Source organism: Abrus precatorius, unplaced genomic scaffold, assembly GCF_003935025.1.
Source record: "Abrus precatorius isolate BTA unplaced genomic scaffold, Abrus_2018 Scaffold10, whole genome shotgun sequence".
Classification (NCBI taxonomy): Eukaryota; Viridiplantae; Streptophyta; class Magnoliopsida; order Fabales; family Fabaceae; genus Abrus; species Abrus precatorius.
This window is the reverse complement of record NW_020874292.1, coordinates 10,395,381-10,467,469: the sequence shown is the minus strand read 5'-3', so window position 1 is coordinate 10,467,469 and position 72,089 is coordinate 10,395,381. Positions and strand designations below refer to the sequence as shown.

Sequence of the window (72,089 nt, the reverse complement as noted above, 5' to 3'; positions counted from 1 at the left end):
AAAACAAAGTGTTAAATATGATAAGTTATAAGTTTAAACTCCTCCTGCGAGTACTGTTTTCTCCTAAAAAGTTTGTAAAAAAAAAAAGTCGATTGACACGGTACATTTAATTAAATTATCATGAATATTATTATATTTAGAAATTTTATCGATAAGTATTTTATTTTAAAGTATTTATTAAAAAAATAACAATTATTATGTATGTAAATTAACTGGTATGATGTTCTTTAACTTAATTTGTAATTTATAATTGAAGTCTCAATAAATTTGACTGTATTAAATATTAAAAGATATTTTTATGGTCTACAGAAGTGGTACTCAACTTAAAAATATTTAACATATATTTATAGTAATTTTTTAATTATTAAAAAAATTTAAATATTTTTATCTCTGAAAATATATTATATTTTGATTTTGATCTTTGTTAAATTATTTTTTTACTTATATTTTATAGAATTATTTATTTTAGTCTCCCACTTATCTGTTTATACGAAGCAGCAATATGTGACACAGACATTGACACGACAACATGTCATCATTTAACAGTGCTTTAGAATCACAATCAACCAAACAAATTAAGTAGGTGTATTAAATTCAAATTCTATTTCTCGTTAATTGTTACGAAGTTAAAAATGTTAAATAATAAAAGGCACACATATAAAAGTAATAATAAATACTCTTAAAATTGTGTAAAATTTTGTATATTAAAAAATATTTTTTAAAACTTCTTATAAAAAATTTTAGAAGTATAATATTACAAAACAAAGCTAACATGAAACTTATTGAGTGTCTCTACATAAAAAAATCAGCTATATTTTTTACTAATAATATTTTTAACATGTTAAATGTCACCAAATAATAATTAATATATAACAATTTTTTATTAAAAGTTACAAGATATCACGTGATTTAGTGTATTAATTTTTTATTCTGTATGTGAAAAAAAAAAACTTTAACATGTATCTTAAATTCATTGTTCTTGTATTGATGAATACTTGTGTTTTTCATAACTGAAGTGTTCTTACAATATTCTAATTCTTTACATTTGGTTGCTGTACTAATGAAATTGTAAGAGCGATTTGTCCACATTTTGAAGGACTATTGGATTAACGAGAAATTAGGAATGAATATTTTGAAGCGTATCGTAAAGTTAACAATGTTTTGTATATTTGTTGTGATGCGTAGGAACCACCACATGATGGGTGGGGAGAGAGGGTTGGTTGGGTGGCAAGAAAAATAATGAAAGAGAAAAGTGGTGGTAAGGGAATGGCAACTGTGGAGAATATAGGATAAAGAGAAGGGTAAAAATGGGAAAATAAATGGGTAGCGGTCATTGTCACGCAGACCCGGTTTGTCTCCTCAGAAGTGGATCTTCGCACGTTACGAATACCAACGTAAAGGGACTTATGTGTCCAAGCCAACACCTACCCCTCTCTCTCTCTTCCATATGCTTTCGCTCCTCACCACTCGAACCCCAATTCTCATCCCCAACACCGAACCACAGTAACTACTATACTACCTACTATGCAACTCTTCTATTTTCACTATCTCTGTTACTTTTTTTTTTAATTTTATTCCTTTTATTTTCATTTTTATCTTATCATAAATTACATTTTTATATTTTTTATTTCTTTCCTTTTTTTCTTTACCCACATCGTACCGTAGCAGAATTCAGTAATATATTTTTAATAATTTTTATTATTAGTTAACATTTATTAAAAATTGTAAAATTTATTAGATTAAAAGTAAGACATGGACTATGTTTTAATTCTCAATAAATTTTAATTAATAAAAAATATATTAAAAAATGTGTCAGTGTCTTAACATTTCTTAAAAACAAAGTGTTTGAGAGAGATGTGAACGTGTAATTATTCACCTACTATAATCTATAACTATTACACACACACTCTCTCTCTTTCACTTGGTGCAGGTACTTGATTGGAAGTTGGAAATCAACAAAACTTATCTCTCTCTCTCTTTCTTTCTGCGTCTGTGGTACTTGTTAAAAATTTGTTCTTTTCATAGAAACCCGTAAAGGGTTGTAAGTCTTCTCCATGGTTCTGGTTTTCTTCGTCTTGTTTTCAGCTTCTTTGTTTCTTTAAGACAAAGAGGGACCAAATGATGGCAAAAGTTTATAATGTAGTTTGTTCACTGAATATTTAAGACATGAAAAACAAAATTTTCACATTTGGGTATGTTGCAAATTGCTGCATTCTATAAAACTCTAGGCTAATTATTGGATCTGCATTTGGGGTACAATAACCTTTCACAAAAGGTTGAACTTTGATGATTTTGTGAGGACCCATATGAAGAATTTGTGTGGGCATAAACAAATTTCTAACAGTGGCAAGTTAGGGAGAAGGCTTTCGCTTGGTGAGTACAACCGAGCAGTGTCATGGTCTAAGTATCTCGTCTCTTCTGGGGCTGCCATAAAGGGAGAAGGAGAAGAGGAATGGAGTGCTGATATGTCTCAGTTGTTCTTTGGATCCAAATTTGCTTCTGGAAGACATAGCAGAATCTACAGAGGTGTTTATAAACAAAAGGATGTGGCAATTAAGCTTGTGAGTCAACCTGAGGAGGATGAGGACTTGGCTGCTTTTCTTGAGAAGCAATTCACTTCTGAAGTTTCTTTGCTCCTTCACTTGCGCCACCCAAATATCATTACTGTAAGTTCTTTTTTCAATATTTTGTTTTGGAGGAAACCCTCTTAGTGCACTAGATTGTATGAGTTCAGTGTTTTAGCTTATAAAATTTTAAAAATCTTTTATTAGTCCTTCCTCACTTAACGAAAAAGGTGTTATTTTATTTTTTACTAATATATACCAAAAGAGATTAAACTAAGTAGTATTTTGTAAAGTTAAGATTAATAAAAGATTTTTAAAATTTTAAAGACCGAAGTAATGAGGAATACAATTTCAGAGACTAATCTATGGGGTTACCCAAAATTTGCTTGTTTGATTGTTTTGTCGTTGCATCTGACTTTTTATTTTTCCCTGTTGTTGTTGCATGTGATATGAGCCTTATGAGGAATAATTTTCTTGCTGTCGTTAAAAGGAATGTATTATAAGCTTTGGTGTGGTGTGGAAGATGACGGATTATATATTGTAGTCTAAATGTCAAGTTATTGTATATTCACTTTTTTATGATAGCTTCTTTACCCCTTTAGTTCTTTTGATGATTCAATGGTAAAACCGTTATTATCTTGCTACTAACTAGGTATTGTGAAATTTCGTGAAGGAACTAGGAAGAACCAAAAAGCGAAAACAATTTATGTGCAAAATGAAGTTATGGGTTAAATATGGATTTACTACATTTGTTGCTGTTATTCGCAAATAGATTAGTTGGAAAAAGTGATTCAAGAAGCTTGTGCTTATGAAGTTAAAATTGCCAAAGGAGCTTCCAATGTCTATTGTGCATCATTCAATTCTATTGGTGCATGTGAAACTGAACATAAGAGCTGAGATTCGTCTTTAATAGGCTATTTCTTTAGCGTGTCATTTACCCTTTCACCCCAATCATTCCACTGTCCTGTGGTTGTTGTTGATGATCGAGTATTGAGTATTAGAAGTTTGTGTGAGGTAAGTGTTGTAACTGGTTAATTCCTTCTGTTGAAAGTTGATAATATGGCATTGTGGCCTAGTACACTAAGAGCAATTATATCAGGGAAACTCATCTCAGTTATTTTACTCTCTTTTACTTCCGTGTATATGGTCCCTCTTTTAGTTTTGCAACCGTTGCTTCTACAAGCAACTTTTCTTCTATCTATGCAACTCTCTCCCTCTCCAATTTTAATAGTGATACAAGCTACGCAACATTTGCTTAAAAATAAGCAACTTGCGATAAAACTGGTCTAAAAGTGGTTAATGCTGGGAGAGAGTTGCGTTTGTTAAAGAGAAGAAAATATTTTGAATGTAAAATTTGTGCTGCCGAATGATTGAGAAAGTAAAAATTTCTCAGCAGCTATTGACATTTATTGATCCTGCAGTTTATTGCTGCTTGCAAGAAACCTCCAGTCTTTTGCATAATTACTGAATATTTGGCTGGGGGTTCACTGGGAAAATTCCTGCATCACAATCGACCGCGTTTGCTTCCACTCAAACTTGTTCTGAAATTAGCCCTTGACATTGCAAGGGGAATGCAATATCTTCATACTCAGGGGATACTTCATAGGGATCTCAAATCAGAGAATCTCCTTCTGGGGGAAGATATGTGTGTGAAAGTAGCAGATTTTGGTATCTCATGCTTAGAATCTCAATGTGGCAGTGCAAAAGGATTCACTGGAACTTACCGTTGGATGGCGCCTGAAATGATCAAAGAAAAGCAGCATACCAAGAAAGTAGATGTCTATAGTTTTGGCATAGTTCTATGGGAACTATTAACGGGACGAACACCATTTGACAATATGACAGCAGAGCAGGCAGCATTTGCAGTTTCCCACAAGGTTTGCGTCAGAATTTACTTAATTTTATGCTGCATATTCTTCTTGTATTTTAGAACGAAATTGAATTGCTCGGTTGCATGGATATGTCTATAATGATTAATCTACATGTTTACCTCAAAAACTTGTGTGATTTATGGGGATATGGATCCTCTCATCTTGATGAGTAACATGATATGATCATGGTTGAGAAAGAAAGATACATTTCTTATGAAATTTAATTACTTGGTCCTACAGCCAATTATGGTGGGTCCTTGTTTGATAAAAAAATACATTTTTCTTTCTCCAACATAACCATATCATGTTACTTAACAACATCTAAGGATCCAAATTCGATTTATGGTATGCGCATAGAGGTAATGTTTGTTTTAAAGTTGAAAAATCAATTCTCACACTTTCTCATCAAAGATACATCTGTCAACGGTAATAGGTAATTCAAATCAATTTAGGCACACATTTCAATTACATTCAACAGTTCAAATTAATTTTATAAAAATTAATTCTATCTAGCTTCGAACCAAATTGGCACTAAGTCTACAGAAAATTGCCTTGCCTCTCATTGTTTTATAATTTTATGTGTTTGTAGCATAAAAGTTGCATTACTAAATCATTAAACTAGAGACTCTAGACATATTTTGGTATCACTAAAATTTATGAATCTAGCTTGCATATGATGTACTATTATTTTTAACTAAAGACAGTCTCCTTTTATTTCTAATTCATCCCAAAATTACAGTTACACTGGTTTGTGGTTATCTGTCAAAGGTGAAAACAACTGAGTGCCAAATCAAATATTTTGTTAATTTAATCGATGCTGTTGGAGATATCAATCCAGTTTAGTGAGCTAGAATAAGAAAAAATTTAGAAAGAAGAACAACAACAAATCAAAAGAGCAAGATATGAAATGCTATTTTATGAAAGTGAATGTTGTCAATTTAGCACTATGGGAATACTATTGAGGATCTATATCGTTCTCAATTCATTCAGAAACTATTTCTCAACAGGAACACTTTGCTATTGTATTATTTGCATGTAGAAGGCAATATGGGAATGCATAATTGTCTATGTAAAGTTGTTATTGTTCCTCACACTTCATTTTATATTTTATCCCTGTATATCCGTGAACTACTTTGGTCACTATTGTTATATGGTGTCAAAATCATTTTTTTAATATATGTCGTATGCATTCATACGTTTGAGTTTTCGTTTTCATTATCTACTTTTTATGTCTGTATGCATGCATTTGACCAACCCATTTTGATGGTTAACGTGCCCCGTATCTTTCTAAAACGTGTGTGCGACGTGGGCAACAATCATTCTATGTCTATGATTTTTCCATAGCATGTGGTTATGTTTGTGATATGATAGCATTGCTTATCAAAGCTAGGCACCTCATCTCAACAATATTGAATTCAATTAAATTACATGTTTCTTTATTTTGCCTGACATTTCTATGATGGTTACTTTTCCAACATTCAGGATATGGTATATGATATAACGTTATTTATGAAAATCAATGATTGTTACCACCCCTGCTTCCCTGTCACATGCACAGAACATCAGAACAAGGTGCCATATAATTGAGTCACTAATTGCAAGAAATATATATCTTGTCCAGTCTAACTTTTCTCGTTCACTGTCTTTACACATGCAGCAATATCCGAGAGATATACCTTGAATCTTGGGTTATAAAAATATGAATCCTTATTTATAAAAAATACTAAAAAATTATACGCCACCGGTAGGTTTCTATTTTGTCATAGGTATGTCCTAAGCACGGTACTTCTGAAACTCAGCCATATGGCTTCATATATATGTTCTGGAAATGTTTCATAAATTAGTTCTGCTAGCTTTATGAGTTTTACAACTATGAGTGCTTCTTTGAGTAAATCTTATTGAGATTGTATTGGTCGGATATTTTAGTATTTTAAGATTTTAAAACTCCTTGTTAGTCTTGACTATCTAAAGCAACTTTTACTTAAGTCATTTTTAGTACAAAAATAGAGAAAAATGAAGCAAGAAAAAAGACAAAAACGAATAATTTTGTACAAATTGAAGATAATGAAGTTTTAAAAAATTTAGAAAACAAAAAGAATGATGTACTTTATTCTGAAACTCAAATTGGTGAATTTGATTTTGTGTAGAACGCAAGACCACCAATGCCAGCTGAGTGTCCTTGGGCATTTCGTGATCTGATAAATAGATGCTGGTCAAGCAACCCAGATAAAAGGCCACATTTTGATGAGATAGTTTCCATTTTGGAGTACTATAGCGAATCACTCGAGCAGGATCCAGACTTTTTCACAACATACAAACCGAGTCCTTCTCCAAGTAGTACTAATGCAATTTTGGGATGCCTCCCAAAATGCAATTCTCGCAATAAATTTGGTACTTGCAAAGCTTAGTAATAGATGCTACTTGTGAAGCAATAGGTGTTTTTCAATTGTGTGACGTGGAGAATTGTGTTATACTCAATCCCATGATCCAAAAATATGTTCCAGACTTCCTTTTAATTACCTCTTTTTATGAAGAAAAAAGATCAAGTGTTAAAACAATTGTTCCACCCGTCAATTCTTTTTATTGCTATCCATAAAAATATCAATTATAAATGGCTAACTGTGTCTTCCATTTCTAAGTTTCACCCTTGACCTACGTAGTTATGGTAAAAGTAAAAAAAAAAAACGTATATAGGAGAATTATAATTATTTGTGAAATGAAGCAACGCTCACTATTGTAATAACGTGGTTATTTGCATGCATTTAAAAAGGCTTTTATTGGACCCTATTGGATTCTTATAGTCTTAGGCTTGTCAAGGTCAATTACTACATTTTGAGTTGAGTTTGGGTCTTGAGTTTAGGCTACCGTCCATTAGTCCAAGTTTTCAAAAATGAAATCTTTCATTTATTGAACATTTAAGATAGGCCACCATAAGTTTTTATAAGCCTTTTAATTAATTTCAAACTTCTGAGGTCAATGTTTGAAGCTTCACTGTTGGTCCCAGAGGAATTTCAAACTTGACAAAGTTTGAAGCTTCATTCCTTTGCTAAAGCTTCTCATGAAATTTTGTTCACGGTGACTTGCTGGATTTTGTGGAAAGCTCGCAATACCTTAATATGGATGATATTACTCACATAACAATTTTCTCAAAAACTGAGAACTGAAAGATTGGTTGCTTGAATATCTCCATTAGACACTGACCCTGTTTGTTTAAACTTTTTAAAAAACTTTTATAGGAAAAAAAATCAATAGAAAATGAATCAAGTTTTTTTTATAAGTTAAAAACAACTTATACTTCTATGTTCTTTTAAAAGCTCTCTAAAAATTTATTACTCCTATTGGTCACTTAAAATTGTTTTAGATAACATAAAAATTTAACAGTCAAATCCTTCTTGTTTAATGTTTAAGGGGACAATAAATGAGATTCTTCATTTTATGCTATTTGTTAATGAATATAATTATCTCCAACCACGTTGAAGCAACTAACAATGATATTTTAAATGATTGAAGAATTATATTAACAGTAATTTATTAAAAAGTTAAAATATTATATTTACGTGCTCATTCTGGTGGATTTGTAGAAATTAAAAATAATTTGTTTCTTCAAATTTTAGAAAAATTTAAAAAAGTAACTTCGTAAAAAAAAAAGAAGTTAATTTTAATTTACGAAAAAAACTTAATTATTTTTTATATTATTCTTTTTTTTACAGTAATTTATTCATGAGCTTATCCAAATTGGGGTTTAATTTCTTTTAATAGAAAGTAAATAGAATATTTACTTGCATAAAACATTGACAACGATATTAAACTGAAATGTCGTTTTATATATACTTGCTCTTATGCTTTTGTCCTTCTGAAAAATGAAGAAAAAGTGAACGAGTTTTAATAAGATTCTAATAAAATGTCACGGGCGTACTAGGTGGTAACTGCCACTGCCTTTACAGAGAGTACTTTTGCCTTTCTATGCTTTAAGCTCTCCCCACAATAATTTTTGAGAAATGTTATTCTTATAATAATGCTATTGTATTTTTTTATAATTAATTTAATGAGTAATGTGATGAAAAAGGATTAAAAAAATTTTTATTATAAAAATTTGTCGTTAAAATAATATGTCTCATGATTTTTTGGTACCATCTACCTTTCAGCTGATTTTTAGGTTACATTACCCATCTTCTCAGCTTTACTAATTCCACTTTTTACTGTATGCATTTTTTTTCCAATTTTTTTAAAAATAATAAAACACCAGCTTTAAGTTATTTTCTCAGACCACCTTATAACTTTCACTTAATTCCACTTTTTTACTTCAAAAAATCTCACTAACTAATGCTCTAAAAGTAATAGTTAAGAAATAATTTTTTTGTTAAAAATAATGTTAAAAATTACGTTAAAAAGTATATTAATGATACTTTTTAATAAAATTTTTATTTTATTCTTCAATCAGTGGTGGTACCTTTAGACATTGATTAAAGAAATACACATATATATATATTTGTTAAAAATATGATTAATATATTTTTACCATTATTTTTAACACATTTTAAATGTATTTATAATAAAATTTTATACTTTTTAAAATCATTTTTTATTATAAAATTTATGTTTTTAAAATAATTTTTTTAACATTAATCTGTAGAAAAAATTTTAAGCATTTACAAATTATAATATTTTATTAAAAATATTATTTATTATATTTTTAATAGGTTTGATGTGATAAATATTTATTTTTTAATAAAATTTTATTATTTTAAATGTTTAAAATTAATTCAAGAACTAATATTAATAATTTTAATAAAAAAACTAAAAAAATTAAATTTAACTATTTTTATTAATATTTTATAATATATATTTTTTTTAAAAAAAACGAGTCTATTGATAGTTACAACAACTTTTCCTTTTCGTCAAATGTTAATATTAAGATATAAATTTGTCTCATCTAATTAAAGTGAAAGAATATATAAAATAAAAAACATTTATTTATTATTAATTTTAAGTTAATTGTATCTATAAAATATTTTAATTTAGATAAAATCCCACTTTCTCACTTACACATTATTTCACTTTTAGTTAATTTATTTGCAGTTCTACAAATAGGAACTCACGCTTTAAGATAAAAGTTTAAAATAGTTATTCACATAAAATTTATACAAACTATGTACCTACTATTTGACACTAACCTTACTCTTATGGTTATAGTTTACAGGTTTTGATGTAATTTTACCCATCTTTAACGGAGTAATATTACATCATATATCATTTACTTTTACACATAGTTTATGCAGATTAAATTGAATCAAATATAATTTTAATCTTAATAAAATTATTAAAATGATGATCTATTTTACAAAAAAAGTTAATTAACTTGAAAGCTTATTTCGACGTAAAAAAAATTGTAATCTCACATATTATATAAAAATTGTCATCCACATAATTTGTTTAAAATTTTTTTGGAAACAAAGTATTGGAGGGAAAAAGAGAACATGAACTTTTTATTTTATTTTAAGCAAATACATTCAATTAATAAAATTTTTAAAATAAACGATATTTAATAACTTAAAAAATGAAATATAGATATAATGTATTATTAATTTATATAAATCCAAAAATAAAAAAAAATAATTTAATAAAATAAACTAATGTTTTATTACATTGTATAGATATTATTTATTATTTTTATCTAAATATTTTATATATTTTTATTAATTCATTCAAATCATTAGCAAGTTGTACACAAAATAATAGCACGTCAAATTTTTTTATATTTTATAAATTATTAAATGAGATTTTTACGTTAAAAAAGGTAATTTAAATAATTAAAAAAACTAAATATAAACAATTTAAATTAAGATTAGTAAAATTGTAGGTAATTATTAAAAAACGAGAATTAAAAGTAGACTGAAGCCTTTTGTTATGAAAAAGAAAAAAGCAGAGTGCAGTCTTACCGGACAACGTAGGTCCTGAAAGTTTAGTGAGTGAAAGATTATAAGCAAGACTCGTGGTTCGCGAGACTTGACATGTCTCTATCTCCATAATAAAAACAGGTTAATTTGATGATAATAACTGCAAGAATTCTAGCCTTAAAAAATGTTTAATTTGTGTGCCTTTAGGTGAGCAACTTCACAGCATGTAGGTGAGTTTGAGACTATGGTTGTTGGAGACGAAGAGAAGAAACAAAACAAAATAAAAATTATATTATTTGAGTGAATAAAAAAATGTAATAAAAAGTTAAAAATTTTAAAAGCATCGTAACCCTCCCTTGCACTTGTCCTCTCTCGTCTACTGTGGCGCATTTCCAAATCCTAGAGGAACGATGCTAATTACTTTATATTATGAGTTTTAAAAAGATGATTAATAGAAACATGAACTGTATGACTTATTTACAGTAATATGACTATTCAAAAAAGTATTATAGTAATTTTTTTACAGTCAAATTTGTAGAAGAAAAAATAAGCATAAAATTGCAATGTGAACAATAAAGTGGTATGCACGAACAATTAAATGTTACAAGACATGCTGGCATTACGATGTATTCAAGTACTTCGGCTGCATGAACAATGTTGTAAAAAAATTTGACTTTTAATAAAGACTAGAGAATCTTTGACCAATGAACCTTTAAAGTGAGGTTACATCAACTTGACCTATGAAAAATTGACTATGACATTATTTTGACTAACATAGAGAATTTCATGTGAACATCCTATCAAGTTGCAGCTAAGGCAAACTTTGTCAAGCTTCTAAAATTCGTCACTGACAAATTTTTGTACCTATAAATATGTGTTGAAAAAGATTATGAAGGCGCCAGTTAAAAAAAGAAAAGAAAAAAATCAATGTTCTGAATTAGAAGAAGAATGAGACTAATGAAGCTGAGAGAAGGAGGTTTAATTTTTTCTGAAAAAAAACACTAACACTGGTTCATAATGTAACGATTGATTCATGAAAGCATGTTTCAGAATCAATACGTAACTATTATGCAAGTATATGTATTATTTTATTTATATTATAGTTTTGATGTTATTTTTTAATTAATGTAAGTTAATACTATTCTTTATAATATACAAACTAAAATTGTTGATTAGTAAACGTGTATTTTAAAGTAGATTATAATCACTTTGTGTTTCTTACAATTTTCAATTTTTAATTAGTGTTATTTAATTACTTATCCTTAGTTTAATTATTAATTTAAATGAAATTCTAATATATAATAATGCTAAAATGAATTCTTATATTTAATATTTAATTAATTAAAAAATTTATTCTATATAGTAATTATTTAATTTGATTACGTTATAATTAATTAAAATAGTCTGATTAAAAATTTAATTTATTTGGTTATAACAGGTGATGAGAGTGTTAGAATCTCGTCACTTGTCAATATTGCTACCCAGACTTAAAATAAATGATACGTTAAATTTGTTTGTGTTGCGCAAATTTGTCAAATACAAATAAATAATAGCCTTGTAAATGTACTTATTGAACATTAGAAGCTTAGAAACACACACATTTCATCTTTCTTATGGATAATGTATAATAACATTAGAAGATGTTGTAATGTTACTTAGACTTTGAATCAATGGTCTACTAGTGATTGATTGTACTGATTCAAATACTCTAGCAGTGCATGATGTGTGAATAATTACTAGATAGTCGATATGGACCAAATGAGATTGAAAGTTCAAAGATAAGATTAAAGTGGTTGACACAACATTTTACTTGACTTCTTGCTAATGCAGACATTAAAATAACACAACATGCTCATGGATATGTATTATCTTTGTTAGGGCATATTCCTATACCAAATAAAAGTAATTCAACAATACATGCAAAATTTTTGTAATTGTTAACGATTGTGAATGAAATTGAACTGTATAATTAAGATTCAACATGTCTTGCCTTTCTTTATAAATGTTAGATTGCGGTTCATAATATGATGCTAAAGAAATTTATGAGTGTGTGATACTCTTGCAAGTATAGGTATGATACCAAATTACGTGGTTAGCTCCCTTAGTAAACTAATAACATTTTCACTTGCTCTCAGATAGAGACGTCAACGGTACCACCCAAAAATCCATATAGGGATATAGAAAATATCATATTGATATTAGATTATATGGGAGTTTATGAGGTAGGCGTAAATATATATGTTGAATTTGTTTTTTGATATTATTTATATATCTTATATATGTTTTTTTTTTGTTTATAATGTAGTTTCTATGATAATCATATGTGAATAAAGTTATTAATATTGTCATTCTAGATGATGTGAAAGCTAATTGATATCTTTTGAGATATTAAAGTGACATACAACTAACCGTGTAATATATGTATATGGATTTAAACATCAACTTCACATGTGGTTCTCACTTTATCAAAGACTGCACTGTGGTGGTCTTCTCATCTTATGCATATCTATTTTATTAAAGAAACAATTTGATTTTGGACAAACTTTTATTTTACACTTTAAGGCAACGTTAAGACATAGTGTAGATCCTTTATATTACTGCCATATGCTTTCATGTGCTTCTTGTAAGCTCTGTAAATTTCATTGATGTCATAGACATTATCCGCATAAGCATGTCAATTAATGTTTTGACTACAAAATGATGTGGCGATGTGGATATCTATCGGATTGCATGTCTAAAAATACCTTTGTCTCAAATCAACTCTATAAACTTGGTAATTGGAATGGTCCTGCATATGAAATGCCTAATATCCTTTATTAAAGGTTTTTAGCATATTACATTGAATTTAAATTATAAGTTAATGCAGTTAATTAAAAAATTCAATGAAATATTGTAATTGCTAAAAAATTGATGGATCATTCATATTTTGATGTCTAACATTTGAATTTTAAAGGGATTAGAAGGAAATTGGCAAATGGACTTAAAGAGTGGAGTTGAGTGCTGCAGGACACAATTGTGAAGACATGAACTTTTGATTGTGGGGACACGATGCTGATAGAGCATATAAAAGCAGAATTTTCTGAAAAAGACAGAATTTTTATCTTTCATTTTTTATTACATTCTAGAGGTGCAGAAATTTAAGTTTTTGTACAATAGGAATGGTAGCTAGGGAAATTTTCTTACTTCCTTTCTAAATGATTCTTATGGGAACTTGGGCTAGACCCTCTTTTTCTCTAGTTTTTGTAATGGAACAGTAGCTTCTCTAATTTCACTTATCTACTGTAAGCTATTTCTATGAACATGATTTTTTTTTTAGCAATATATTTCAGTTTCAGTTTCAGTTTATTTACTTCCATTATGTTTAGCTAAATATCTTGGAGTTGAGTAAGGATGAACTTATTATTTTACCTCTTGTAATAAACTAAGCATTGAATATAACTCAAAATATAAGCTTTAATCTAACATTTTGATTCTAAACTTAATGCCTCTCTATTTTACGTGAATGAGGTTGATGAAAAGGAGCTTATGGCTAGAAAGTTGTGAACTTTCTTGAACTGAGATCAATTTGCTTGTTATAAATTGTTTAGGAATAGAAATTTATGATGATATGGTCAAATGGGCTTTAAATCTTAATGTTGAACGTTTTTGGTTTTATCTAAGGAATTAGGAAACTAAATTCGTTTTAGAACCAATTAACCAAAGAATTGGGATTGAGTATTTTAGAAAATCTGACCATTAGATGAAATTGTATTTTGAGTTATATATATATTTTTATGCAAGGAAAAAGGATAAGGGATTCTGAACTCGCCTTACTTTTTAATTGTTGTTAGACCCACTTTCAGTAATTAAGGCATTTATATTCTGCAGTTATTTTGATTTTTGTTCCCAGTTTTAGTTTCTCAGTTTCTGCTCATTTATCAATTTCATTTCCAGCACTCTTATTTCAACTCTTATAATTCTGCATATATTTAATTTTTGCTTTGTTTATACTCTATTTTTTGGTAACTCAACTTGTGTTATTCTTGTGAGTTGGTATTTAACATTAATCCTTGTGGACAATTGTAACACCTAAAATTTCTGCTAAGATCATATCTCATAATACCCTAATTCAAGACTCTTATAAAATGGGGCACCCAAAAATACATGTAAATCAGAGATCAATTAATCAACATTATAGCGAATCTACACAGCATTGCAATTTATATCACAAGAGAACAGACATCATACTTCAATCCCCACGGTTCACTCCAAGGCGCAAACACTGTTATCTGTAATAAAATCCAATTTAGTATACAAATCTAATTAAATCGAGATAATAATCATGACAAGGTATCTTCTTTTGAGTCTGTTCATCACAAAACATATATTTTAATTATTCCAACATTTTATCAATATGTCAATCATTTTTGTTATCGACCATAAATTTTCCAAAATGATCTTCTATAAATAGTGGAGATAAGCGCATGACACCATATAAATATATCATTTGGAATAAAATTCTAAATTCATAACGAGAAGCATGTGGTAAAAAGGAAAGTATATTTATATAGGTCCTCCATTCAAACAATTCAAGGTAAAACTACCTTAAAACAAAAACCCCCAAAGTTCAGTATTTCAAAATAACAAAACAATCCAAAAACCTAGGAGCAGTGTTCATCCATGATAAAGAAAATAACAATCTACAAATAAAACTCTAATGGAAAGGAATCCTCATTCATCAGAATCAGAGGCATCGTCCACGGGCTGAGGGCGAGGGGAGGGCGGCAAGTCGTCAGAGTCGTTGTCGATCCAACTGATGGTAGGTGGTGGGGATTGTGAAGTAGGTGGTGGTGGTGAAGGGCGTCGGGTGGAAGGTCCGGCTTCCTCGGAAAGGGGTGCCTGAATACTGAGAGAATGACGGGTTACTAGCCTGACGGAAGACTCTACAACTCCAATGTCTTTCCACTCAGGTGCCGGTGCAGGAGCAGGTCTGGGACAGGGGGTAGGTTCGGGGTCAAGGTCAATGATGGTCTTACCTTTTTCCACAAAAGTTTTGAGTCCTTTGGCAAGGGGTTCTTGAGACGATGGAGAAGAAGGGGGTGAATGTATAATGATACTCCGTTCAGGTGGTAAGGGTACAGAGATATCAACAAAAATGTGATTATTCCAAGTAGGTTTCCATCTGTCTTCAGCGAGGGGTCCCATGGTCATGGAGATCATTCCTTGGTACACGAGGCGACGCGTTGCTGGGTCGTACGTCCATCCCTCCTTCCCTCTGGAGTTCTCTCCCCATATCCTCGCTCAGAGTGGGTCCATCTGTCACACGATCATGCAATACAACAACAACAGCAAAAACAAAACACCACACTAAAACAAAACAGAAAGGGTGGCTTCGAAACAAGTATCCCTCAGGAATCAAATGAATAAGATAATTATAATGACATGTAAATATTAACAAAATCAGATTTCCAGTAAGCATATAGTCTCAATCTAATATCTACCAGACAACCAAGAAGCACAAGTAAATTCACAGAAATTAATTAGTAATGCAAGTTAGACAATGCAACTTAGAATACCACTACTTCCTCCATTTCCAGCATTCCTCTAGTCAAGGTGATCAGAGACCCTCATTCCCTACAAGCACACATTGTACATAATCTCTTAGGGACATTCTCCCATTTTACCATTTCGGTTCCTCAGGAATGAGTCCTTCCAGATCCTGGTAATGCTTGCTCACGTCAGGATTAGTGGAGGCTTCGATGGTGACGTGTCCCGGCCACGGTGAGCTATTTCGCACCATTGGGGCAACCCCCCTCCACTACCCCCAAGGTTCTTCCCTCGAACCTGAATACTCACATCCCGTAGTTGTGCTAAACTGTGACCTTAACTCTCCATCTTCCATATCATGCACATAAAAAGTTTCATAACCGCATCCTTACTTCACCATTTTTTAGCACACATTTAATTCCCAAAGGTCACAACCCACATAACTAAATTCGCTCATAAGAGCTAGCACATTCAAAGAAGGGAAGGGTCATTCGTTCAAGGTCCAAGAATAAAAGAAAAGGGTGGGAAGATGGAGATAGTTATAAGAATTTCGTTAAAATACTAAAGTCAAAATGTACCTTCACAAGAAAAATCACCAAAGAGTCATGAAAATAATCATAGGCTCATTCACACATGCAAACTTATTTCTACCACAAATTTTCGTAAAACTATAGTTTAGGTGATGAGAAAATTCGTTTAAGTTAAGAAAAAAGGGTTCTTTGGTCAAACAAAAATTTAAATCAAGAGAAAAGGGTGAGTTCTCTTTTTCACACACTCGTTTTCCATTTTTGAAGGAGGAGGAAGAAAAAAGGTAAGTGATTTCTTAGTTAAAATGAAAGAGAAGAAGGGTCGTCAATGAGAACCGAGAAGAAAACAAGGATTCATGTAGAGATTTTAACATGCAATGAGATATCCGTTAAAAGTCATCATTTTTATTCAATAGTAAAGGCAAACAACCAAAACTCATGTAAGGATTTCAATATTATCAACATGCATAACTATTTCAACCTCGATCAAGTTCACGCAAGTTACAAAACATGGATTTTTAAAACACCATCCAAATAGAATCACCACGAGATGAAGGGAAATGGTTTGCATGTAAATTTCTTTGATGAAGATCAGAGACGAAAACAAGAAGAAGAGAGTGCATGCAGAGTTTACAAGTTAATGAACAACCACATGCATTCAAGCGCAAACAAGAGCTCCCCTAACCTTGTTGAAGACGAGGATAGAAGAAGAAAGTTGAAAACTCGCTTTGTGGCTCCACGAAAGTCTGTCCACGGTGCTTTCTCGAAGGTGGGAACATCGAAGGAGGCAGACGTAGGTGGCGTTAATGGTGATTTACTGCTCGTTGTCCCTTTGAGAGAGTGGTGAAGAGTGTTATTCATGAGAGAAGAAAGTAGAGTTAGAGGGTTTGTGTGAGGGTGAGAAAATGTCGAGAGAGAGGAGAAGTGAGGAAGTTGAGAGTGTTTTGAGAAAAAGGAGAGAAAAAGGGCGCGTGAGGGTTTGAAAGGGTCCTTATATAGTGTAGCTTAAAGCCCTTTCCCATTGTCTCCCAGGGGCTGACGGTGAGGAGTCACACAAGAAAGGTTTTAGGGTTAGGTTAAGTAGAGTGACATACCCTTTTGCCTCCCCTTTTGAACAGTCATGTCTCTTGGCGTCCAGGTGCTTGTGATACGCCCTATCAAGAGCATTAAATGCATAGAGTGAAAAAAGAGTAAGTCTGTAATACTCCACACATCTCCACAAGCCAGTCATCATGATAGAGTAACCGAGTAGTGGGTTGACCTAGGCAAGAGTGAATAATCAATGCATGTTGGCGGCTAGGGTTTGTTTGTGGAGGGAAATGAGTTCAAACCCTTAGTGTCCCACAAATTTGAAAGGGTGGTGCCTCTTAGACTTCTCGAGGCAGGGTGGCATCTTTCCCTTTGCCGTGAGCATGTAACCATTTGCCACTAAACAACAATTGTATGCAATAAATGAGGTATGATTCTCCAAAATTAATGTTGCTAAATTTTCTTTTTCGTCGCCTATTAAGGGTAGGTTAGTGGCTAGGTCAATTCGTCACAAGATTCCATAAGGTTTTGCTATAAATGTAGTGTAATTAAGGAAGGTGAATATGATCAATGTCGGGCACGGATTTGGGGAAGTAATGGCTCTATTTGAAACGTTCCAGGTTGATTGACACGCCTAAATAAATGCAGGTAACCGTTGGGTAGTGCTGGAGAGAATCAAGCAGGTGTCTCTTCACTTCCCTATGGTAGTTAATGGAGGTGGGTAATTAAGTAAATCTAGTGGCGGTTAAATGGGGAAATGGAAGGTTTTTCGAGCAAGTGGGAATGAAAAAGGGGCGTCCTTAATGATTGTTTGCAAGAATCATGCTAATTTATGACAATTTGGTCAACACTAATTAAATATGTATGAGAATCTAAAAAGTTTGCAATTAAGGGGGGTGAATATGCAATTAATGTCATGCACGATTTTGGGGTTTTAAATGCCTTATGTGGCGACTTTTCAAGCTGATATCTTTACTCCCTAAATACGGCTGACGATTCTAATTATATGGGAAAGGGAATTTGAGTGTGTCTATTGATTTTCTCGAGAGGTTGAAGGTAAGTGGGAGATAATTAAGGTAATTATGGTGCATGTAACGACTAGGTTGAAGGCCCCTCGTGAGAGTGATTAAGTTTGGGGAATCTCTCAATAAATGGCCGTTGGATTGAAGGTTATATTAAATCAAATTGATCAACTTAACTGAGGGCACAAGAATAGGAAGAGTTTGCATTTTGGGAAGGGATTTTGGGTTCAAATCTTCCTTTAATTCTCGACTGCACCATTAATAAGGGATTTTCAATTGGTTCCAATTTAACATGTAACGATTTTAGGAGGAGATAAACGGCTACATTCAATTAGGGTAACTAGGGTGATAATTGCATTAAGTGCAATTAATTAGGTTAAAAATCTAGGTCATTATGGTCAGTTTTTCTCTCTCCTATCTCATATGTAGGAAATGAAAATTGGTTGTCCTAATTAAGAGGGATATATTTGAACAAAATCATAAAGTGTCTCTTCGAATTTCTCCCTCCCCTAGACATTGGATGACCTTTCGGCTACTAGACTTAAATAAGGAAAGATTGAAACGTGCCCCTTGGGTACTTTCTTTTGCACGTGGAATTTAGGGCAAAAAGGTGGTGAATCACATTAATTGACTAGCTTAGTGTGCATGATACTTAGAGAAAATAAATGGAAGGATTTGCATCTACCAATTAACTAGGCCAAGTGAACATTTAAGATAAATGAGGAAAAGTCACACGTGTAGTTCCACTTAATTTAAGAAGGTATATAACACAATCAAATAATATGAATGAAAAGAATAATGTAAACATTAATTACAATGGTCATGAAGTAAAATGGGGTCCATCTATTGGACCAAAGGACAAATTCGCCCTAGGGTTAATCTTACCAACCTAGGGTTATTTAAGGTAATTCTATCACAAGATCATATAACAACCCATTCATATACATACTCATATAATGTGCCGACCATTACCTCATCATCGTTCGTAAGAATTTGGGCAGTAAAGACTCAATTAACTCAAGCAATCATCATCATAAAGGAATTCATTTAAGAAAAATCAATTAACCACAAAATCATCAAAAAGCAACGAGAAACAATCAAAATAATAACAATAATAATAGTACTAATAAAAGCAAACTAATTCGGACAATCTTAAGTATACATACCCAAAATTGGGGGTGATACAACGATAAATCTATTTTATTACTTCAACAATTTGGTGCACTTGCCAAAAAGTTATCAAGTTTCTGTCACAGTTGCCGAAGATTTATTATTAATATCAATTGTAGTGAGAATATGCTAGCTTAGGTTAATAATTTCTGCTGTGTTTTAAGTGTTCGTAGGAAAATTAAAGTGCAGTAGAAAGGTTGTTCATGCGAGGAGAGGACAAGAACAAATCTAAACTTGATTCATCTCCAGAACTTGATCAGCTAATTATTAATTTCAAGAAGAAGACTAAAAAGAAGGGATAAACTTCAGAAAAAGAAATGGAAGAAAAAGGAAAAGAACCATAAGAAAATAATTTTGCAGAAATGGTAGAAAATGCTAATAAAGTATGGAGGACCTTAGATGATTATGCACATGCAAGATCAAGAGGAAACCCACCTCTATTGTTTGACCTTCCATTCAAGCAAATAACTTTGAGATCAGACTTGACCTTATGAGAGTGGTCCAGTAAGAACAATTTGTTGGACATCCTTATGAAGATCCCCACTTGCACATTCAAAATTTCTTGACCATATGCGGAATGATTAAAATGAATGATGTGAGTGACGAGGCTATTCGGTTGTCTTTTTTTCCATTTTCTTTAAGGGATAAGGCAAAAAGATGGTTGTTATCCCAACCAAAAGGAAGTATAACTACTTGGGATGATTTAGAGAGCAAATTCCTAACAAAGTATTTTCCAGTCTCTAGAACAACCAAGTTGAGGCAAGAAATCTTAGCTTTTTCTCAAAGGGAAGATGAAATACTGCAAGAAGCATGTGACATATTTAAAGAACTCTTGAGAAGCTACCCTTATCATGAGCTACCCGAATGATTCTAATTGAGAACCTTTGATAATGGGCTGAATGCAGCAACAAAGACAATGATGGATGCAACAGCTAGAGGTTCATTTGCTCAAAAGACCTTGGAAGAAGTATGCCAACTTATTGAAGTTATGACATCTAATAATTACAAACACAGGGAAAGAAATTTTTCAAAAAGAGGTATGCTAGAGCTAAACACCTTGGATGCATTATTGGCTCAGAACAAGTTGATGTCACAACAACTAAATTCCCTTAATGCCAAACTTGAAAACATGAAGTTAAATGGCAACAAACCAGTGTACTATGTAGCTTCCACCAAGCAAGAGGAATATCATGAAGAAACTGGTGAAAACAAAGAAGAGTTTGTGCAGTAGCCTTTTACTGAACAAGTAAGTTACATGAATAACTTACCAAGGCAACAATAGAATTTTCCTTAGAGGGCACCTTGGCAATAGCAGCAGCAGAATTTCCAGCAGAGGCCTGTGTACCTAGCCTTAAATCAGTAGAACCTCAGACCAAATATGAATTTTTCTGCGAGACCATCAGTTCCACCTCAATTCTCACAGTCCAACAGCAAGCAATTCCAACAGAATAAACAATGGCAGCAGCATAATTTTTAGTATTCTGGATCCATGCAACAACTCCAAGTTCCAAAACAAGTATCCACCCTTGAGAAGACACTCTTGCAACTAACACAGACCACTAAGTTGTTTATGCAGAACTCAAGCACAAGGATGACTAATCAAGAAGCCTCCATCAAGAACTTGGAGAATCAGATGGGCCAGATTTTAAAGAAAATAAATGAACCAGCCCAAGGCTCTTTTTCTGGGAATACAGTAAAAAATCCAAAAGAATTCTGCCAAGCAATCATTACAAGAAGTGGGAATGTGGTAGAGCCATAATTCAAGAAAAGGCCACTTGAAAAAGAGGATGATTCAAATGTTGTACAAGAAGAAGAGGTAGCAGAATAACAACCAAACTTGGAGATTGAAAAAGAGAAAGAGGAGAAAAATCCACCAAAACAGAAATTGGTGGTGGAAGAGGCATATTGGAACAGATTTAAGAAACAGATTTTGGAAGATTCATGTAAGCCTCAAATTCTCGTTCCTTATGTTAAGCTTCCATATCCACACATCCATAAGAATAAGGGGAAGGAAAAACAATTTTTCAAATTCTTGGACATTTTCAGGAGATGAGGCAAATCATGGATAATGACAAACAGAAATCATTGGCTTATCTTTCCTTGATTACTCTATTATGTGAAGATGCCAAGGTTACCATTGATCCGAATGACATCCCCGTCCAAAAACCTAAATAGATCACTGCAGCCACCATTTCTACATTTGCTGAAAGTTCACACAGGCGCCCAAATAGACCACCCAACAACCTAACAGCTGCAGCTTCTTCATCTACAATGACCAGCAAACAACAACTTAATTTGGTGCTGGATGGCATAGCTCAGCTGCAGAAATCACAGGACTAGTTGCAGAAATCAACATCTAAGCAAGCACAACTACTTATGCAAGGAATGATGTGGTTAGAGGCTAAAGTGGACCGCATTGCACAAGAACTGCAAGTAAATGATGAAGAACAAGAAGGGCCCTGTTGTGCAGAGTTGCTAAGTTTGATGTGTGCTAAAAACCATGCAGAGGATGAAGATGATGCAGAAGAAGACATTTGAATTTGCTACTGTTTTTGCTTTATTTTCCTTTTATTGTTTTTCTCTTCTGTTTCGTTGTTATTTTGGTTTTTCATGCTTTAAGTTCAGAACTTATGTTTTTACTGTTGAGGCACCTGGCTACCTATGCACACTTTGTTAATTCCCTATTATCTACATGTTTGCTTGTTGTTCCTCTCTATTGCTAATCTACCTAGGTGTTCTAACAAAGGAGCAAAGGCAAGTTCCAAGCCTCTAATTGCTCCACACACTCAAGAGAGTCCCCTTCTGCATTTTTTATTTTTCTTTTTCTTTACTGCCATTTATGTGCTTATTTTACAAATGAAATTCTCCCCATGTACATATATATTGTTGCTGAAATTGTTGCACCCCATTAAATTCAGTAGATGTCTGTATCACTCTTGCACAGCTCCCACAGTTAAAAATATCACAAGCAAATTTTGCATATTGCTGAATATCATGTTGAATTAATTTTCATAATTTTCCTGTGTCAGCAATTGAGCCCGTTTGTCATTTATCTGTGCATGATTGCTATGATTGTCTTTTTCTTGGCAAGATTTGTCAATTTTCTGCTTTCTCTTAATATGTTTTCATGTTATAAGGTGATTGAGGCCATTTTTTGTTGAACAATTATTTAACTATTTTTCCAACCTTCCTTTATCCTTGTTTAACCCTTTGGGCCTGACTACTTTCTTTTCTGCACATTTTCACCCTTAGCCCATAGTGAAAAACCAGTTTGTTCCTCCTTATGACTTAGAAAGTATGAGCACCTCTTTGGATAACTTAAAACTTTTAAGTTGGAGTTGCACTATTAGTTGCTTGAGGACAAGCATTGTTTTTAAGTTTAGGGTTGTGTATATATCTAAAAAATTATGTAGACTGTTGTTGTTATTGAAAGGAAGCAAACTCAAGTTTCTTAACTCAAAAAAAAAAAAAAATAGAGCTAAAAAGAAGAAAAATCATAAGAAGGGAAATTTGGGTTTGCATTATTGAAAAGGAAAAAAATTTTGAAATGCTCAATGAGGAAGTGCATACAAGTATCCAAATTCTCAGATTACTAAAGTTATCCCTTATACTTTCTTTGATATAGGGAATAGCCAGCAGCCAAAATATTTTCCACCTAAACCTTGACCATGTTTTTAACCCTTATAAAGTCTTCTTGATTATAACTAATTGCATGAATAGATGTGAGCTAGAAATTTGCCAAATCTAGGTCAAAGAATAGCAGCAAATGCATTGAAGAGAGCTAAACACAAGCTGATACATTGAGAGCAAGGAGTGAAACAATAATAATAGGGAGTTTAATTCAATCCTTGATGTCAAGAAAATTGATGTTTACTTGTGATTATAAAAAATTTATTTTGCTGTTGCAAGAGGAAAAAAGGGTAGTTTGCTAGAATTCTAAAATTTTGTTCATGTAGAAAAAGAAAAGAATTTGCTTGAGGACAAGCAAACATTTAAGTTTGGAGTTGTGATAAGTCACTAACTCATCTAGAAAATTAAATATTTTTGGCATATTTCATTGAATTTAAATTATAAGTTAATGTAATTAATTAGAAAATTCAATAGAATGTTGTAATTGCTGAAAATTTGATGAATCATTCATATTTTGATGGCTGACATTTAAGTTTTGAAGGAATTAGAAGGAAATTGACAATTGGACTTAAAGAGCATAAGTTAAGTGCTGTAGGACACAGTTGTGGGGACATGAACTTTTAATTGTGGAGACATAATGCTGACAGAGCATATAAAAGCAAAATTTTCTGAAAAAGACAGAATCTTTTATCTTTCATTTTTTATTACATTCTAGAGGCACAAAAATTTAGATTTTTGTATAGTTTACGTAGGGATGACAGCTAGGGCAATTTTCTTACTTCCTTTCTAGAGGATTCTTATGGGAGCTTGGGTTAGACCCCATTTTTCTCTGGTTTTTGTAATGGAACAATAGCTTCTCTCATTTCATTTATCTTCTATAAGCTATTTTTGTAAACATGATTTTCTTTTTAGCAATATATTTCAGTTTTAGTTTATTTACTTCCATTATGTCTAACTAAATATCTTGGGGTTAAGTAAGGATGAACTTATTCTTTTACCTCTTACAATGAATTAAGAACTTATTTTTTTACCTCTTGCAATGAACTAAGCAATAAATATAACTCAAGATATAAGTTTTAATCTAACATTTTGATTCTAAACTTAATGTCTCTCTATTTTATGTGAATGAGGTTGATGAAAAGGAGCTCATGGCTGGAAAGTTGTAAACTTTCTTGGACTATGATCAATTTGGTTGTTATTAATTGTCTAGAAATAGAAATTTATGATGATATGGTCAAATGGGTTTTAAATCTTAATATTGAACATTATTTGCTTTATCTAATGAATTAGGAAACTAAATTTATTTTAAAACCAATTAATCAAGGAATTGGGATTGTGTATTTTAGAAAATCTAACCATTAGATGAAACTACATTTTGAGTTAAACCCTAAAAGGATAAGGGATTTTGAACTCGCCCTACTTTTTAATTGTTATTAGACCCACTTTCATTAGCTAAAAGACAAAATTTTTACCCACAAAACTTGTCATTTATAATATTTAATTGCAAAAATCAATTTCTGTAGAAATAAAAATGCTATTGACAAATTTTAAAATTTAACAACTTTATAAACACATAAAAATGCCATTGACGTTTTTTAATAATAATAATAAAAACACATGTTCGTAATTCATCTAGAAAGATCATATTTTAGCAATTATGTTAAATTTTTACCATATAAAAAAAAAACCAAAAGAAGATCATATTTTCTCCGCAAAATCAATTTAAGTATGTTTAGATTTGCATTAGAATTAGCAAATACAGGTTGAGTATAAAAAGAAAAATACACACCCTTCCTAAATTAACGTGGAACTAAATAGACATTCTAATTTGATTATAACAACCTATTTAACTCATCAAATTATTATTTTTTTGTTTGGGGCATGATATTAAAAAAAATGTGGTGAATTCCTAGTCGTTGGTAGTCGTAACCAGAACAATATTTTCATGTATCGGACAAACCAAAATAAAGAAGAGACCTAGAAACCACCCACTTTTATAAGTTAAAAAGTCATTGATGCACAATCGACAATCGAAAGCCAAAACTAGATGGAAGAGAGAGGTGGGGCTGTGAACTGTGATGCCAATTGCCAAAATGGTCCAAATTATTAAACGGTGCCGACTCTCTCTTAAAGGGCAACGCAAGTGGGACATTGTGTTCTTCACATTGTTTTATATTTTTGAAAGATCTACTCAAAGAGAATGATCAATAATTTAGTAATGGATTTGAAGTACACCCATAACCAGGAATGTGGGATTTACGTTTTTCTATTATGGTCATAATAATCATTGGGGGTACTAAATCAAACAATCTTTCATGGTGTAAAGTTTAAACTCAGTTGCCCCTATAATTGTATCATAATGTTAATTAAAGCATACAAGAATTTGGTTTTCAAGTGTAAAATATAATTCTCCGTATCGAATGAAGTCATTTAGATTGCATTATTGTTCCAGCAACTGCACGCGGGGACGCCTAGTTATTCCCTTCACATGCTATCATAGTCATCACTCAATGCTCTCTACCCATTCCTTCCCACCAATTCAGACCACAAGCAACAAAGTACAACACATATGCTACCTTCACCCATATAACCACTTTGTCATTATTATTAGCACAAATGCATTTTATATATACTTATGTCACTATCCATTCTATTCTCCTAATTTTATTTTCAATTATTCTAACATTTATATTATATTTACCGCTAGATTATGGTGACATCAACAAATTCCTAATCACGTGACAACCATAAGTGAATTGGACTATCAAAGATTCACAATTGAAACATAAACATTCTTCATCACTTTCTCGACAAATTATTACATCTTTTCAAATGTGACGTGGAATTTTATTCTCGATTCATGTTTTAATATTTTAAGTTTAATATTTTCTCAAAAAGCTAAAGTTTTTAACAAAAAAAAAGTGGAGTACATGAAGACTTTGCACTAGGTTTGTTTCGATTATCATATAAAAACAATATACAATTTGGTTTATTTTTCTTTGAATATAATTTAAAACCTAATTAAATCAAACTAATAATATTTTTATATGAATTTTAATTTAACTTTTTAACTTATACTTTTATGGGTTTATTAGAAAAACAAAGAATAGATAAACGCTAATCAAAGTGGTGAAATGGTGAATGAAGAATGAATTTGTTGATAGAAAAGGCAGGAAAAAAAAAAAAAAAAAACTCCATTGAGGTGAGAAGTTGAAAGTCTAGAATAAACAGGAGATCAAATGTTTATGCATAGTTACACTAAAGTTAAAGAAAAATAATAATTTTTATATAGAATATAATAAGAAATTAAAAGAAACATATCATAATCGTAGATTAGTTTAATTTGATTTGATTTAACAACAAAAGCTGAAAAATTGAATCAAACTGCAATAAAAAAATATTTGAAGTTTTTTATTTAATCAATGATTTTTTTCAACTCATTTTAGTGATTTGAAGAAGATATAGTTTAATTTTAAACACCTTTACCCCATGTGCTTTTAATGGTTTGGCTTATCATTCACACACACATTTTTAACTTTGTTTACAAAAATAAATGATAATCCATCTATTTTTTATTTTTTAAATTCAAAATTTTTAATTCCTAATAATGAAGTGATTAATTAATAAATTGTTAAGGGTAAATTTTTTTATATAAAATCACATTGACATTAGAGATTGAAAATAAAAAAAATAAAATAAAATAAGAGGATTAAAATAAAAATTTTATGAAAATGTAGAATAAAAAAATATTTAAACCTTTTATAAAAAAACGTAAAATATCCAAATATAAATAAAATACACACAATATTAAATAATATTTAAGAGAGCAAACAGTAAAATTTCCCCCCTCTGTGTCTTGTCACTTGTATCTCCTTAACATTAAGCAATAGACAATTATTAACGAAATTGAAAGAGCTTAAGAGTGAGGTTACAAAGGAGGCAAGTAATTTTTGAGTGTGACTCGCAGTCTATCTGACCGACCTGTTTTCCATTGGCAGCAAACTAATTGAAAAGATAACTTGGCAAATAAAACAAAATGATGGAGGAAGAAGATTAGAAAGAATCACCCTAACCAAATCTAAGTTACAAATTAACTAATATTCACTTCTTCTAACATTCTTTTCTTGTTCAAATCCTATCCTCACATCTTATAAAATCTTTGAAATTGTATCAATTGATCTTAAATTTTTTCACTTTTAAACTTTTAAAAGCATTTTATGTTTCAATTATTCATTACCAGAGCAAAGGTGTAATTAAAGCTTATAAAAAAGAGGGAAAAAAAGAGGGGATTTGTCTTGGTGTTGGGGCATATTTTTGAAGGGGCATAATGGTCCATGGAAAAGAGTAGAGGACTGGCACGTGGCGGAGTGCAGGTGGGTTGACAAAGAGAAAAGACAGAGAAGAAAACAGGGTCGGCGTGGTTAGGGGAGAGGTCGTGTTCATTTGCTTCCCTCCTTTTTCTGACATTACAGTTCTGCAAATATCCTTTTTTTTCCGTTGTTTCATATTTTTAATCTTTTTCTTCGTCAAATTATTTGTAATATTAAATTCATTTAAATCCCCATTTTGCCCCTGCCACTACCATTCACGTCTCTGTTTCATTCATTCCTCCATCCTATCTCTTCGATTAACACATACATCTCACCAAAGAAGTGTGTTCAGTTTTTCTTCCTCATTCACTATATATACACATTCACACATCTCTGTCTCTCTGCAACCGACACTCTCTGCTTCTCTTCACCCATGCTTTATTCTTAAGGTGTGTGTCCTTTCCCTTCTTCTTCTTCTTAATTATTTGAATCGTTTAAATTTTATGCCTCCGAATCCGACGAAGGGGAAAAAGACGAAATCGATACAAAAAAATAAAATACAGAACCCCGTAATTTTCTCTGTCTTTATTGTATTATTATATATATTATTCGCCTTTTTCTTTTCAGTGCTGGAAGTTGTTTCTATTTTGGTGTTTTTTGTTTCTTAACGTTAATAATTCCGAGTGACTGTGTTGTGGGAGATCCAACGGGTGTTTTGTAATTATCATTGAATAGAACGGGCCAAAGATGAGGAATTTTGACTCTTGCTAATTGTGACTTGTGATGTTTCTGCTTTGAGCTTTAGTTTGGTTTCGCAACCATTATTTGAATGACAAAACTCATGAACATCATGTTACCATCTATATTACGTTGTCGGTTGCATTTCCTTTGACACGTGTTTTTCTCTTCGTTTGTTTTTTTTTTTTTTGTGTGTGTGTGTGTGTGTGTTTTGGATTGATTCCTCTTTCTTGGATCTGCTGTGGCTGGTGTTTAATTTGAAGACCATGTGTTTGATATTGGTTGTTCCAGGAGTTTTAGTACATGAAGGAACTGAATATGCCTGGAATTGTTACAAATGGGGTTCATGATGAAGGGGAAGATAATGAGATGAATGGGAACCATGAATCCCTCTCTAAGGAGGCCTTAAATTCAGTTAAGTCCCCAAGGAGTTCCTTTGGTCCACAAAGACGTCACGGCGATGGTGCTAATGTTGCTGTTGATGGGGTGGCTGAGCCATCCATTCAGCAGCTTTATGAAAATGTCTGTGACATGCAGAGTTCTGATCAGTCACCCTCAAGACAGAGTTTTGGATCTGATGGTGAAGAGTCTAGAATCGATTCGGAGTTGCGCCATCTAGTTGGAGGACGAATGAGGGAGGTGGAGATAATGGAAGAGGAAGTGGGGGTGGAAAAAGGGCCGGATGAGGGGAGTTCAAGTAGTGAAATATCTTGTGGATTGGATGGTTTATCCAATGAGAAGAAGTTGGATAAGGTGGATGAGGTTCTGGAGATTCAACCTGCAGTTACAAGTTCTGTTTCTTCAGAAAAATCTGTCAAAGCATCTAATTCACAGTTGGGACCTGAGATTTCGCCAAAATTAGCACCCAAGGGAAAACGTTCTCTTGCAAAAGCTCCTACTGGAAAAAAGAATGATAAGCCTTTGAGGAAACAAGTTAGTGGAGTTACTGGTGTGAAGAATTTAAAGAATTCTTCTTCTGGAAAGTCAATGTCACGAAATCGAGTAGACAATGCAGCTGAATCAACATTAGATAGACCAGAGCAGGCACCAGTATTACTAAAGCAAGCAAGAGATCTGATCTCATCAGGAGATAATCCGCAGAAGGCTCTTGAATTAGCGCTTCAAGCAAAGAAATTGTTTGAGAAGTTTGGTAATGAGAAGCCAAGTTTGGAGTTGGTTATGTGTCTACATGTTACAGCAGCAATATATTGCAACTTGGGTCAATACAATGAGGCGATTCCAATTCTTGAGCGCTCAATTGAGATTCCTGTTGTTAATGAAAGTCAACAGCATGCCCTTGCTAAATTTGCTGGTCACATGCAATTGGGAGACACCTACGCTATGCTGGGCCAGCTTGAGAATTCAATTGTGTGCTACACCACTGGGTTAGAAGTCCAGAGGGAGGTGTTGGGAGAGACAGACCCAAGAGTTGGTGAGACTTGTCGGTATGTGGCCGAGGCTAATGTTCAAGCTTTGCAATTTGATGAAGCAGAGAGGCTATGTCAAATGGCTCTTGACATTCATAAAGCAAATAGTTCAACCCCATCTCTTGAAGAGGCAGCTGATAGGAGGCTCATGGGCCTTATATGTGAAACAAAGGGAAACCACGAAGCAGCTCTTGAGCATCTTGTTTTAGCCAGCATGGCAATGGTAGCAAATGGCCAGGAAATGGAAGTGGCCTCTGTTGACTGCAGCATTGGAGACACATACTTATCCTTGTCACGATATGACGAGGCTGTCTTTGCATACCAGAAAGCACTAACTGTTTTCAAGACCAGCAAAGGGGAGAACCACCCAGCAGTTGGATCAGTCTTTTTACGTTTGGCCGACTTGTATAACAGGACAGGAAAGTTAAGGGAATCAAAATCATATTGTGAGAGTGCACTTAGAATATACGAAAATCCAATGCCTGGAGTTCCTCCAGAGGAGGTTGCTAGTGGTCTTACAAATATTTCAACTATCTATGAGTCAATGAATGAGCTTGAACAGGCGCTTAAATTACTGCAGAAAGCACGGGAGATGTATAATGATGCCCCGGGTCAGCAAAGCACAATCGCAGGAATTGAAGCTCAGATGGGAGTCATGTACTACATGTTGGGGAACTATACTGAATCTTACAATACTTTGAAGACCGCTGTTTCAAAGCTTCGTGCAATTGGCGAAAAGAAATCATCCTTCTTTGGTATTGCTCTTAATCAAATGGGACTTGCCTGCGTGCAGCGTTATGCCTTGAATGAGGCTACAGAATTGTTTGAAGAAGCAAAGAGTATTTTGGAACATGAGTATGGACCATATCACCCAGAAACACTTGGTGTATATAGTAATCTAGCTGGCACTTATGATGCCATTGGCAGGTATCCATCTTTTATCTTCCTTTTTGAGTCATTCCTTTACATATTTGCTGATCTCTTTTCTCTATTAAAGCATATGCATCACTTCAAATTCACCATGGTTAGATATACTTTTCCATAAGTATTTGTAAGAGAAAAAAATAAAATGATAAAATAAATTAAACTTCTCTTGTAACTTAAAATTAGCTTATGAATATAAACTTTCTTGGAAGTTTTTTTTATCGAATATCTTTAAAAGCTAATAACTTATTGAAAAAATTTGAATTTCTTTACCTTATTTTATTCTTATATAAGCGTTTGTTTGTTGAGAAGTTTATTCAAATTAAGCTTAAGTCGGATTTACCTTTTGAAACCACGTAGCTATTGTTCTAGCAGAAAAAAATAATCACTAATTAATGACTAGGGAAATGGAAGCTTAATGACAAAGTCTAGCTTCTTTATGACTTCCAAGAGCATTTAGATTATCTAAGATATGATAAGGGTAGATGTTATTTTCTCTCTAATGGGGTTAAATCTTGTATTTAAGACTGGATGATGCAATTCAAATTCTGGAGTACGTTGTTAGCACGAGGGAGGAAAAGCTTGGGACAGCAAATCCTGACGTGGATGATGAGAAGAGAAGGTTGGATGAGTTGTTGAAGGAAGCAGGTAGAGTTCGGAGCAGAAAAGCCAGGTCACTTGAGAACCTTCTTGATGGCAATGCTCCTGCTATAAACAACCTTGTTATCAAGGCATGATGAGGATATCTTTCTATGATTCATGAGAGAAAATCGATGCTTTACCGAAACTCAAAGTCAAGCATGCTAAATTGTGGAGGAGATAAATCTGTCCCAATAGTATTAATTTATTGGGTAAAATTGAATGATTGAAGAATGGTACAATAGATGGGGTAAAATGGAATTATTGAAGACTGAAATGATTTATGCCAAATTATTTAATAGCTATATTGTTTGTATGATATGATGTAAGTAATTATGGTATACAAACAGATACACTACTCGTTTGTGTATACATTTTTTCCATTGTTTTACATGTCAAGAGAAGACTTTCTTTTTTCCTATGTTTTGTTTGAGGCTGTACATTGTCGATATGATTATAATGGTTGACAATTACATATATGCTGTTGCTTAAATTGAATTTTGATATTGATTGATATAAATAACAAATTTTCGTTCGTTTTCTCACCGGAGAGTTGTGCGCTAATATATTATTTCTTAAAATTATGATTTAAATCTTCAGAAGGGGAAATAACCGGTTATAAAATTTCAGATTAATAGATATTATTTTCATATAGGTTAAATATACGAATAATATATAATATTACTTTTCCAGAGATTAGATTGATTGGCGGAACGGTCAATTTTGTAGGTACTTCGCTTTCATAAAAATCTAATTACTTAGGTAAAACTTAGAGAGTAACGAGCATGTCCTAGAGTATATCAACATGCCTATTAAAAACGCTATTGCATGATACGAAATACACACAAACAGACTATGTATTTAGTCCTGATATAAATTGTTACCCTTATTAGATGAGGCAGGGGAAAAAATATAGATTGTAGAATTGAGGTGTAAAAATAGATGCGATTAAGGCTTGTAAACTAAAACTACAATTGAGGTTGGAATTCGCTCCTTTTCTTATATAATTTGCTGATGAAAGTTGTTGATAAATTACTCTTGGATAAAATAATCACCAAGACTCTCACACAGCAAGTCAAACCAAATTGTCTACAAAACTGAAACCAAATAGGATCAATCATTTGGCTTCAGACTCTATTACTTATGTAAATAAGAGGGAATATATATGCCTATTTATTTTCACTTTTGCAGCCATTTTTCTTCAAACGGTAATACTCAATGTCAAACATGTCAGCTGCTTAACAATTCAAAGAAGCGGTTTACTTCATCCATTCAATGAATTCGATTGATTTTTGTCACGTAATGCAGTGAAGTTCATGGAAATATATAACAAGCTATTCATAAAATTAAACACAGCAAGTTCATTAGTACTGTGCTGCTGTCTGTATGATTTGCCAGCAATATGATACTCAAGTGTCTTTGAAATTAGGCTACCAGAGTTTTTTGTTTGCTGACAATAACAGCCTAATTTGCCTCGATTGACTGTACTATGTAACCAATTTTATTGTGCTTAAAGCTTGGAAGAAGGAGGAAAACTTGGATAGGAGGGCTGAAAATGAATTGGTGAAGAAATTGTGGGACATCTTACAAGATGAGAAGATGGATTGCAAGAAATGTTTGACGCAAATTGTATGGAGCTTGTACCTTCATTAACTTAATTGGAAGAAGTGGTCATAATTGCAACTGCTGCTTGTCCCTAATACCACAGGTTTCTATGGTAGCAAAGAAAGTTGTTTAGGCATTGTAATATATAATTAATCCTGTGTTCTTCCAATTACTTTGCCTACTAACATCCACAAAATAACCAATAGATATCATTAACACTGAGATTCCACTCCTAGTCATGACTAAAAAAGGACTACCTATTAGGGACACTTGACTCTCAAAGCACAATAGAAGGTCATGTGGGAATGAGTAGAGCTACTATTTGGAGCCCACATCAAATACAGCAGAGAGTGGAAGCAACTACTCTTAATATAAAATGAAAGAAAATGCTGTGTCTCAGGGCACGGAGTCATGTGGTAAGCACAAAGCGAACTATTCTTTCGCCTTTTACTAAAGAATACCGTGTGCTTGCCACTTATAATGGCATACGGCTATTTTTGGAGGGTTCTTCTCTTGAAGGCCCTAAAATTTAAGTTAAAATTTTTATGGGGTTTTTATGTGTAAAAATATATACGAAAGGAAATTAGGCAGGATAAGCTTATGTTAAGAACTGTAGTATTTAATAGTTTTGGCACATTAAACTTGTAATATTATACGTTATAGTAGAATTAATACTTAAAATTTGGTCAAGTAAAGAGTAGGTAATTAAGAATTCCCTTTGCTATGGATAACATCGAAATGTCGAGAACACCAAATAGGTGATTGAAATCAATTGTGTAAGCCAAATCTAAGGAGATGAGATTGTAGTTGTCAAAGCCAAAGTCTGATGATAAGTTGCAACTAGCAGGTAAAGAAAACCTGGCTTACCTGCCTGATACAGACTGGTCAAGTTTACTAAATTGAGAATATAAGGAGTCCTTTACGTATCAATTTAGGAGCCCACATGACAATTTATGGAAATGACATGAGTGGGGATGGATTACTTTAAGTTTCATGTTCAAAACTATCTGTTTTAATATAATGTATAAATATCTACTGAATTGGTTTACTTTTTCATATTATAATAGTTATTAATTTTTTCTTATTTTTTAAAATTAATTAATTAAACACAAAACATGCTTTAACATTTTTAAATATAATAGAAAAACTCATTTTTTGAATTTAATAGTTATATTTTGACTTTGCTTAATTTATTGTGAAAATGCTTTAATGTGTAAATGTTATAAAAAGAAAGGGCAATTTTATTTTACTTATGAAAATATTATAACATAAAACACATTTTAATTTTTTTTGTTATTGATAATTTTATTTATAGAAATTCAGATAACTCTTAGGTAAAAGGAAATTAGGATAAAACCAATAATTAATATTTAATTAGTTGGTTTTTAAAATAATGTTGCATTTTGTAATAAATTAATTGCCTCCTTAATACTCAAGAGAGTTTTTTATACAATTTTTTTTAGATTAAAATTTACTATACAATTATATTGTATAATACTACCTCCGATCCTATTATAAGAAACAACTGTCAATATTTTTTTTTCTAATTATAAAATTATTTTTAAATATATTAATTACTATTTTTTTATATCTTTAATGTATTATAAAGCTATATTAAATAAACACTCTCTTATTCTCCATGCAAGTTATTATCTTTGTCATTTAATATGATAGATATTTTTATAATAACATTAATATTTTTAATATGTAACTATTTTTATTAGTCTTGATGAATTAATTACTTATTCTTTTATAAATAAAACTGCAAATAGTATCACACCGATGTTATGCACGGAATTTGTAATACTAGTTATTGTTTCTAGTCTCATTTGTATGGATATAAAAATAAAAAATATAAAAACATAGAATAAAAAGATTATAAATATAATCTCTTGAAACACTTTCATATACAACATTTTTAATAATATTTGATAAATTATATAGTGTGATATATGTGATTTATAATATTAGTAATTATTTTTTGTCTCATAATAAATATAATAAATATATAATCATATACAATAAAAAATTATAAATATTATTTCAATTTAACTTTCAAAACACCTCTTTATATATAACATTTTTTTAGTAATATTTGATAAATTATCATCTTTAGAATCAATGCTTTTAACTCTACCTTACTCCACATCCTTTTAAAATAATGTTTTAATTGCTACCACACATACCCTGCAAATGTAATAAAAAGGAGAGAGTGATTTTTAAATTATTGGAAACAATTCAAGTAGACCAAATTAAATGCAAAATATGGAAAATTCAAAAGTTAATTAAATTAAAATTTAAATAAATTAAAAATTTACTGAATTTTAAGAAATAAAAGAATGATTAAAGATAGAAAGATTAAAAAGTAAGATTAAAAGGTTTATCACTCATTGAAAAATACCTGATATATTCCTATTAATAAAAATTAAATTTACCGCAATTCATCATTATATATATATGTATGTATATATATATATATATATATATATATATATATATATATATATATATGATTAAATTACATCATATATTAAATTTAGTAAAATGATATTTTTTTATAAATTTTTATTATTATTAAAAATAAAATTTATCAATCCAATCATTAGTGAATCCTACGTCATTTTTCATGAGGTTCTTTCTTGTACCATCCACCGGAATCTTCTCTAAGTCCTTGTACTTTCAATTATTTTGCCTACTAACATCCATATAAGTGTAACTCAAAAAATATCATAACATCAAATATGAATTAACTGGATTCCTAGTACATGAATAAAAAAGGATTGTTGAGGGATAATTTTGACTCTCAAGGCATCAGAGTAGGCTATCTTTATGGGAATGGGAAATTCTTGGAAGCGCACACAGATACAGCCATAGAGGGGAGATCTTAATATAAAATGAAAGGGCACATTTTATGTCAAGCCATGGAGACATTTGATGAGGTCAAACTGAACTATTCTTTTGCCTTTTACTAAAGAATATTGTGTGCTCACTACTCACTTTGGCATATGTTATTTTTGAGGTTTTCTGTTGATGGCTCTACAATTCAATTTTAAACTTTTATAAGGGTGTTCTAGATTCGATTTAATGTTTTAACATTGCCCATGTAATGAGCAGGTAAAAGATTGCATCTGGCGAAATGCTTCGTTGTTGATAATGTTAGTATTATTACTTATGTTGATAAAAACAAATTAGTCGTGTAAGTGATTGTGAAACCTGTCTGTGTTTGAAGTTGTCTTCAAGCCAAAGTCTAATCTTATATTATTTAGTAACAATTAGCAGGTAAGGAAAAACAAGTACAGACTTGTAAACCTTACCAAATTGCAGAATATGAGAAGTTTTTTGCGTATCAAATTTTAGTCCCTTAGACAATATATGGAAATGACTCTGACTTGGGATGGATTGCTTTAAATTTCATGAACATAATTAGTTGTTTGTGATATAATGTACAAATATCTGTTGATTTTTTATTAGAGTAGTTACTAAATTTTTTTTAACTTTTTAAATAAAATAAATAAACTCAAATGAACTTTTAATATTTTAACTATAATATAGAAACTCATCTTTAAAATTTCATAATTATATAGTTTGATTTTGTTTTATGCATTGTGGTAGATTGTTATATGACTTAGTCATTGACTTTATAATAACTATTTCGAAACTCATACCTATAGTGATTTTTAATTGATTGATATTGTAGTTTTTTTTATACCAATAATGCATCAAAGTTTATTTCAAATAATATTAAATTATATAAAATTTTAATAGCATTATTAATTATTTCAAGACAAATTTCTTATATAAATTTTAATATTAAAATTACATTATAATTGCATATTATATATATATATATATATATATATATATATATATATATATATATGAAAGAATTTTAAGTAACAAAAGTTTGTTATTATGAGATGTGAGAGACCACTTTCTCTCTCTTGCCAATTATTAATTCAATTACCATTATTAATACCTCTCACATCTGACAATGCAAACTTTTCTCACTTGAAATGTCTCCTATATATATATATATATATATATATATATATATATGTATATGTCAAAATCTTCTTAAACTAATATAAATTTAAAAACTCTTACACTCGATTTAAACTTTTTATTTAACTTACATTTAATTGTTATAATTTAATTACTTCACTAACTTTAAATATAAGTTAAATAAAAAATTCAGATCAAGTGAAAGAGTTTTTAAACTTACACTAGTATGAAAAAATCCTTCTATATATACATATAGATCTATAAAATATATATAACTACGTTCGGTCATAAATATAACAACAAAAAAAGAAAAAAACATGATAAAGTCTAAAATTTATAAATAAAACAGAATTAAGATTCAACAAACTAGTAGAATTATTATAATATTAAAATAAAATATATAAATAAAGACATCGATGCTTTATAAATTATATTTAATTATTTAGAAACAAAAAATAATATCATTAATCTAATAAATGCAGTATCTTATTACTTGTACTGGTATAATACCGAAAAAAAACAACCTGAAAAATATGGACCAGAAGTGTCAAAAGATTTTGAGAATGATTTGATATGATGATATATATACTGATATAACAATAATTTTGAAGTAGCGTTGTTTCCTAAAATAATTTTTGATGGGGAATTTTACGATAAATCGCTCTAGAATACAATAATCACCCACAGTCTAAGATGTCAGATAGCAAATGCAAAGCCTTGTATATCAAAGCTTTATATATCAGAGCTAAACTGAAATGTATCCACCATATGGCTTCAGGCTCTATGCTTGGTAACAAATTTTATTAATAGTGCTTAGAGCTTTGTGAAGGAGAAAACTTTGATAGGAAGGACAAAAATATGTGGGGAAAAAATATGCTGATTAGAAGATGGATTGCAAGAATACTGTAATGAAAGTTGTAATGAGCTTGAACCTTTGATCACTTAGAAGAAGTGGTCTGAATTTTGAAAGTTTCCACCTTTTAGGTGTTGCACATGAATTGGAACTGCTTGACCACTACTACTCAGGTTTCTATAGTAGCAATGAAGGTTATTTAGGCACTCTAAAATATAATTAGTCCTTGAACAAAATTGTTTTCTTTAATGTGTCTGCAAATTATCCATTAGTTAATCCTAACCAAGGTCATTTTCACCGGGGGTCTTTCAGGTATACTAAGGATGTATTGGTCATGTGAAAGCAAGCTTCAAATTCCTGCTGTGTACTTCCAATCACTTTTGCTTGGTAACAACCACAGATTGTGCAACCCAATAAATATCATAACATCAAATTATGAACTACGATTCCTTCCTACTCTAAGAATAAAAGGAAGCTGCTGAGGGAAAAATTGACTCTGGAGGCACCATAAAGGTCATGTGTGGGAATAAGAAGTGCAATTGAAGCCCACATCAGATACAGTACGGAGAAGGAGCCAGCACTCTTAATATTAAATGAATGAGCAAGCTTTGTGTCAATGCACAGAGCCGTGTGGGGGGCACAAAGCGAACTATTCTTTCGCCTTTTACTAAAGAATACCGTGTGCTTGCCATTTAAAGCGGTTTACACTTATTTTTGGAGGGTTTCTTATCTTGAAGCCCTATAATTCAAGTGTCAATTTTCTTTTAAGGCTTTCTATTTCTTAATCCTTACTGGTAAGAAGGTAATAAATTCCAGTGGTCGACATGCTTCGCACTTGATAACATTCTTATTTTTACTTTTGTCGACGAAAACAAAGTTGGTCGACACAGTATAAGTGCTTCTTCTTGTTGTCATCAAGCCAAAGTGTAATTTTTAATCTAAGATACAACTAGCAGGTAAAGAAAACCAAGCTTAACTATCATATTAAATAAAAAATGTATATTGTAAGACTCTAATACTAATTAGAGGACAACACCATTAATAACATTAATATGAAGAACTCATTTTTTAAATTTAATAATTATATAGATTTTTTAATGCATTGTTAAAATAGTTAAATGCGTAAATATTATAAAAAGTAAAGGGTGATTATGTCTTACTTTAACATGTTAAATGACAATTTTCATAAGATAAAACATTTTAATAACTTTTTTAATTGTTTCAATACAATTTATTATGCAAATGTTTTAGATTAAATTTTTCTATGTAATATTATTTAAGATGGATGGATTTGGAGAATATAATGACAGACTGAGTGACAAATATAATAAAACACCACCAAAACAGAAGCACATGTATTGTCTATATAATAAGTAAATTCAGAAGTTAATTTCCAAAATTATATGGACTATGCCTGTAAATTTTATAAAACAATTGTTAGTATTTGATTTTGTAAAAAGTCATTTATTTTAGTCTCTTTTCACTTTATCTTTTTAGATATATGCTAAAAAAATTTAAAACAAATGCTGTTTTACAAAATTAGGAAGGAGTTTTTAAAAAAATCAGAAAACTAGTACAGAACTCATACAATTTCGGAGACTAACTTAAAAATTTAAATACTAAGATTCATAACTTATAAAATTATTACAATATCAACTAAATATAAAGACAGATATTTCATAAGGTATATTTAATTATTTTAGACACAAAATAATTATTATTTATCTAATCGTTGTAGTATCTTATATATACTTGTATTGGTATAATATTAAAAACAAAAAAAGAAAGACTAGAAGTATCAAGGTTTTGGGGAAGATTTGATATGACATACATATCAGGTATGACAATAATTTTGAAGTATCATTATTCACTAAAATAATTTTTAATTTAGGATTTTAGGATTAATCACTCTAGGATACAATAATCACCTTGACTCTCAGATAGCTAAAACTATAAACAAAACTTTATATATCAGAACTAAAACTAGAATGGATTCATCACATCCATATGGCTTATTCATTTGCACTTTTGTGGCTTTTTTCTTTAACGTGTAAATATAATGATCAAAGATGTTAGCTGCTTAACAATTCTAAAAAGTGATTCACTTCGTGCATTCAATGAATTCAACTGACATTTTGTCATCCAATAGAGTGCAGTTCATGAAAATATACATAACAACCTATACAGGTAAATAAACTCAGCAAGTTCACTACTATCCTGTAGAATGTATCATTTGCCAGAAGTATGATACTCAAGTCCCTTTGGAATTAGCATACTAGAGTTTGTTTCTTGTTTGTTGACTATCATAGCCTATTTTGCCTCCATTATCTGTGCTATGTAACAGATTTTATTGTTCTAAGGCACTGCATAAAAATATGATTAGTAGTTGAAGAGAATTGGTTTACTTAAATGTGTCTACATATTACCCATTAGTCAATCCTCACCAAAGTCATTTTCCATGCGGGTTTTTCATGTACCAAACCAGACATTAATCATGTGGAATCAAGCTTCACTCGTGAGACTTCTAATTCTTGGGGTACTTCAATTACTTTGCTCACTAAAATCCACATTATGTGTAACTGGAAAATTGTCATAGCACCAAATGTAAGATTCCATCCATAATCTTTGAATGAAAACGAACTGAGGAGTAGACTTGACTCTGGAGGCACTACAGGTTTTGTTGAGAATGAGAAGAAGAGCTATGATTCAGAGCCCACATTGAATACAGTACAAAGAGGGAGCAAGAAATCTCAATATAAAATTAAAGATCATGCTATTCTGCCAAAAACGGAGCCGTGTGGTGAGTACAAAGCGAACTATTCTTTCGCCTTTTACTAAAGAATACCGTGTATTCGCCACTCATAGCGGCATACGCATATTTTTGGAGGGTTTCTTTTGTAGAAACCCTACAATATTAAGTATAAAAGGTTCATTTTAGGGTTTCTTATGTTTAAATTTTTATCAAGGTTTATATTTTCCTGCTGTTATAAGCATGTGAAAGCTATCATTTATCTAATTGAGGTTGAAACGTTGTGGTGGTTATTTCTTTTACAATAAAAATGTGCTCGAAATTAGCCCTATCTTTTATTGGATAGTGATGGCTTGTTTAATTGATACAGTAGTTGTTGAGACTAGATTCTTGTTCTCTTCTCAATTAATATTATGACTAATATTTGGAATATTTAAAACTGATAAAGGTAGGCCTCTGACCCATTCCCAAATGGGGTTGGCTCTCAACACTATTTTTTAACAAGAGGGAATAGATATATATGCATTCATTCGCATTTTTGCAGCCTTTTATCCTCAACATGTAAATCTCATGGTTAGAGAAAATGTCAGTTGCTTCAAAATTCAAAGGAGCGGTTGCTTCATCCATTCAATCTATTCGGCTGGCTTTTGTTATCCAATACAGTGCAATTCATGGAAATATGTATAACACAGAAAGTTCACCACTGTGCTGCTGTAGACATTATTTTCCTATACTCTAATCCCTTTAAATTTAGGCTATTAAGATTTGTTGTTTTGTTTGCTGAGTGTAACAGCCTAATTTGCCTCAAATGTCTATGTGTAACCAATTTTATATATTATGCTTAGTGTTTTGAAGATATGCTGAGGATGAGGAAAATATGGAAAGGAAGGACGAAAAAATGAATGTTGATGAAACATTGGGCCATCTTGCAAGATGAGAAGATGGATTGCAAGAATTCTGTGATGCAAACTGCGATGAGCTTAAACCTTTGATCACTTAATTGGAAGAAGAGGCGTGCATTTGGAATTTGTCACTGTTTTGGGGTGCTCATGAATTGCAATTGCTGCTTGTCACTAACACCTCAAATTTCTATGGTAGCAATGAAGGTTGTTTTGGTCCTGTGAAATGTAATTTGTCATTGAACGAAACTAGCTAGTTCAATTTTTAAGTGTCTTAACGATAATATTACCTATTAGATCCTGTCCAAGTTCATTTTCATGGAGCGCACGAGTCCGTCTTCAATTTACTTTCTCTAATAACATCCAGAAAAGTTTGATCCAAAAAATATGACAACATAACCAAATATAAATTATGATTCCATTTCTAATCATGAATAAAAACGAACTGCTCAGTCACTCACAATAGCATACACTTATTTTTGGAGGGTTTCTTCTGTTGAAGGCCTTACAATTAATGTATAAAGTTTTGATAAGGTGTTTATCTTTTAGACATACTTTTCCTTCTACTTCAGCAGGTAAAGGATTTTTGGAAGTTTCTTTTGATGCCCTATTCAAACCTAAATTGTTAAGGCGTTCAATATATGGGGAGGTAATAAATAGCATCTGGCAAAATGATTTGCGGTTGATATATAAAGGTGTTATGATGGCAATACATTAATTAATATATAAGTCCTTGTAAAACAGATCTATTTAAGCTGTGCGTGTAGTTGTTTATGTCTGACCATGATTATAGCTAACAGGTAAGCAAAACCTACCTTATTCAAACTTTTTTTAGTGTTATTTATAGCTAATTACTTCAAATATTATTTGTTGATTGATTTTTTTTATAAACTTTAACTTTTATAACTTGACTGTTTACTCATTTAAATGAAAGTTATAATAATGTTTTTATGTACGAATTTTTTTTTTATTCCTTGCCTTTTTTTTTTTCATTTCTAATATCTCATCTAATACTTTTTTTTTAAGTTTAATGTTTGTAATATACTAATCAAATACAATATTTTTTTAAATTAAAAATGATATGAAATATTTTGCACAAGCAAAATATATCATCATAATTGTAGAATTTTTTATTTTTATTCAAATAAAAATAATTCATGTTTATTTTATTATTATTTTAGTTTCATATAAAATATCAAGAAAGCTACCTTATATGATTTACCCTTACATTTTTTAAAAGTTGAACAATGACAAGTTAGGAAAGTAAAATAGAATTTAAAAATAATGAGGAATGAATATATATATATATATATATATATATATATATATATATATATATATAGAATTGTTAATAGCCTCAATTTGAAAATGATTATCATAACATTATATGATAAATATATTGAATCTCTCTCATGTACTTTTTAAGTGTATTTTTCAATTATTTTATTAAATATATCATAATGATTAGATAAATGATAATACTTTTACTGTGTATAAAATAATTAAATGTTCTTTGTGAAATATTGATGTTTTATTTTAATTTAGGATTTTTATTTTATGCTAATATATTATATTAATGGTATATATTGATATAGCTAGCCACGTCGCACATTTGTAATATAAGACTTCACCGTGTATTTTGTAAAATTACTTGCCTCCGTCATTATTTGCTTTAGAGGAATAATAATATAGGATATATATTTCATGTAACTTCTGCAGTAACATTTGGCTTTTACCTATCGATTGTGAGAATTAAATATTTTTTCAGTGAACCTTCATTGTTAGTGTTTTCAGATATACATGGTGCTTCCAATTTTCTTTCACGCATTCTGTCTAATTTGTTCAACAATACCAGAATCAAGCTTATGTAATCAATTCACACAAGTATTGATATTTACATGTTTGCAAGGGTGATAATAATGCGATAAAATTTTACAAGAATTTACTTTTATGATAGAGGTAATTTAAATCGATAGTTACTGTACCTGCACTTTGATTTGTTTACGCTTTTGCATGTTTAAGCACTCAAAATTTTAAAATAATCAAAAGCTCTCAAAGGCTATCTTTGCAGGTTATAATGTAACAATTTTCTATAAGTTGAATAGTGTATTTGAGGGTATAATATTTTAAATTGATTGGTTAAATTTATTATAATTTTAAAATAATAAAATTTATTTATTAAAATATTATTTGATATTTTAAAAATAAGAGAAAAAATATTAATTTGTTTTTGTTATTCAACGGGGCTTAAAGCAAAAAGAAAAAGAAAAACTTAAAAATCAACTCTACCATACTAGATGCTACTAGCATCAAGGCATAAAAAGGGAAGAAGAGACCTAAGAGCTACATCAAAACAAGTATAAGGAAGAGAGTCTTCAAGGCTCATTTTGACTAATCTATTAGGACAATTGTTTGCTTCCCTAAATGTGTGAGTAAATCTAATGAAATTAATATACTTTAAGATATTCTTGATATTACAAATTAAATGAAAGAAAGGCTAAGACTAATTCTGTAAATGCAAAATTAAGTGTAGAGCTTCCTTAGTGCCACTTTCTATTTAAATAGTATTGATTCCTTTAAGGACCACAAGCTAAGAGCCAAAGAAGATGCTCCATAACTCAACTGCTAGAGGAGAAAAGTTTCAATTTTGCTGTAAAAACCAGTCAGCAACTCGTCATTGTTATCTTGGATAAGACCTCTACAGGCTGCAACAATAAAGGAAGAGGAAAAAGCCCCATCAACATTCAATTTAAATTGACCATAAGGAGGGAGAATCCAATTTGACTCTGCTTTGATTATTAGCAAGCTTGGATTAAGTATTTTTCTTGAAGCAAAGAGAGAAAAATTAGAGTCACATAACACTTTTTGAATAAGCACGTGTCATTGAATAGAGAGGGATTGAAAAATAAAATCATTTGTCTTTCCACATATGCCATATGATCACTCCAAATAAACTACACCAGTCAATAAATTTACTATAGTTATGATTAGAAAGGTTCATAAGCAACCAATCCCTAACACCTATACTGAAAAAAGAAGTCTGTTAATCAGAGAAGATAAAATGATTTCAAACTTTTCTAGCATAAAAATAATCTCTAAGAATATGCATGATAGATTTTGGAGCTTCCCCACACCTAGGACAAAAAAGAGAGTCAGTCATACCCCTAATGTCTTTCCTAATTGGTAAGTAATTTTTCATGAGCCAATTTAAAAAAAAAAAAAGAAAAATTTTAGGAGACCCTTGTCATTTCCAAACCTCATTTGCTGTGAGATTCCAGAATATATAAATTGGGTTCTTGGACATGGCAAGGAGAATAACTTGATATTACATATTTGAGGAGGGAGAACAATAGTAATCTTATCCCAGTTTCATCCATTTTTAGCGGAAAATAAAGCCACAAGGGTTTCTAAGTCTATGGTAGAGGAAGGGACTAGAGAGACTTTTGATAAATTAGGGACTTGAGGATTCCAATTGTCAGTCCAAAACTTAGTTGACATACCATCTTTAACACACCAACTAATCCCTTGGAAAAGGTGGGCTAGACAGAGATAAGACTTTTCCATAAGTGAGAACTTTTGAGGCTAGGACACTTACCAGAGATAAAATTATATTTCTTAATCTCTAACATAATTTCATTAAGTATGTTCTGTTCAGATTTTGGAGGTTTTTAAAACCCAGTTCATCCTTTTTTTTGGTTTACAAATATTTTTCCATCCAATTAAATGACTTTCCCTATGCCCTAGGAATTCCCAAATGAATTGCTTATAGAGAATGTTAATCTCATTGCAGATAGAGACAAGGATGAGGATAATTTGTATAATATAGGAGGAAATACTCCTCAAGTTGAGCTAAGGTTACCCTACCAGCAAGAGAATATGAGTTCATTCTCCAAAGAGACAATTTTTTTCTAATCTTGTCAATAAAGAAGGAAAAATGTTGTTTAAAAGATTTATGATGACTTATAGGAATGCCAAAGTTATCTACCAAATTGACAAGATGGACTAATTCTCAAATTCTCACTAATGGCCTGAATCAAGGTTGAATAAGTACTCTTAGAGAAAAAGAGAGAGGACTTTTTGGAGTTAATTTTTAATCCTGATGCAGAGCAAAAGTCATTTAAGACAAAATTTGCGACATTAGCCTATTGAAGATTAGCTTTGGCAACTAGTATAATATCATTAGCAAAAAAACAAACGGGATATTTTAGGACCATGTATATTAAAGTGAAAGTAGCTCAATCATCGCTCCCAATTTTATCTTGGATTAGATGAGCTAGTCACTCAATACATAAAACAAAAAGATTGAGGGATAACCCCTTGTCAAATAGCTTTGGAAGGATAAAATGATTGAGAAGGCTGATTATTCAAATTTAAAAACATGGATGAAGAGGAAATGCATTGAATTAACTGCACCAGCTCAGAATTTATATTAGCTTGGTGAAGAATAATTCATGAAGAATAAGAGAATTGTCAATTTCTTATCTCCTAGAAATAAAACTAGTTTGATTAAGGGATATTAAGTGAGGGAGGGAATCTCTAAGTCTGTTAGTAATCACCTTAGTTATAATTTTATAACTAACATTACATAAAGATATAGGTTAGAAGTTATGAATATACTCAGGATTATCAGACTTAAGGACGATAATATTAGTTTCATTGACTTCAACAATTTTAGAGAGGGTTATGAAAACATCTAAAACAAAATTATAGATGAAAAGGCTTAACAGATTCCATTCGTTCTTAAAGAAAAGAGTATGAAGGCCATCTATGCTTGGAGATTTGAAGTTTCTAATACTGAATAGAGCGTCGATATCTTCTTCTAAGGAGACAACAGAGGAAAACATATCTCTGTCTACCTTTTCTAAGGAAAAGGAATGTGTTATAACTATGGAGAGCTAAACAATGAGGATTAAGGTCATGATAAATGTTTTTAAAATAGTTAAGAGTCATAGTTCTGATTTTGGAGGGATCATGTTCTCAACCATCCTGATCATTTCTCAGAGCTTCAATTAAGTTTTTGTGCCTATAGGAGACAACATTCCTATGGAAAAACTTTGTATTACTATCATCTAAACTCAACCAATTATTTATGAACTAGTGATACCAATAAGATTCTTCCTGATCTAAAATAAGTTGATACTCCCTCCATAAGGAATTCATAAGGTCAATTAGGAAGGGATTATCACCACTAGCTAACTTACTATGTATACCTTCAATTATACTAATTAGACGTTTTTTCCTTTTAAAGAAATTTCCATAAACAAATCTATTCCATTCTAAAGTATTAGATTTAAATTTGTTGATATTCTTTATCCAGGAACTAGATGAGAGCCAAGAATTTCTAACTTGATTAGAGAAATCATCATGGGTTATCGAGGGTGCAAGAAATTTAAAGGCTTTATTATCTTTGTAAATATAGTATTTATTTCTGATTCTAAGCCATGTTCCAACATGATCAAATTTTAAAATAGGCACATGAATCACATAATTGTTAGAGAAAGCTAAAAGTTATACTTTATTAACCACAACTCTATCAATCCTCTCTTTGAGGTTACCCTTATGCCAAGTAAAATAATTACCATTAAAACCTAAATCTTGAAGGAAACAAGTATTAAGACAGACAACAAAATTTTTAATTATATTAGTATTAGCTATCATACCTCCTATCTTTACAGACTCATAACACAGAATTAAAGTCTCCAGCTAAGCACCAAGGAGATTTAATAGAATGACTAAATTCAATCAATTCTTTTCAACGATTAGATTTTAGGCCCTCCTCAGAACCATCATATATGGATGATAAAATCCAATTATTATTCCTATAATTACTGATATATAAGTGAATAACAAATTTAGTTTTAGCTAAAACTAATACTTTAACCTTATTTGTATTTCCATCTAGATTGATTCTTTTAATTATCTAGTCAGCTTTAGCCATAATAATTCTAGGTTCAAATAAAACAACAAAATCTAGTTTATCAATCACAACGATGTCATTAACTAACTTGGAAAAAGATTTGTTTCTTGTACCTCTACAATTCCAAAAGAAATAGTTAATAGACATAGGAGGTGAACATAATATTGCATCTGTATTATGCTGGGATTTGAGCCCAATTAGCACTAGGGACTGATTATCAACAAGGATGCTAGATACTCCTGGATTGGAAAAAATATTATTTTTAGAAGAGTCAATATCCATAGATAGGCTATTATCAAGAGGCCTATCACATGTTTCCTGAACTTCATTAGACTGTCCTATCCAACTACACCCAACATTAATACCCAACAAATCTTTGACTAATCCACCCTTTGAGTTTTTACTAATCTCCTGTTGTAATCTATGCATCAACAAGTGGACTTATGTTTTTCACCATCTTTATCTTGAATCTTATGATCAGGGGGAGGAGAACATAGGGAAGCAGATTGAGGGACATCTTCCTAGTCATACGCCCTATTGGTTGCTTTGATTTTTGCTTTGGCTTTTGAAGGTTTCTTAGACTGATTGTTCATAAACTTTTCACTGATGAGTTGCTTAACAATAATTGGGCTATCTAAATCATGTTAACCCTTCTCACCCTTTTCAGTCTTATTATGGTTGTATGCAGGGCTAGTATTGGCTACTCCCAGACCCTTCTTAGAACTAGATTTATTAAAGACATCAAATCTAAGGCACGAGGAGATAACCTTTCCTTTATTACTTTGATTTAAGGTGCATAACCCTAGGTTGACTTGCTTATTTTCTCAAACTTTTTTACAATCATCCATGGGCCAAATTTTCCCTGCTTAAGTGCTACCTTACTCTTAGTATCCCTCTATATCCTATCCAGAGGAAGAGAACTTTGAGGTATAATCTCATTATCTTTTTCTAATATAGAATCTCAATATTTAATATAGGTTTACCATATTTAGGCCTAGACCTAATACTTTCAAAGCATGATTCCTATCTATAACCATATCTCTCACAGCTAAAGCAAATATGATGCAAGTCTTCATATTCAACTCTAAATTCATGCCCTAATACCTTAAAGGAAGGAACTAATTTCTTAATTAAGTTATGTTCAACACAGATCCTAGCAAACCTACCTCAAGATACCAAGGAAGTATGGGGTCAAATTTTCAACATTGTCCCTAAGCAGGACCTTTGTAACATCCTCATTTTTTTAGATGGTGTTAGTGATGGATTAGTAATTAATGCTAGATAATGTTGGAAGGTATTAAGGAGGATTTTAAGTGTTTAGTAAAATTCTGGTCTAGGGGAATCTCACTCAAGCGAGATCAATTTTGCTCAAGTGAGACTAGATTAGGTCGCTCCAACTGTTACCTCGCTCAGGGGAGATGGAGCTCACCCAGGCGAGGAGTCGCAGAAAAATCTGGAACTCTCTGAACACCCCCTCGCTCAAGCGAGAATATCAGAAAAATTGGTAGGAGACCATTGTCTGCACAGCTCGCCCTGGCGAGATTTGTCTCGCCCAGTCGAGATACTCCTTGCTCAAGTAAGAGTGCAAGAGGTGAGGGTTATGTAAGGGATCTTTAACATAAAATTTTCATTCTTCTCAACCTAAAATACAATTTCTCTCATTTCTCTATGGGTTCTCACCCCCTTTTCTTCAAAAAAATCTCCTCCAAACTCCGATTGTTAGTCGAATCCAAGCTTGGATGCCTAATCTAAGTAATCCCAAGTTCAATTTTTAAAAGTTATCTTGTGTTGTTTAAGGAGTACTCTCGTTTTAAAGGATCATCTTCATCAAACTCTTTCAAGATCTTTATATCAAGGTAAGGAGAGTTCAATTCCATCATTAGAACATAGCAATATTTGTACTCTTGAAACCTCAATAGTGTTTGTTTCTGTTGTGAAAATATAATAAGATGAAATTTTAGGTGTTTTGATAGGTTAATGCTATATATGTTTCTTTGACCTTAGGAAGTTAAATTGATGGTAATTGATTATTTTGAGATAATATAAAATATAATTAGTTGTAATATCCGATTTGGGCTGAGTTCAAAGGTATCCAACCTTTGGCAAAATTGATGGATTGATATTTGGATTATATGTGTGAATTGCTTGATAGTGTAGATATTAAATTTGATCAGAAGTTAAGTATATGTGAAAATGAGTTAAATGATGAACAATATGTATGAAAAGCATATGTATTATATGCATTATTTTGAAAATATTTGAATGGAACTAAATCTAGGAAGTGTGGAACTTTGATGAGATTGTAGAGTTATGAGATGTGTGATTACAATACGTGAGTTATAGCCAATTAATTGATATGATTATGATACCGGTATTGTGATATATCAACAGGTGTATTCATAATATATGTATCGTAATACATTGAATTATATGATTATAATACGTGTATTGTAATATCTTGATCTGTGAATGGTGTATGGATTGATGAGAAAGAAATTAGTGTGAATAGCCACAACGATACACTGGGAGTATGGAATAGGGAGCCGATTATGGAAGTCTGGGAAAACATAGGGTGGTGGATGACATTCGCTGAGTGTGCACAATTTATAAAAATGCGAATGCACCATATGGCCACACACTCATTTTCCTGACTAATACTCCTGATTGTACTTTTGCTAAGGGGCTCTATAAGTGTGTATGTTGTATCTATATGCATGGGTTAACTGGTAGCTATTCACCTATTATGTAAGACCTCGTGAAATGCTGGAAGCAACTATGAAATGTGATCACACTATATGAGAAATTATTAAGCTGAAAATGAAGTAAATTAAATGTTATTGATATATGTAAGGGTGATGATGTGATTGGCTCATAATTAATGGCATTGTATTTTATTGGAGTTCGATATAGGTGTTATCATAAAAATTGATGTATTCATCTTTGTATACAAAGATGTAAATAAATTTAAATATGCATTAAAATATGTCTGTTGTTTATGTTTTAATGATGAGGAAGGAACTCATCTTTACAAAATATTTTAGGAAACAGAAATGATGATTAGGATTAAACTCTCAACATTTGGGCATGGATCAGAACTGCTCTAAGAAGGAATTTTTTTTTACTTATTTTGGTCATATAATGATGTATCCTAAATCAAATATGTATTTGGGTTAACAGTCTGTAAAAAGTATACTTTTAAATACAACTTAAATTTAATACTTTGACACTCAATATTATTTAAATTTAGTTGTTATCATAAAAGAGCAGTTAAATTTTGATTATTTTATTGTTTAAATTCATTGCGAATATATTCAAGGAAGAAAGTTTCAATTTCAAAATATTTATACTACTTCTTTTAATGAAGAATTTAGTTATTTCATTGGATTGCAACAAATTATTATTTATTTTCAGAATTTAAAAAGTAGGGTATTACACCCTTATTTGACATAAAAACTTTTCATTGCATAGTTCTAAAGGTAAGTCAATAATGCACACCTAGGCAACAATTTTCTTAAGATTTTGGTCCTTAGGCCTAAACAAAGGCTTCCAATGCTGGACTAACAGGTAATGATGATCAAGGACCACCCATGGCCATCAAATAAGGTATGTTTATAATAATCTATATTATCGTTTACTATAAAAAAGTTATTATTTAGATCCAAGGTTTTAAGGGAACCATTCTTGCCCCACACATTACTTAGTTTTTGATTCAAGTAATTAAAACTAACATATTTACCTAATAGTTTAACTATTAGGGTAGATGTCCAAGGTGAACACCATAACTTGTAGTAATCTAAAGCAATCTTTAGTTTAAGGCATAGAAAATGGTTATCATCATTTATGATTTCAAGATCCTCAGTGTTCGGAGAAATATTAAACTCTTCCAACACAAATTTAACTATTTCATCATCTTTAAGGACTAAATCTAGATTTTTTAACCCTAATACCTTATCTTTATAAGAAAAACTACCAACAAAGTCAAGGTTAGAAAACACTTGAATATTTAACCCTACTGCAGGGAAGTTCTCTTGCATTTGTGATTGAATATCTGCCATTGAAGGTTCAGATGCCACTTTGACCTTTTTTTTACTTCAATTCATTAAATCTTCTTCCTCAAAGGATTGCTTTTCCACTTCGAGTCTCTCCATCCTTTGAAAATCCCTTGTCATACATGTGTTTCTAGGTGTGGATATCCCCTGGATCTGTTGGGAAAGCAAAACAAACATCGGAGTGCCAAAGCAATTAACCCTAGGGTTAGAGGAACCTTACTAGAAACTCTTGAGACTATTCTCTCACCTCGTGAATAAAAATGGGTCTTGGATATTTCTTGGAGCTATCTTAGAACCAATAATTTATATTAGAGTTTATTTTATCTCAAAAGATTTGTTTATGCTCTTACCTATTTCATGTACAATAGAAAAATCAAAGCTACGTAATTGTATTATAAAAATTATAAATTTAGTTAGTAATTTAAAAGTTATAAATTTAAAAGATATACTTTTTAAGCTAAATTTTATTTAAAATGTATTTATAGTACGTAGGATACCAAATAATGTATCTATATATGTTGTCATATGATAAATAATATTAGAATGTAAGGAAAGACTATATATTCATATTGCTGATCGTTGCAAATATTAAATAATTAATAATTGAAAAATATGACAATTTATAAAATATATTTAAATAAATACTTTAATTTAAAACTTTGCACTATACAAAATTGAAGATAGCATAAGTTGTATATAAATTCATATGATTTGTATAACAACCAAAATGTAAAATATATATTAGCTTTAAAAAATATAATTGATCATAATAAGTTGCATTAGATTTAAGATAAAAAAAATTACATGTTAGCACTGTAAATTTGTTGTGTTAATAAAGTAAATAAAATTTAATTAATTAATTAATTAGATGTTCAATTAATTAAAGGAATAAATATTTAAAAGAAAAATTATAATATATTTTAATTGTTTAAAATAATTGTTTAATTAGTTAAAATGATCGGTAAAGATTCCTTGATAAATAATTGTGCTATTGTGCACTACACAACACACATAATTTATCGGCTATAATTTAATATTGGTGAATGTTGTAGTGCCCTAAGAATTAAAGAAGAATCTAATGATTTTCTAAACCTGGACCAATAATAAAAGAAGTTTGATAATTTTTTATTTTTAAAAAATTACAAAACACATCTTATAAATTTAAAACCAAAATAAAATCTAAACATTTTATACATACATAACATTGGCATTAACTAGTCATGACAATTGTTAACTGACCTCATAAATTATCTTTCTCTTTAATGTGTAGGATGTTGTAGCTCTTTTTTGTGTCGTTGAGGACCTTCCAAAACGAATCTCATGGTGTGAAAACTAGATATAGACCATTTGGATTGACTACATTTGTTATTTGGGTAGAACATTTAATTTTTTTACTTTGTAAACTTGTAAAAGCATTTCAATTTATCATCGTTCATTCTTGATGTCCAATGATTCGAAGAAATTTCATTTAAAACTCCTCCACAACTACACTACATGATGATTGTTTTATATCTTATGATTTGAGATGAAACTTGTAACATTTGTTTAAGATGTAATTTTTAGATTTATAAATAAATAAAATTTTAATATGCCTTTAAATGTAAATATAATTAGGAAGGGTTTTGCATGCCCCTCAATTTGTAAGGTACCATAGATTTTACCTTGAGTAGTTTATTTAAACATTTTTGCCTTTAAATTATCAATGAGTTAACTAAAATAGTATTTAATAATTTTTTAAAATTACTAACAAATTTACCAATTATTTTATTTTATTTTTTGAAATTACTAGACATGTTTTTGAACATTTATTTATTTATTTTATTTAAATTAGAGTTTGTCAACATGTATCACAACTAGAAAAATTAATTTTCTCCATGATTTTTTCCCGCGATTTATATAATTGTAGTTATATTTAAATATTCTCTGCAATTTATTATAATAATCATGGTTACTTATCAACGATTGAGAAAATTCCAACTAATTTTTTAAAATATTTTTTTTCATAAGTTTTCTTTACCTTATGCCCATGCAAATTATACCTTCTCTCCTATTTACCTTGTGTCCACATAGCCTAACCTTATCATTGAGAAAATATCGTCCTCTCTCACAACTCCTCTTTTTATCAATTTTTTGGCCTTTCTATCACGCAATGGTTGGATTCAATCCTCCTAATGTTTCTTAACTTGGTATGATTTGTGTTTTACATTTGGGGTTAGTGTAACACCCTAAAATACTTTACTAGTAGTAATACTCTGATACCATTAAATTACAATATAGCAACTCAGAAAACACCAAAATATGATATATATATTTTTCATACAAGTATAAATATATATTCCCTTTTTCAAAACATGCATATTATATTCAACATTTCATCATTCCATAGATAGATCATTGTTCCAACATCTCATCATCAATAATATAGTAGAGTAAGATTTATCACGATTTCATAATCTAAAAATACCTCAATATATTAAAATATCAGTTGATCCAACAAAGAAAATAGTTATAGTACTTTTAGACAGTACTTAAAATAAAATAATGTTATCCAAATACAATAACATAGCATAAGCAAACTCCTTAAGAGAAGTTCCCCTAATACATAACCAAATAAATTGTAAGGAGAATAATCCTCTATGGGATCAAACTCCTCAGAAGAAGTAGGGGAAGTAGAACTAGAAGTAGCAGCAGGATCTCCATCACTCTCCTCAATCCATGAACCACATAAGCAAGTCCGCAGAAGATATGATGTTGGGCCGCGACGTCGAATACCCATATGTCCTCCTCAGAAGGAAAGATCCATACTTTCACCCTGTTCCTATCCATCTATGTATATAGAAGAAAAAAGCAACACAATACAACATAATTCAAAGGTGTGAGTTCTCCACATATAAACAACAACCAATTAGTCATACCCCAAGGAAGGTGGCGTCACAATCACAAACAATTCTAATAATCAACATTCACTATCATCAAGTACTCAATATATGTTAAAGTAATAAGCAATATTCATATTCATCACCAAATTCACAATCAATCAATCATTCCTAGTAGTAATGCATACGATGCATGAATGCAAGTTTCAACCTCAACCATATTGTCTCTCATGTTTCAATAGTATGCAATGATGCATGGGGATCCCATCACTCTACGATTGGCGACTTGCCCAGCTTTTATCATAGAGTCTCATAGATAGATAGATTCAAGTTGTAAGGTGATCAGAGGACTCTATTCTCTGCATTTAGATTGGCACAATAGAATAGAATAAAAATAGCACTAGCATTAGTAGAACACCACTGGTGTTTGACCCAAGATGGGTCTCTTCGGGAATGGACCTCAACAACTATAGAATGTGCAGTCCTTGTCAGATATGACTAAGGTTTACAGTGGGTCACAATCTGGCCACAGGGAGCTTCATCGTTACCACTAAGGTCGAATTTTCCCCCTTTTGCCACCCCAGATAGGTCTACTTGAGACCGAATCTACAACACCTCTAAGTTGTGCCGTAGTAATGCCTTCAAGTCGTTCAAGAAATAAAATGATGCATGATGTAGTCTTTTCAATTTTCTTTGATAGTTTTCTCGTTTCATTTAGCCACCTTGAGGCTAGGGCACAGTAGAATAAAAGCAATTATGGGTTTAGTAGCATGGATAGATTCTATAAGTTTCTTAGTAGTTTCATAGATTCATAGGTTCATATTCAAATACATTTTAGTGCAGCATTCAGAGGACAAGATCATAGCTTAGTCAAATCATACAATTCATCATTCCTTCAAGCAATCCATCCTCACATTATTTATATCCTCCTTTTCGGTTCACTCTATTCCTTTGATATTACAAGTCTAGTCCTTTCAACTTAGTCCAATTTCATCATTCAATTCTCATGATCCTGCCATCTAAGTTCATCTTAATCATTCTATCCTTTACATATTAACCTTTAACTTCTTTTAAACCATCAAGTAAGTGAATTAGTTCCTAAGTTCACATGATTGTTACCTCTCAATTTTTCACTCTTCATCAAGGGAATTCAATCAAACTTAGACTCTTTCTAAGTTCTCTTTTAATCTCACGGTTTCAACACCAAAATAGCTAATATACTCCACATAATAATTAATTATTTTATTTTAAAACATCACCTTACTTATGATGGTTAGTTCTAATCTAACGTCCTTTCACAACATGGTTTTACCTCTAGATTGTTCTCTCTTTTCCCTCATAGAACACATGCTGATTTTTACTTCCACACACCCACAATCTCATCATTTAGACAAATCATAGAGTTTCCATCAAGTCCACTCATAGTCATAGTCCATTTTCATTCAAACAGCCCCAAGGGCACCAATTTATCAAGTTCATAGAGTATTAGAATCAAAGTAGCTGCACATTATTATAGATTATGTCTTTCATAGTAGAATGCGAATGATGCATGAGATTCTAGCTACATAGTGATTTCATCGCACATCTATAGAAAATAGCAAGAAATTCACAATTTTTCAGCCATGCATCATATCATGTTTCAACATTAATAACATAGAACTTTAGCATGTTTCCTCACGATTTTCTAGGGGCAAAAACTGAGAATGAATAGTGTTCAAATTCCCATTATTCACACTTTTCCAGCATCTCACACGCAAGTAAATTCAAAATTTTCCAACACTATGACAAGGTAAAATCAAATCATGCATCAAAATTCACACAAAGTTAATTCACCAAGCTTGCAAGAAATTAGCAACCATTCAATCACACATAGTTCAACACAGATCCAATCATATCAAGGCCAAGGGTAATATTTTTCACTTTCATTTAACTTTCTTACCAAAAACAAGACATGCAAGATAGAATTCAGATTTGTAATACTTTTTAATAGCTAAAACTAAGGCATTCCAAGCAAAAATAGCATTCCTCTTTGTGTAATTCCCTGTCATAATTCATGTAAGATTTTTTCAAATATCTCAAGGCATTAACACAAGAAAAAACTAGTATTTTTAGTAGAAATCAAATCTGTCCAGCATTACGCTTCATTTCTCACTAAAATCCGTAACATGCAAGACAGAAAAACAACATGCAAACACATTGCTTTGTCATCTAAGGGCAGAATTTTATTTCAAGGAGATTTCAAGTTAGAAAGAGGCAAAATCGAGGCACATACAAGGGTTTTCAGCATTCAAACACTTAGCTTTCATCGTCCAAGAAGATGGACTTATTTCGAAAAGGAATCAAGCTTGAACAATAGGAAATCCGAGACATGCAACGTACAAACTTAACATGCAACCATTTAATCACCAATGTTTGAAAGCTGAATCCAAGTTCAAAAGGAAGAAATTAAGGCATGTGAGAGTAGAGAATCACATGCAAAAAGAGAAATTTTAACGTGCAAGGAAAGATTTCATATCACCATGTACCATCAATGCAAAAGACAAACTTTTTAATATTTTCACAAAGTACAGCCAAGGGAAAGCAAATAAGAGACAGGTAAGTGAAAACTCCCCCTTACCTTTGAGTTTGGAACGTGAAATAAAGAAGAAAAGGGCTGGAACACTTGATCTCCAAGAAAACTTGGCTGGACCGAGAAAAATTGCACCAAGGAAGCTTGAATTCTTCCTCCAAAGCAAGCTTTTGCAACATGAATTCTTGAAGAGAAGATGAAGGAATATGTTAATGAAGAGTTTGCAAGGTTTGGATAAGAAAATGGTGTAGTCTTTGGGTTGGAACCTATCGATTTTTGCTTGAGAGAAATTAGATAAAATGAGAAGCTTTGAGAGAATAAGAAAGTGTGGAGGTTTCACAGTTCTTAGGAAATGAAAGTAAGAGAAAAATGAGAAAAGGGGTCTCAGTTTTTTAAGAGCAAAAATGAGCAGGAATTAAATGTTCCAATTTATATGAAAGTTAGGGTGTCAAATGCCAAATACAAATGGACACTCACGATTTTGGCTTACTAAACAAGATTTGCAAGTTTAAAAAATGCACAAAATTCTAAAGTGTAAAAATAAAGGGAAAGGGTGAAAAATCATATAAAGAAAGGATGGTCACGATTTTTTACTTGGAATAGTAATTTTGGAAAAATTTGCAAGCAAACACACTTAGGTTATTGGTAAGCAAAGTGAAAAGATTGAAAGGGTTTGCCAATTGCATGCACATGATTTTGGGGTGGTACAAATCCCAAAACTTGCATAAAAATCTAGTGCAAAACTTGCACAAAAATCCAAAAGGAAGAGATTACAAAATCTCACGTTTTTTGAGGCAGATAATTATAGTTTTTCAATAATTTAAATACGATAAAATTTGGCTTTTTGACAAGATTTTCAACGATATTTTGCGACAATCATAACTAAAAGTAATCAGAATGTTGGATGATATTGAAGCCAAGTGAAATGCATGCAATTTACTCTAAAATGTAGAACCTAGAGGTCTAAGTCAGTATCCTTTTCAGAGAATAAAATAGAAAATCTAGCACCTAATTACTCATTTCGACACTAGCAAGCTAAAAACAACAAACAAACAATATCTAAGAGTTACTAGCCAAGTTGACAAAATTTAGGGCGTTACAGTTAGAACATTGGAGTCATTGTTAAAGCGAGAGAGTGTGTGGTTCTTTGAATATAGGTGGGGAAACTTGAAATTAGGAAGCATTTGATGTTCAATTTGCATATATATATATATATATATATATATATTACTTGAATTTAACGAATTACAATTGATGGTGTAGAGTAGTTGGATGTGTAGTAAGGTTAGTGTGTAAATGATGAAACAAAGCCAACGCCTATTGTAACACTCCTATTTTTATTATTTATTAGTTTTGTATTTGGTATGAGTTGTTAATGCAAGTTGCTTAAAATTAGGAGAGTTTTAAATGTTTAAGCTGTAAGATTTTTCGCTGTAGCAAGATGTGTCTCGCTGTAGTGAGAAATCAGCCTCTAGAACCAGGCATTCTGATGCTCTCTCGCTATAGCAAGGAGCTCTCACTGTAGCTAGAATGACAGATAGCAAAGTGCAATTTTGTCTGGTTTTTTTGCTGTAGTGAGAATTGACTCGCTGTAGTGAAAATTAACTCGTTGTAGCGAGAATGTCACGAGTTGAGAGGTATTTAAGGGTTTTCAAATTAAGAAACTTGGATTATAATCCAAATCACGACCCTTATGCTTTCTCTCTAACTTCTCTCTTCATTTCTCAACAAATCCTTGAAAAACCTTAACTTTTCTCTGATCAAAGTTTAGAAGATCACTTGCCTTGTTCTTTGGTAAGTTTTTAGAGCTTGGTTCTCCATTTTCTTGGTTATTTTCTTGTTTTTCCTCCTCTAAATAGAAACTCTTGTGATATTTAGGAAGAACTCAGCCTTTTGAGCAAGTTCTCTCAAAAACCCTTTACTAAACCTTCATTTCAAGATAAGGAGAGCTATATTTTGTTACTAAGGAAGTGGTAAGGAGAACTCAACCTTTGTTATATTTGAAGCCTGTTTTGTTACTGTATATGCATGTACATGGTAGACTGAGTCCGAGGGAACTAACTCTCGGCAATGATTGATTTATGTGTGATATAATAATAAACTAGAGTAAAAGAAAGAGATAAAAGCATGAATAATATGTCAATAAATAGATAGTGAGAAATATAGAGATGAGATGAAAAATATGGAAAGAGAAATAAAATGAGAGTGAAATATGATAAGGATGAGTATTGATAGTTTAGAGGTACACTGGGAGTGTGAAAGATGGAGACGATTAAGCAGTCTTAGGGAAATGAGAGTGGTGGATGCTCCTCTTGAATTGCACAAAACAAATGAGAGTAGGAGTACTATAAGCCTTACACTCGTTTCCTGACTAACACTCCTGACCATTCTTTTACTAAAAAGGGTCGGGTCGGCACACATTATATCTGTGTAGCTGCAACTATCCAGCGACTATCTATGTTAAGGAAGACCTCAAGGGATCCAAAGGACAGTGAAATGAGAAAAAGAAAGTGTTAGTAGTAATGAACTGAAGTAGAATAAATTAGGGTATTAATAATCTTGTTGTATGATGCTTGTATGATTGCTTTATCTATATTATTGAATTATTGTGATTGTATGCTTAGTAATGAAAATAGAAACTCATCCTTACATAACCATTTCAGAAAATCAGGATGATAGCACCCTCCGAGAAGATTAGATTAGTAGATAGTTCTGTAAATCATAGGTTAAATTATGTATTTAATGAGTACCAGCGACTTTGTTTCTTTAGGATTGTTGTATATGAAAGTGATGTATCTAGTGACATTATTATGATGGAAATGGAATTAGCATATAGTAGTCCTTTTGATTTTCCTGTAAGTAAAATTTATCATACCCTGTGTATATATATTTCCTGACACCATGAGGACCCCAGCAGCTTTGACATATCTGTTCACGTATCATGACCATGATTATCTTGGAAGACCATTTCATTGGACATTTAAGCGGATTATTGGTACCCAGGTTGTTGCAGATCCTGGTGACGTATATCTTGCATCGGATGACGACCTCGATTCTGAAGATATTGCGATGATAGAGCGATGGTATGGGGATGACTAGTGTCTCTTTGGTCACGTGATGGATAAGCTGCTCATTAGGACTCATTATGTTTTGTATTTTGTAAATGTTGGAAATGAAGTCCTAATGCATTTTATTGTATTTAATGAATATTTTGTAAACGTTAACATTATGTATATTATGAGAACAATGTATGTTCATGTATTTTAATGCTTTTTCTTCAGGTTCTGTTTAATCATTATTGATTCGTTATTCAAAGTTTTGTACAATTGAGCAAAATGAAAGGAATATATGATAATTTTACTGTTATATTTGACTGGTAACTAAAAAGTTGTCTCATTTTCCATTTAATTCTGAAATTATACTATTATTGTTTTTAAAAAAATAAGGATGTTACACCTATCTGATGTAGTTTTTTTAAAATTGTTAGAATTAATAGTCGGTAGGTCGTGTATACTATCATATTCAATTTCAAATTTCTCTATTTATACCCTGTCTCAGTGTAACCTTGCATTTTTTTACCTTCTAGCCACTTTCATTTTAACATCACCTGATGTAGTTTTGTTGAAATTTTTAGAATTATTAGTCGCTACCTCATGTGACCATATTCAGTTCCAAATTTCTCTATTTATACCCTGTCCCAATGTAACCTTGCATTCTTTTACCTTCTGGCCACTTTCATATTACCTGGTTTTAAGCTTGCAAAATGTTGGTTCATTTTACCTTCAAGGTACACCTACAACAATTTGAAAACTAAATCACCCAAATGCCTCTTTAAAAATTAAAATAATATGCTAGATAATTTACATGATAAGAAAAAAAAATGCCCTCAAAATGGCAACGTACCTTGATTAACAAATCAACATATTCCTTTGATTTTGGATCAATATACCTGAAGATTCAGACACAAGCACCCTAAATTAGTATATATGAAATATAAAAAATAAGCAAGAAATTATTAGCATCTCAAAAGTGATCTTGACATTGAGAGAAAATTTAGTGTCTTATTCTTTTAAGACCTTACCAAGACCAAAAGTAAATAATAATAGCACTAATAGGTTTGTTTGAAGTTAGGGTGAATAGATGTACACAAACTGATCCACAAGCAGAGAGACTATTACAAAACTATATTAAAAAATTTTCTAAATTTCTATTTGTCAAAGACTCATATAATAAAATTTTTATTTTATTTTAAAAAATAAAAAATATATAAAGACCAAAAATAAAATAAAATGTAAGATAAGTTTTTTATATATATAATATATTTCTTTTATACAAAAATGAGAAAAGAATAATATTAATTCAAATAAATTTTTTTTGAGTGCTTCCTTATTTTAAAAAATAAAATTAACATCTCTAAAAAATTGTAAAAATTTAAAATAAATCTAAAAAGTAATAACAAAAACAAATTTGAAAATAGTAAGAAATATTAATTGTTTTCTTTTAGAGTGAAATATTTTTTAAGTTAAAATAACTTTTGCACAATTAATTATAAGGTAACCGTTTTAATCAACGGACGTCGTAGGGTACTAATACTTTCTTTACACGTAAACGACTCCCTAACCCAAATCTGGTTTCGAAGATTTTTTTTTATCAAAAGTTTTCCAATGTTTTCTTTAATAAACTTTGGTGATGACTCCTTGTCATCGCCGTCCTGTCGTGACCCCGGTTGCGACAAATGACAACTCCACTAGGGACATTTTTTAGAGTCAAGCCTAATCTAATTAATTGTACAATATTCTTAACATTTTTTTTTATTTCACTCCTCTTCTTTTTCATGTATTCATCTTTATTGCATTTATTGTTTATTTGTTCATGTTTGTAAATATTTGTTACTATTATTTCTCTTGCTATATTGTGAATCTTAGGGTAGATGACTCTTGTACATTGTTCGGTATTTGTTAGTCCATGTTGGATAGGTAATTAATAGGATAAAAAGACTTGTATGCTCCATGCACACACATCACTAACACTTACCTTACACACATTTGGGCTTTATACCCAAGCCTGTGCGAGCCTAGGAGTAGAAAGTGCCTTGACAACTACTATTGAGGGTCTTTATGCCCACTTGGTAGTTGTTAAGTTACCACTCAGATTGTTACTAGTATATAGACTTACTCATATTGAGAGGGCACGTCCCTACTTATAACTAAGTCATGAGCTAGGTCCTTATTATTTAATAGGGGCAATCTGTGGGTCATATTAGACCATTAGAAATTTAGATCCACCCATGAAACCATGCACCAACAAATGGACGTAGTAAACTCCAAAAATTAGAGTCTTTACCATAGAAATGTAAAAAAATCAAAATGAATAAAAATAAAATATATTTTCTTTACAAAATTTATCATGTTCCTTCATTTGTTTAAAATCACATTCATAATTATTCATCTTACATGTTTTGTACAAAAAAAAAATGATTCATGCATTCGCATATACAAAAAAATTGATTCATACAAAAATAAAATATTCATGAATTTGTGTATACAAAAAAAAAAATATGCATCCATTCACATATAAAAATGATTCATGCATTCGCATATACAAAAAAAATTGCTTCATACAAAAAATAAAATATTCATGAATTCGTATATACAAAAAAAAATATATTCATCTATTCGCATATACAGAAAAATAATTAATGCATTCACATATAAAAAATGATTCATGCATTCGTATATAGAAAAAATGATTCATGAATTCGCATAGAAAAAATGATTCATGCATTCACATATACAAAAAAAAATGATTCATAAATTCGCATATAAAAATGATTAATGCATTTGCATATACAAAAAAAATAATTCATGAATTCGCATAAAAAAGATTCAAGCATTATCATATACAAAAAAAAAATTGATTCATGCATTCACTTGTAAAACAAAAAATATCTCTGCATTCACATATTCCAAAAGTAATCAATGCATTCACTTTTTCAAAAATAATTCATCCATTTATCCATATGTTCATTTTTCAAAAGAATGTGTATTTACATAACATTTAGAAAGCATACTAAGCTTCACTTTTCTTATTTTTAATTATTTTTTAAAAATTTACTTTTAGAGTAAAAATATTTAAAGTTGTTCAATTTTTTACTAGCAAATGAGAAATATCAGGATTATGTTTGCTTATTATTGAGTTTGATTTAAACAATATCCATTTATGAATAATAAACTTTTGATTGAAAATATATGATGTTCTACACATTGCTAGTAGATAGACCTCATCTAAAGAAATAGAGTAAATTGGTTCTTTTTAGATATCTCTTCAATGCCTATTCAGCTTTACTTCATTAATTTGAACTGAGTCCTAAGATGGAATGTCATACCCCAAGGAAGACATTTTTCTATGCTTGTTTGCCAAATAAAAATTTAACAATTGAGAAATCACCAATCTTCCTTTGATTTTTAATTCTTTAAAATAATTTTACAATAATTCTAATGCTTTACCTAAGGCTTTAGGGTATCCTGTTTTTTTTGGAATTTGAACTAACATGTTTCCTTTTCGTACATTTTGAACTTTATTTTCCTACCCATTATCTTTCGTTATAAGTTCACTATCTATAATTTTTATCCCAAACAATGCAACAATGGTAGTATCATATCAAGTAACTTTGACTGTCTTATTATTCAAGCAAATGAGAAAAATGCATGTGTTTGGAGCTTTGTCTTGATATATGAATATCAGTGTAATGAACAGTCACAGAGATTGGATTGCAATTAGGGCAATTATTTTGGGAGAAAGAAAAAGGTTTGAATCAAAGAAGAATAAGTGCAATAGGGCAACTTTGTGTGAAATTAAAATAATTTTCATTATGAAAGAAGACAAAACCTTGTTTTTAAGAGTACAAGTGGAAACAGGTTTGAAAATGAAAAATGTGATCATACTTATAAATTAGACCCCCTACTTGGAAATAGGATTGAATACATTATGCCCCAAGGATTTCCTAATTAGACTTTACTTCTCCCAGATATGATAGTTGAGATCTCTTTAAAAAGAAAAATAAAAGATGCAAAAAAAAAACAAAAAAAAAAAGATGGGAAAAAAAAAGATTTGATTGTTAGATTTGAAAAATACCAAAAAAAAGAAGGAAAAAGAAAAAAAAGGTTTCATGAAATAAAAACAAAAAAAAGGTTACCAAAAAGTATCTTAAATGCAAATTAAAAAAAAAAATTGTTCGCTAGGTTGAAAACTCAAAAGAGCAACCTAGGCAAAAGTCAGCGCAAAAGAAAAAGGAGAGACTTGATTGCTAGATTTACCAAAAAGAAAAGGAAAAAAAAGGTTTCAGGAAAAAAAAAGTTACCGAAAGGGATCATAAATGAAAAGCATGATAAAAGCTTAAATTGGATCAATGGATGTGTTGAAATCCTTAATCTAGGACAATTGGCATGATATATTCAAATAGGGGCAATCGATAAGTGTCAAACCCCAAATTGGGGTAAATAATGTTCCAAGCTTTTCAAAATGGGGCAATCAATAATTTTGAGATGAAAATAATGAAATGACATGAATGCAAACTGAGGCAAAAGAGGGCCAATTGAAGTGCTTGACTTCAAACTGGGATAATTAATAAGGCTTCAAGCTTGGTTAACCTACTTATAAGCTTGTTAATGAGTGGTCAATATTATTAACATGTGCAACTAGCATTGTTCAAAAAAACATTACTCCAGTATCATTGTAATCATTCATTTTGATTTCATCCACTTAACACCTTAAATTTAATTTCCATAAATAAGAAATTTTGTAAATTTTTGAGATAATAAAATTTCTATTTTTAATTCAAGTTTCATTAACCATTTCAAATAAAGGAAGGGGTTACAATTTATATCAAATAGTTGCTATAAGACTTATTTAAATACAACAGTTTTCCAAAATAATATCCTAAGTCCTATAGCAGTTCCATCCACCCCTTCACTGAGTCGGGTGTTGATCATCTTGATTACCTGAAAAATAAATATAAGGGTGAGTACTCTACACTACCCAAAAACACACAATAAATGTAGAGTCTCACCTCTAGAATATTTCCAATACATTAACCAAGCGCAAATACAAGTAACATTTCACATCCATAAGTATAATTCATAAACCCAGTGCATATGCACGCCAGCCGCATTCACTGCAGCACTGTGATCACCATGAATGGTCGCCGGTTACCCCCGCCTCACGGATACCATGTGGGCAATCACAGGTTACTCAGCAAAGGTAATGGTCAGAGGTTTAGTCAGGAAGAGAGTGTGTGGCTCGTGGTGCACCCGTTCCGCAGTCGGTGTCACCACTACTCCCTTTTTCCCAAGGTATTTCTACCGCCCTCATCTCCACACTCCCAATGTATCGCTAAACCATTCACAACACATTACAACGGTGCTAACACGCCCATTCACACATATTCCATTCACGCATGCAATAATCATGCTTACACACGGCACACGGCCCACATTGCATTCAAATACATGGCACTAGGCCCACATTCATTTCACATTATACGGCACATAGCCAACATTCATCTATATTACACGGCCCTCGGGCCCACATTTGATCACACACTGCAATACATAGCAAAATTCCATCAACTACATATTCTCTCATCCATACACATAATATTCATATATCACGGCACATGGCCCACATCATATTTTACATTAATTTCCTATCCTCTAGTCAGCCACATCACAATATTCAGCTAAACAATGGTAAATCGCACACAAAGAGTAGGGTAAAGTCCCCCCTTACCTTGGATTGACGTCCCACACGCTAAATCCACCAAGAAGTGCTTTCCCTCACAGATTTCATCCTAAACACATGGAGAAACTCCATGAGAACCCAGGGAAACTACGAAAATAGAGAAAGGGGATGTAAAACCAAAGCCCTAACCATTAAAACTCACCTCCAAGCGTTTTCCACGTGGATTCAACCTTCAATCAAGCTCCCGAACAGCTTTGGAGGTAATTTAATCGGTGGAAAGGGTTCTGTGCATGAGAGGATCAAAGGAAGTGGGAGAAATAACTCTCCCCGAACCCTAACTCCCTTTAAATCCTTTTCTGGTCGGGACAGACCTCACTGCAGCGACACGCCCTTTCGCTACAGCGAAAAAACCAAAGAAAACTGCACTCTGATTTCTGCAGAATTTTGCTACAGCGAGACCCTCTTGCTACAGCAAGACTGCACCCAAAAATGCACCCCAAACTGTCGCTCTCTCGCTACAGCGAGACGTCTCTCACTACAGCGAGAAAGTGACAGTTTCAGTCCTTCCTCCCAGGACCCTCTCGCTACAGCGAGAATCCTCTCACTGCAGTGAAGAACCCAGTATCTCGCCCTGTACTTAGACACTTAGCCCATTTCAGCCCAATCAGTCATGCATACACACATATATATATACACACATACATATGCACAACATATATCTAAAAATACACACATGAATATACATTTATATTTATATAATTATCAATAATTAATATTACAAAATTAGGGGCGTTACACAAACTATATGCATTTCATTCTCACTCGCTATACATTACCCTCTTTGCAATGTGTTTCATCTCTCTCTTAAATAAATTGTTTATTTTCTTTGTTTTACCATTAATTTATTTTACATTTTGATAAATATAAATATATATATATATATATATATATATATATATATTAAAGGGAAACATGTCTCCACAAAAAAAAAAAAAAGAGAACATTGCAATTATTTTGATTTGTCTTGAGTCATAGAAAGTTCATTGAGTTCTCAATAAATACAACATAAGCATATCATCATTTTAGCTCACAGAATATTAGCAGAAGCTAATCCGAAAGCACATTCGCCAAGAATCTAGTCACAAGTCAAGCAAAAAAAAACCATAAGTCATTCCTCATATTTGATTCATAAGGAGCGTGACTTTTTAAGGATGATGGGCTTCAAACTATTTGAAAAATGAAAATAACTTGTTTTGCATCATTTTCTAACATCATCTTGATTGCTCATATTTGATTCATATGGTGCGTGACTTTGTAAAGATGATAGGTTTCAAACTATTTCAAAATAAAAATAATTTGTTAATATTCATTTTACATTCTTTACGTTTTACATCATCATGACATCTTGCATCATTGACATTATCACGCATCAATTAATTCAACTAGAATTGTCTTTCATAGTGCTTGGATAATCTTGATCGCTCAGCCATTCATAATTTTATCTTCATTATGCTTGTTGCATATGATAAACATTCATTTCATAAACTCACACTTGTTGCACATAATAAGATTTCTTGTTGTTCAAGTCCTTGTGCCCACTTCTTATTAAGGACACAATTTACTCCTGGTTCAAAGATTATCTTATTAGTTCCATATCATAACTCTCTTTTTTAACCTTTGAAGGGTTTTTGTATCTATTTCATTCCATAGCACCTTGTGCTTATTACTTCTTAATAGCTCTAGTTGCTACTCACTTCAAAGCCTCATAAGCTTGTTATGCGTATATTTGTTCACCACGAAGGACCATTTGCCTACTTCATTCCATAAGTCCCATGACTGTCTCATTTTAAGGTTCTATGAGTCTATCTCATCTTATAAGTTCTGATGTTAACTAATCTTAAAACTCTGGTACTTGTTTCTTCTCATAAATTCTTATGCATTCTCTATCTCACAAACTTTTGTACCTGCATATCTCATAGGTCCCATAGCTGTCCCATTTCACAAGCTCATGTGTCTATCTCATCTTATTAGCTACAATGACAATTAATCTCAAGCTCCTGTATTTACTTTTTCTCATAGGTTCTTGGACATTCTTCACCTCACAGACTTCTGTAAAGACCCATCTCATATATTCATGGCTATCGCATTCTACAGGTCCATGTATCTATCTTATCTTATGAGCTTTGATGTCAACTAATCTCAAATTGTGGTGCTTGGTTCTCCTTATAGGTTCTTGTACTTTCTTTATATCACAAACTTTGGTACATACCCATCTCATAAGTCCCAAGCCTATCTCATTTCACAAGTCCATGTGCCTATCTTATCCTATTAGCTCTGATATTAACTAATCTCAAACTTCTGTACTTGCTTCTTCTATTAGGTTCCTATGCACTTTTCTTCTCATACACTTTTGTACATATCTATTTCATAGATCCCATTACTATCTCACTTCATGGGTCCATGTATCTATCTCATCTTATGAGCTCTGATGTCAACTAACCTCAAGCTTTTATTCTTGCTTCTTCTTATAGGTTCTTGTACATTCTTCATTTCTTACACTTATATACATATCAATCTCATAGGTCCTAAGGCTATCTCATTGCACTGGCCCATGTGCCTTGATGTCAACTAATATTAAGCTTTTATACTTGCTTCTTCTCGTTGGTTCTTACGCATTCTTCATCACAAACACTTCTATATATATCCATTTCATAGATCTCATGATTATCTCACTTCACAAGCCTATGAGCCTATCTCATCTCATGAGCTACGATGTCAATTAATCTCAAGCTCTTGTGCTTGCTTCTTCTAATTGATTCTCATGTATTATTCATCTCACACACTGTTGTACCTACTCATCTCATATGTCTCATAGCTATCTCATTTCACGGGGTTATAAGCATATCTCATTTTATGAGCTTTGATGTCAGCTAATCTCAAGCTCTTATGCCTGCTTCTTTGCATAAATTTTGGTACATTCTTCATCTTGGATAGGTTCCATGTGCCTATCTTATCTTATGAGCTCTGATATCAATTAATCTCAAGCTCTTGTACTTGTTTCTTCTTATAGGTTCTTATAGGTTCTTCATTTCACATACTTCTATACCCATCCATTTCATAGGTCTTATGACTATCTTATTCCACAGGCCCATGAGCCTATCTCCTCTTGCATACTCTGAAGTCAGTTAATTTCAAAGCCCTTCTACTTGCTTTATCACATAGGTTCTCATGCCTTCTTCATCTTACAAGCTTTTGTACTTACACACTTTATAGGCTTTCATGCTTTCTACTTTCATAATTTCATACCTTCTCTTATAGGCCCTTTTGCACATACCTAGTTAGGCTTCTGTGCATATGCACTCCTAAGATTGCACACATCATAGGTTAGCATGCTTGTTCTAATAGTTTTAGTGCTTACGCCACTTAATATGTCTCACATCTACTCACCTCATAAGCCCTTCTACCTATTATGTCTCATAAGATATCGTGCTTTTTCATAGACTTTCATGCTTGCTACATCTCATAAGCTTTTGCACGTACTTACCTCATAGCTTCATGCTTGTTGTATCTCATAAGCCATCATGCCTGCACTTGTTAGACTCTATTGTTAAGTCCTCATGCTTACTTTAATCCATAAGTATCTGGACCTTCTCCATCTTACAAACTTTATGCTTCTACATAGACCTCATAGGTTATCGTGCTTTCCTAATCTAATAGGTCTCTAAGTTCATGGCATCTAATAGACTCCTACCTATTCACTTATAGGCTTTCATGCTCATTGCTTCAAAAATTCATCTTGTCTATCGTGCAAGCTTTCGTGCCTACATAGGTTCTATGCTTATTACATTCCTTTGACCTTTATGTTTATGAACGCGTAAGCTTATTGTACCTCATAGGTTAGCACGCTTGTTCTTACAGGCCTCACTCACTTACCAATTAATCACTCACGTAATTTCATCTCATAGGTTTCTACATGTTTTCTTAATCTTATAGGTTTGTATGCTTGTGGCCTTCGATAGACTTTTACCTACCCACTTTGTAGGCTTTCATACTTGTTGCTTTCAAAAATCTATCTCTTGCATATCGTGCAAGCCTTCGTGCCTACATAGGTTTTATACTTATGAACTCCTAAGCTCGTTATACCTCATAGGTTATTGCGTCTATTCTTACTCGCTTACCAACTAAGCCCTCATGCAAGTTTATCTCATAAGTCTCTATGTGCGCTTCATCTCCAAGGACTTAGTGCCTATTGTAATCTTAGGCCTAATGCCTATTTTACCTTGTAGGCTTTTATGTTAGCTTATTTTAAAAGTTGTAGTGCCCATCCATCTTACAAGTACTCGTGTTCATACATCCTTGAGGCCTAAGCCAATACATGTGCTTAATCATAAGCTTCATGTATTTTGTGCATCAAAGAATGTTGTGCTTGCTGCAATTCACAAGTCTTATGCTTCACATTTCAGAGGTACTCATACCAATTTTTCTTAAAGGCCCACATGCTCATTCCACCACTCATGCCTCTTATATCTCATAAACTTTAATCTCATTCTAGTTGGATCTTGCAAGGCTTCATGTTATCTCACATGCCTATGTTTTATTCTCATCTTATACCCTTGCATGTTTGAATCATCTTATGAGCTTCATACATACCTCATTTTGTAGGCCTTGTGCTATTTATTTCATACGCTCACATGCCTAGTATGCCTCATGGACCTTTTTGTTCCTACTCCTTTTCCAACGCTTTCATGCTACCAAAAGTCAAGACTTGATTGACTTCTTTATTGTTCTACCAAAGCTCAGTAACTAACTGTATCTTTAATTATTTGTTAAAGCTTAAAATCTTATCGACCCTTTTACTTCTTATCAATGTCTGAAATTTGAAATCTGACACTCAGACACAAGACTGGGAACAGGATCAAACCTCCTTCCTCTTCCTGACCTATCATCAAATGAAAGACAGAGTAGGCTAAACAAGTCCTCTCCTCTCCCCTCTTTACTTTCTTGTTAAGGCCCAGAATCTGATTAGCCTCTTTGTACTGATGTAAACATCCAGAAGTTGACTGGCTGCTATACTTTCCTCTGAAATAGGACCGACACTTATATATTCTTTCAAAGTCTAGAACCTGACTGACACCTTTACATTTTTTAAAGTCAAGAATCTGACTGGCACCTTTACTTTCTCAAAAGTCCAGAACTTAACTGGCAGCTTTACATTATCCAAAGTCCAGAATCTGACTGGCACTTTTACATTTTTCTAAAGTTCAGAACCTGACTGATATCTTTAAATTCCAGAAGTCCAAAACCTGACTAGCACCTTTACATTTTTCAAAAGTCCAGAGCCTGACTGCACCTTTACATTTATCAAAGTCCAGAATCTGACTAACACCTTTACATATTTCAACAATCTAGAATCTGACTAGCACCTTCACATTTTCAAAAAGTTCAGAATCTGACTGGCGCCTTTACCTTTTTCCAAAAGTCCAGAATCTGACTGGCACATTTTACATTCTCATAATGTCTAGAACCTGACTGGTTCTCCTTCACAAAACCTGGCTCGTATACAATGCATATGTTACACAAGACCACAAATAAAATTAATTCACTTCTTTACTTATATCTTATTATAATAATATGAAAACTTTTATTATTCATATTATTTAGTAAAAAATAATTAAAGAGGGGCAACTGTAAATACTCAATTTTATCCGGGTCCTTTTCAAAAATAAATTTCAAAATAAAAAAATTAAATATAATTATATTTAATTTTTTTAAAGAGGTTAAGAAAAGAGAAAAAAAAACTAATTTAAAATTTAAATATAAATTTTCAATTTTTAAATTTAAAATTAGATTTAGAAATGGTCAAAGTAATTTGTAGATTTTTTACTGGTCATAAAAAATAAGAGAGTCTTTTATTAAAAAAAAATAAATAAGATCTAGGATTTTAAAAAATGTCTATAAATAGGAAGCTTAAGTCTTCAGAAAGGAAAGAGGTGAACAACTTTTATTTTTATGAGACCTCTTTCAGAGAGAGTTCTAAAGAGAGCTCTAGAGAGCCTAGGAAACAAAAAGCAAAAGGAGAAGAGAAGATCAGAGAAAACTATCTAATAATGCTAAAAAATCCTAAAACACATCTCAAGATCGATTACAGAGAACAAATCAAAGGAAAGATCCAACCATAAAGGGAAAAAGAAAAAAACTTTCATCAAGTAAGTGTTCTCTATTTTATTCTTTGGTTTGTTTCTCATCCTCCCTTTATCTAATAAAGATTTTTTCTCTTTGTTCATTTTCCATCCTCCCTTTATCTAATAAGAATTCTCTTTCTTTGTTCATTTCTCATCCTTCCTATTTTATTAAGGATTCTCCTTCTTTGTTTATTTATTTTGCACGTTCTTCTCTTCTTCTTCATGATTTAATATATTTTTTGCAAGTTTAATAAATAAATAAATAAATGAAAAGAGAAAATTCAATAAAATTTTCTTTTTATAAATTCTAATAATTTTTCTAACCCTAAATTACTTCTCCCTCAGTCAAACCCTAAAAAATAAAATCTAAATCCA

The 72,089-nt window shown here is 31.5% G+C and overlaps 3 protein-coding genes and 4 non-coding genes across 9 annotated transcripts; 6 read left to right on the top strand and 1 right to left on the bottom strand.

The window, feature by feature from the left end:
* Nucleotides 1-1,950: 1,950 nt before the first annotated feature.
* LOC113852423 (serine/threonine-protein kinase HT1-like) lies at nt 1,951-6,950 on the top strand. The gene is made up of 3 exons (XM_027482678.1): nt 1,951-2,666; nt 3,986-4,441; nt 6,583-6,950. The coding sequence occupies exons 1-3, from the start codon at nt 2,307-2,309 to the stop codon at nt 6,841-6,843; spliced, it is 1,077 nt and encodes a 358-aa protein (XP_027338479.1). The 5' UTR covers nt 1,951-2,306; the 3' UTR covers nt 6,844-6,950.
* Nucleotides 6,951-15,042: 8,092 nt separating this feature from the next.
* LOC113851330 (anther-specific proline-rich protein APG-like) lies at nt 15,043-15,516 on the bottom strand. The gene has a single exon (XM_027481796.1). The coding sequence runs from the start codon at nt 15,514-15,516 to the stop codon at nt 15,043-15,045; it is 474 nt and encodes a 157-aa protein (XP_027337597.1).
* A 12,014-nt stretch (nt 15,517-27,530) lies between these two features.
* On the top strand, nt 27,531-31,817 carry LOC113847056 (protein KINESIN LIGHT CHAIN-RELATED 3). 3 transcript variants are annotated; one of them, XM_027475924.1, is made up of 4 exons: nt 27,531-27,716; nt 27,926-27,995; nt 28,576-30,638; nt 31,162-31,816. In XM_027475924.1, exons 3-4 carry the CDS (start codon nt 28,588-28,590, stop codon nt 31,370-31,372), a joined length of 2,262 nt encoding a protein of 753 aa, XP_027331725.1. In that variant the 5' UTR covers nt 27,531-27,716; nt 27,926-27,995; nt 28,576-28,587; the 3' UTR covers nt 31,373-31,816. The 3 variants fall into 3 exon arrangements, with proteins under 3 accessions (XP_027331725.1, XP_027331707.1, XP_027331716.1); XM_027475906.1 differs by having other exon boundaries at nt 27,651-27,995; nt 31,162-31,817; XM_027475915.1 differs by having other exon boundaries at nt 27,666-30,638; nt 31,162-31,750.
* A 1,469-nt stretch (nt 31,818-33,286) lies between these two features.
* On the top strand, nt 33,287-33,403 carry LOC113853409. The gene has a single exon (XR_003502581.1). It is a non-coding gene; the product is annotated as a U5 spliceosomal RNA (small nuclear RNA).
* A 2,401-nt stretch (nt 33,404-35,804) lies between these two features.
* Nucleotides 35,805-35,915, top strand: LOC113853413. Its single transcript, XR_003502585.1, has one exon. It is a non-coding gene; the product is annotated as a U5 spliceosomal RNA (small nuclear RNA).
* A 2,443-nt stretch (nt 35,916-38,358) lies between these two features.
* LOC113853400 lies at nt 38,359-38,474 on the top strand. Its single transcript, XR_003502572.1, has one exon. It is a non-coding gene; the product is annotated as a U5 spliceosomal RNA (small nuclear RNA).
* A 2,051-nt stretch (nt 38,475-40,525) lies between these two features.
* LOC113853345 lies at nt 40,526-40,641 on the top strand. Its single transcript, XR_003502518.1, has one exon. It is a non-coding gene; the product is annotated as a U5 spliceosomal RNA (small nuclear RNA).
* The last annotated feature ends 31,448 nt before the right edge of the window (nt 40,642-72,089 follow it).

Excerpts from the sequence above, each read along its gene's own strand:
- LOC113847056 (XM_027475906.1), top strand. The coding sequence starts at position 28,588 with ATGAAGGAACTGAATATGCCTGGAATTGTTACAAATGGGGTTCATGAT. Across the intron at positions 30,639-31,161 it reads ACTTATGATGCCATTGGCAG|ACTGGATGATGCAATTCAAA; the intron begins GTATCCATCTTT and ends CTTGTATTTAAG.
- LOC113851330 (XM_027481796.1), bottom strand. The coding sequence starts at position 15,516 with ATGGGACCCCTCGCTGAAGACAGATGGAAACCTACTTGGAATAATCAC.
- LOC113852423 (XM_027482678.1), top strand. The coding sequence starts at position 2,307 with ATGAAGAATTTGTGTGGGCATAAACAAATTTCTAACAGTGGCAAGTTA. Across the intron at positions 2,667-3,985 it reads GCCACCCAAATATCATTACT|TTTATTGCTGCTTGCAAGAA; the intron begins GTAAGTTCTTTT and ends TTGATCCTGCAG. Across the intron at positions 4,442-6,582 it reads CATTTGCAGTTTCCCACAAG|AACGCAAGACCACCAATGCC; the intron begins GTTTGCGTCAGA and ends GATTTTGTGTAG.